We start from the raw sequence: 60,959 nt of genomic DNA, 5'->3' as shown, positions 1-60,959 counted from the left end.
GATCTCAGACCAAGGCTCGTTTGAACGCTCTCTACTTGTCTCGAGTGCATGTGCGTGCAATCATAAAGCCTCAAGAATGCTCTCTTGCACACAAACAACTTGAGAGTCCTAAGCCACTCATTGGTTTAACTTTGATAAGGTGACCTTGGATTCCAAATCTAGCTGAGTGTATTGCTCCGATACCTAATTCAACCTCATAGAATGCTAATTTTTCTTTTAATTATTTTTCAAATTGTTTCAAAATGTGTTATTGTGATGGAGAATGCTTTGGTTAATTTTTAGGAGTTTTCGTAGATTTTTCGAAAATTTTGTTTAACATAAAAATGAATTTTAAATAATTATTTTTAAGAAATGATAAATAAGGACAAACCTGAGCAACCCACACATGACACCCAAATGGCCAATGGGTGTCCCCATTTAGAGATAAAAGCCAGAAATTGCAAGCCAGAAAATCTAGAGATAAAAGCCAATTCTTTATAATACAGTCTCTGAAAATGGCTAACGAATTTCAGTGCCTAGGCCGACCTATCCTGCACATCCACACCTTCAAATTGAATTCTTGATATATTGTTCTGCCTTCTCCTCGCATTAGCTATAGCATGAAAAATTTTCGTGTTCAAATCGTCCTCTTTAAGCCACCTAACTCTTGATCTCCGCATCCAACATATCTCTTCTGACCTTAAAATCTCATGAAGCGAATTCATAAGGCTCATTTTCACTTCTTTTAATTGAACATATGAACTTCCCCCATTGTTAACAACCATCTCTATCAGATCTGAACTCATCTGCACTTCCCCAATTTTTTTTTTATATGGAATTTCATCTCTTTTTTCCACTAAATAAGTTTGTGCTTATTGTTCACCAACCTTTTATGAATTTGAAATCCATACTACCCTGGGCAGATTGAATTTTTCCAAGCATTTTAGATAAGCTCTATCACGTCTGCTTCTTCTAACCATACCAGGTCCAACCGAAAAGGCTTAGGACCCGTCATCACATTATCAATTTGCAAACAAATAGCAATGTGATCAGAAGATAATTAGTAAGTGCATTAACCTTTGCCAATGGGAACTTCAACTCTCAATCATCCAAAATCAATAACCGATGAATCTTACATTGAATCAGATTATCTACACTGTTATTTGACCATGTGTAATGTACTCCATTAATAGGAAGATCTTCAAGATAGTGCCGCATAATAAAATGATTCAAAATACGCATGGAATGGTTCAAAGATGAATTACATTATATTTCCACTTACCATCTAATCATATTAAAGTCTCCACTGATACAAAAAGGAAATGAAAATCCAAAATGATAGTAGAAATTTCATTTAGAAAATCCTCTTTCAAAGCATAAGAGTTTGGTCCATATACATTGAAACAAATCCATTTAAAGCTATCATTTAACCTCTTTCCCCCACCACAGACCCTAAGAGCTTAATGCTCGTCAGGTCCCACACAGACCACAAACCACCAGAAAAACCTAGATCGATACCCACAAAATCTACTAGTCCCCCACCCCAAACATCCCTAACTAAAATAACTAAGGGAGAAGGTAGCTTTGTCGCTTGAAAAAGAAAAACATCTGGTCTATGAGACCTAACCAACATTAAAACTTCACGCTTCTTCTTAACCTCCCCCAAGCCTCAAATATTCCAACTAATGAGGTTCATTAAAACAAGATGAGGATCCATTTCTAACTTCCGGCCCCTCAATAGAATCAGTTGCCTGTCTCAAGGTCATGTATTGCTTCAGCCATTTTTCACTTGAGCAATGAACCTTGAGTATCCCAAAAGAAAATGTGCACTGGTGTTTATAAATACATATTGAGATCCATCCTAAACATTCTTAATGTTCTCTTTCAAACAACTCTATGCCTTGTTAGCATTCCCTGTTTACTTTATGAAATGAGATCTCCATAATAGCGGTGATTTCTTTGAACTCCCACTTTGATTTAGTAAGAATGGTTTAAAACAAGGACTAGGGTCAGTCTCGTGCTTGAGTCTCGAAACTTGGATTCTGCCAAGTTTGGCAGAGACTCGATTGAGTGAAAACTAATGGGAACTAGCGAGACTCGGTTGTTTCCTATAGTTTTCATTCGGACTCTGCTGTCTAAGTAACTCAGGCAAGCTAGGGTAGGTGCGAGTTAATTCAAGTGGAAGGCACAAGAATGGCAAGTGGTAGGCCCAAAAGTACATGGTTTGAACTAGTGAGAAAAGATATGGTGCCTTATAGCCTCATTGAGGGTATGGCTCTTGATGAAGCGAAATGGCGGATCAGGATTCCTGTAGCTGACCCCAAATAGTTGGGAAAAGGCTCTGATGGTGATGATTCCTAAATTGTAAATCTTTTTTTTTTTTTCTTGTTCTTTCTTTATTTTGGATTTTATTAAGCTACTTGTTTTGAATGCATCCTTTCTACCTGTTTTCCATTATGCTTCCCCTCGACCATTGATTCAAAAAGTTGTCTGCCCCATGCCTAGGCAGGCTAGGTGGCCTGGGCGATTGACCGTTGATTCAAAAAGTAGTCCACCTAGTGCCTGCTTAGGCTAGGGGGCCTGGGCGCATCGTCCAAGCCTGAGTGGACCGATTAAGTGGGTGTCCTTGGGCGCCCGCCTAGTACCTTGCCTAGGCAGATGGCCAGGGTACCTAAGTGGGTGCCCAGGGGACTGCGTCCGCTTAGGTGCAAAAATACCCATCAGGTGGGGTATTTATTTATTTTTTGGATAATAAAAAATGCATATTCATGCTTGCGAATTAGGACTTAAAACATGATTACTGGATACCGCTTGCCCCTATAACCTGGGCGGGCATTTTTTGGAACATTGCCCTCGATTCTTATAGCCCTAGTGTCGGAGTTTGGATCATGGTTCATTTTTATATTGCATCCTTACCCTTGTTGCTATTTATGTGTTATTAAAACAAAAAATTTCCCTTTTTTGTGTTTCTTTATGCTTTGTTCTTGTAGTTTCTCAATAATAGAACTTCATTCATGCATGTAAACTTAGTCATTTGGAGTCTTACTTGCAGCATGTTATGAGTAGGTGGATTGCGAGCAAGATGTTTTATGTTTTGCACGTGGCCTTGTGTTCGCACATGTGATTGCATGAGAGTTCCTTTTGGTTTGTTGCTTTTTTTTAATATATGTCGGGTTGCCTACTATCAATGTTCAAAAATGTAGATTTGGCCGCTTAGCCGGTTTGGGTGCCTGGCCGCCTAGGGGCCCATGCTCTTACCCAGAGACAGGGTGTCCTCACCATTAAGACTTAAATGAATAAGTAAATATATAAGACCTTAGTTTCACTTTCACATAAGATTTAAGTCATTAAGAAATCACATAATCATTTATTTATAAAATAAAGTAAAACAAAAATAATATAATATCAAAACATGACACATTGTACAAAAAATGAATCAATTATTCATAAAAGAATAGAATATATGCTCAATTTCATTGTCCAAATGAGAAAAATCACAAAAAAAGCAATCTTTCAATAAATCACAAAAAAGCAATCTTTTAACTACAAACATGTAAATATAGCGTAAAAGAAAAAAAAAAAAGTAAAGGAAAAAACACATGATTTGTAACATAATATGTTGTAATCAAATAAAATCAAAACCCTCTTTAAAATTTGATAATACTTTAAAAATATCAAAATCAACTATTAGAAGCTCCAAATCCACCCACGAACTATTGCCTTTGTTTTGGGAAGAAATAAAAAATATAAAAAATTTATCGATCTTTCGATAAATCACAAAAGAGTGGTTTTTGGGGGTTTTTCTCACCCTAAAGGCCACGGTTTTTGTTTTAGGGGTTAGAATACCTCCCAAAACCCTTTTCCCTCCTTTTTAAGGGGGGGGGAAATTACATTTTTTGACCCTAGCCAAGGTTTTTTTTCCGTCCGTCCGCAAAGTGTCACGGGGGGCACCTAGGCGGGCGCCCAAACGGTAGTGCCTAGGCGGTGCCTTCCGCGCCTAGGTGGGCGCTCGGAGATAGGGCGCATAATGACCCCGCCCAAACAACCTAGGCATTTTTTGAATTTTTTCGCCTAGTCAGCAGCCTAGGCGGTCGGGCGGCCGAATTTTTGAACACTGCCTACTATGTAGCTGTATAACTTAAAAGAAACTGTATTTTTTTTGGTGTTTTAACATTTTTGGAATTGACTTTAACATATGGATGGTTGTGGAAAATCTAATGTTATTACTCCCAGTTTCTTTCTGTGTGTATGTGTGCATATGTGTTTTTTTTCATGAACTTCTTCAGTTTTTTTTTTTAGAACTTCGTGGCTGTCACTCGTGCCAGCTTGTGTGTGGTGTTGACAACCTGCTTTTTGCTTGGTGATTCGACACCTCACTTTTTTGGCTTAGTAGTTTAGACAACTTGAGGAAAATACAGAACAAATAGACAAACTTGTTCAGTTGCTCCTGTTACTTTGATTACATATTCTTGGGACCTAATTGCTAATATACTGGTCACCTTCTGATATTGGTTGGAATTCACTTTCTTTTCTGCTTCAGAATACATATAGTAATCAATAAAAAAAAGTCATATACAAAATCACCGATTGTATAGCATTAATGGGTACAGTTACTCTACAAATGGAAAAACAATAACATGTCAAACATTCAGATGCAAATGCTGACATCTGCGGTGTGCATTCCACAATTCAAAGGCTGTTAAAATTTTCAACGCACTTTGAATGGAGGAATGATGCACCTCAGCCATGCGATTTCACATCTGAAGGTTTGGGGTGTAGTTAATTCTCCAACCAAAAAGTAACTACACTCATTGTATCTGATCCCATTTTAAATTATTTTTTATTCTTGGTTTGCCAAGGAGGATTTGATTCTTTGCTACTGAAAATGTGACACATATTGTTTTCTTCAAGATTATTTCACCTGAACATATTTATATGCAAATTTGATTTGATATGATAAAAATAAAATAACGAACTCTAATGCTGTCACAGGTCCGGCAGTATAATCAGGCAATGCAACCTGATTTAAATTGTGACATGGGAAATGTGCACAAGAGTGAAATTGGAGAGAACATCGGAAAGAAAGATAAGATACAATTTCTTATCAATACAGTAAGTACGAGGTCCCTTTTGTGACAACTGTCCAAGAAGATGGGCATTATGGTCATGTGATATGTTTTTTCTGCCTGGTATTTATTTTGTGTTTACTTTTCATGACCTGCTTTTTTTTCTTTATTTTTTTCCTTTTTTTTTTTGTTCCTTTGCTTGCTCAAGTATTCAAATCTTTCGTGTTGTTTTTCTTTTCTTCTTTTTTTATTATAGTAATCTGAATTGTTTTCGTGGAGCTATTTCGTTAGTGGGAAACATTAGCTACAGAAATTAGAAATTAGAAATTAGAAATTAGACTAGATGGTTATAGGTGTTTAATATGAAAGGGAAACTTCAGTTGATTAGTTGGCATTTACTAAAAAGTGAGAATGCTTTAGGGTGTCTCTGTATTCATGAACTTATTTTCTTTAAAATTGCGGCACGGTATATAAACCTTCATTTGAACTAACTCCAAATAGTTTAGAGAAGGCTAGGATGATGATCATAATTATAAACTTTGATTCCCCTATTGGCTTGTACTTGGCCTGGTCCGAACTGGGTCTTATCGAGTTGACCTGGCAGAGCTGGGCAGTCCTCTAAAGTTATGTGGAAATGATGAGTCACCCATTTTTTTAAAACTCGTTGGGAGTCCCCAGGCTTCCAAGTCGCGAGCTTTCCAAGCCATCTAGATGAGGTATAAAGCACAGCTTTAAATGACCTGGTGTCTCTGCAAACTATGATAGAGTCCTATACAAACATTGTCAGAAATCCATAAACTTTGTCAGCAAGAAAAGTGTGGTGGCTCCATAGCTATTTGAGGAAATTTTTTAAGTAGGTTGCCAAGGTCAGGATCTCTTTCCACCCTCGTGAAGTGGAAGCCATGAGAATACTGATACTATTGCAAAGGATGGAGTTGACAAGTATTCTCTAATGGTATCTCATTTTCACTGTTACAGTATTTATCTATTAAATTTTGTGAAGGAGATGTAATTGTACATCCATTTTTTAATCTAATAAAACTCTGTTAAGTTTCTAAAAATGAACAAGAAAACAGGAACATAATAAAGAAACACATTATTCAAGAGGTTGAAAGGATAGAGTATAAGTTGGTCTTTGAAGAGGCAACTATAGACAATTCGGGTGGGTAAATAGCGTTTTGAATGCCCTTTTCAGTTTGATCCTTTCCCCCTTCTTATTTATCTGGTGTGGGAAAAGTAAAGGTGATGGATTTCCCATTTCTGTTGTAATGTTTGCGTTTTTACTTGATACTTGGTTATTCATGCTTAAGAAATATTTTTCTTTTCGAAGTCCAATTGCATATAAACATTTGGTATCTGGACAGTCTTATTGAAATAACTTTGCAAAGTTCTTTATTTGGTAGTGTTTTTTTCTCTAATACTTATCAAAGAAAGTGATTTGTTCGTAATGCCCACTTGAAAACCAAGTTTTTCTCTTTTCTAACATAACGAGTATTAAAAGTTGAGAAATTGAAATTGGCAGCTTCTTCATTTGAAAGAATCTAAAGAAGCCGTTTATGGTGCTCTTGATGCTTGGGTTGCATGGGAAAACAAGTTCCCCATAGTTTCACTGATGAGAGCACTGGCTATTCTTGAGAAGGAGCAACAATGGCACCGAATTATTCAAGTACACCCTCATTCTTAATTCTTTATATCTATGCCATAAATTTTCTTTGTAAATGTTCTCGGTTCGTTTTGATTCACCATCTAGTGAGACAACGATGCAAGATATATATCTGTTCATTCAGGTTTCTAATGGTAATTCTTGATGGTCTGCTCTCCATCATAATTTGGTACACATTGCAACCGTTGCATGTCTAAATATTGAGAAGAGTGTGGTTTCTATTAGTATATGGTGTCCGTTTTGTACACTTATTGTCAAAACATCAAGATGTTGCTACAAGTGGAAGGTTCTGATAACTAAGGTAACTAATAAAAAAGTCTCCCACAAATAATGGGAAAAGGCAGCCTACATGTCAGGTGGTCAAGTACAAATATACATATATTAAAAGAAATAGCTATGTGAAATTCTAGGGAGTAAAATAAAAAATTGTCTTTCTTTCATTAGTATATCTAAATTCCACTTACAAGTGCCATATAACAATGTTGTAAATAAGAAACAATAACCCTAAATACAACGTAGGATGTTTCTTTTTGCTGCTAAATAAATACAACTCAATCCAAGGGCTGAATACAAACTTTTACTGTGAATTCTAATACAAATAACGTTCCTGAAAATTAATAGTAATAATTGCTATAAAATAAACCAAGAATAGCAAGGAAAACTTACTCGACTTTGCCAAGGTTTACCCCTTAGCAATTGATACACCCCATATCTGATTACCTGACTGATTGTGCCCTCTGATCGTCTTGGCCTTACTGAATTCTTTGAGTCGGCAAACCCTTTACAAATCTAGGGCTTGAGAGCACAAAATAAGAATAGGGTTTTCTCTAGACCCTTTCAAGGCCTTTCTAGGGCAACGCCACAACTGGCACCTCGCTTGGTCAATTAGGGTTGGGCGTGTAGGCATGCCTAATATGGTTGTTAATCATCTTGGCCAATAGAATTTTAGGTAATCTGTTAGGTGAAAAAGACAATCAATTATCCCCTATTTCTGTGAACCACATCCACTTCTAGTCAACCTAGGATAAGACCAATCAAAATGCATCCTTCTGGTTTGACTAGGACTTCCATTTCTCTCACAAAAGATTGTAAGAATTCAATGTGAAAAGGATTTGGTCAAATTTAACAATTGAAAGAATATTTTACAAACACAAAATATTCTCTATCCCCACAATATAAGGTCATATAATATTTTTCAAATATTTCCACAAGGTTCTCTAGCTAGAAATTATTCTCTAATATCTTGGGGGAGATTTCCCAAACAAGTGGGAGACCTCAACCTACATGTGAGGACTCCCAACCTAGCGTCGGGCATTAGCCATGTGGGCCTCACGTCCCACCATTGTGCTTCCCGTATGTTTGAGACCTGGGTGCTTAATTGCCCCCCTCCCCCTCCCCCCTTCCCCAAAAAAAAAACAAAAAAGAAACACAAAAAAAATGTGGGTCCCACTCAAAAAAAAAAAAAAAAAGGCCCCCCAGAGGTTTTAGAAATATGAACACTATCCTTTATAGGGTTTTTTACATCTGAAAATTATTATAAAAACTCATAAAATTTCTAAAAATCACAAAAATAATTCTTAACTTGAAAAAAAAATTTCTAGAAGTGGATTGTTAGGGCACTCGACCCGACCCAGTACTGTGATCCTCAACTATCTTCTCAAACCAACTCAACACGACCCATGACCTACAGGCTACAGTCTCATGCCAGGACTCATGATTAACTTATCAAAGCTGGCTAATAAACAGTGAAATCACAGTCCTTAAATGTGGATTCCTTTAAGAGAAAGTCACACACACATATTACTATAGTTCATGGGGAACTCTCTATGCGCATTTACACATATCCCTTTATAGGGTATGCAGTTGTCATGTATACATGCCGTGTAGAAGTTTGTTGACGATTTAGCTATCACTCTCATAGGTCCACATTTGGACACATGGGACCATGATGCTCTCTTGGCCTGCTAATTATCCTTGGACTATCTCTCCAGCTCCAACAAGAGATGATCCTTTAAAAATCTTCTTCTGTAGTGCTATATACCCAAGGGTTAGGGTTTTGGATATGATCAAGGGCTATAGACTGCCCAACTCTAGGTCAGTCAACCAAGACACACTCTCACTACAATCCACTATAATTCTTTATTTATATGCTTTCATGGGCTTTAAAGGCCACGAACCCGAACATCTCCCACTTGCCCTTTGAAGGTACTACAATCACTTCTTCTCACTCTCTGAAGCCCATCCCATGTACATTGTTTGGCAAAAACATTGGCTACCAATCCTTTTATCAAAGTATATGCTAACATAGCCTTTGTAGGGATATAAGCAACCTCAATCTTTGTTTTTCGGATCTCGTTGCCAATGTGGTAATAATCTGCCTAAAGTTGCCTGGATTTCTTGTGAAAATATAAGCTGATTCAAGAACTACAATGAGATCGCTTCTTTTGCTGCGAGACAACAAGCCATATTGTGATGTCGTAGTCGAGATTGCAACGATGTTCGGTTTCTTTGTGCACCAGGAAACAGTTGCATTGGCAAGTGTGAAGATATAATTGGATGTGGCCTTCATCTCATTTGGATCACCTTGATAGTCCACATTTGAATATCCTTGTATCTATATGTTTAAGCCTCTTACATAAGTGAATGGAAGATTACTAGTTTTATTCAAATATTGCATAACGTTTTTTATTGCCTTCTAGTGCTCCATGCCTGAATTATATTGGAACTTGCTATTCGTGCTCACGGGTAGCCTAAGCGGTGAGGTTTGGACGGGCATGCCTAAGGCAGGCTCCTAGGTGGATCTGCGCGCCACCTAGTGCCACCCCTTGAAAAAAATAAAATAAATAAAAATAAAGGATGTGAATATTGAGACGTCATTTCTTAGACGAGTGTTTATTGATATTCTTTTGGATACTAACTTTTATACTAATTTTGATACAGTACTTTTACAAAAAAACTCTGCTCATTTTGTGATTTTTGATGAAGAAATGAGGGAGATTTTTGTCATTTTTTCTACTAATTTTGTAATACCAATTGTCATTTTTGTGTCTTTTTTTTCTCGTAGACACATTAGGCCTCTCTCTCTCTCTCACTTCCACACACAAATAGAACATTGGACATCTCTCTCTCTCACGACTGTACACACTCATGCCAATATACAAAGATAACGGGCCACTCGCTATATCACATACAAAGATAACGGGCTAGTCGCTCTCTCACGTATAAAGATAACGGGCTAGTCTTTCTCTCGCATATGAAAATACATTGAACATCTCTCTCTCTCAAACTTATTGCTCTCTCTCTCCGACATATTGTATATTCTTAAATTTAGGTATCTTTCATTAATGAAATTGTTAAGACTATGACACTGCTTTAGGATCAAGTTATACCTTAGGCTACTATCAATGGACATAACATCAACATTCAAAACTTCTCAAGATAGAATACTCAGGAGTTCTTCCAAGCAGTGTGTGATATGGAGTTTTTCTGTTCGGTACATCAATTAGAAGTCTATTTATCAAGAATATGGCTGTATGGACAGCTTCAGTCCATAACAACTTTAGAACTTGAGTGGAAAACATAAGGGATAATCCAAGTTCATTTTTATGTCTATCTTCCCTTTCCTCCATTTCATTTTGTTATACAGTATAAGGATAGGAAACTTGTAGCTCTACCCATTGTCCAAGGATAGGAAACTTGTTGCTCTATCATTGTCACTATGAAAGTACAAAAGTTGCCTACAAAAGTGCTTTTCAACAAACAACTTGAAATGAAAGAACCTTGTAAATATGAAGAAGTCATAAAAAAATATCACATATGAGAGGGATTTAGAAGGAGATGCAGTTTGCGCTTGATCCCATATATCAGAATCCACTAACTCAAACAGCAAAGAAGCTCTTTTAGTATTAAAAACAATACCACTAGACAACCATGACAAATAAACTCATAAAGATCAATATCAGAGGATATGAGCCCTTGTTTACACGACTTATTTAGAGATTCCGTACTACAATGACCTAATCTATGATGCCATTCATTGGCATCTTTATTGGCTTGACAAGACACGACCAGAGTTTAGAATTTCTTTGACTCTTCATCAACTATGTTGAACCCCCCACATTGTGAACCGCTAGCAAATGTGATCCACGATAGTTGGTCGTTCAATAAAACACAATCACGAGTAAATACAAAGAAGACATGATTTTCTCTAGTTAGTTGTGACATAGAAATAAGATTACCTTTGAAATTATGGACGAGGAAAACATTTTGGAAATTGATAGGCCTATTAAATGACTGAATAGTAAACATTCCCAACATGTGTGATATGGTGAGAGGACCCATATCCATTTAAAATAGACCCACTACCGGAGTAAGGGACAAGGGAGGAGAATATACTTGGATTTCTTGTCAAATGGTTGGCTGTACCACTATCAACAATCGATGCAGCTTTAGAAGGAGATGTAATGGCGAGATTCTCCACAAAAATATTTAGAGCAACATGCTGGTTTCTCCCATATTATGGTCTTGGGTATCTACATGATTTCTATTATTACACCTTCCACAGATCTGACACACTATATCAAAAATCCCCTGATTGGAACTCTTAATGCTATTATGGTTAGGTGGATGTAGGATGCTGCACTTAGTAGTATTTCCATAAAGTCCACCTCTACCACATCCAACACATCCTCTCTGATTTCTTCTTCTGCCTCTACCTCCACAAAAACAATTTCAAGGAGCTGAATACTTTTGTTGGCAAGCAAAACATCATAAGAATTCACACCTTATTGTTTTCTCATCCTTTTATAGGGGTTCATAGCTTCATGTTGAAGAAGTAGAGGACATAATTCCGCCAAAGTTTTTTACTCTACCTCTAGTGGGGATCACATTCGTCCCTAAACCCTAAACCCTAAACCCTAATATCTTAAATCCTAAACCCTAAACCCTAACCCTGAATCTTAATACCTTAAATCCTAAAGCCTAAACCGTAATACCTTAAATCCTAAACCCTACCCTTTTTAGGGTTTTGTTAAGGAGAGGGTGAAGGTCCTCTTATCATTACGTGGTTCGAGAGGTTCGCTCCTCTTTCTATCTCATCACATCACATGTATTACTTTGAGAGGTACGCTCGTCTCTTTCTCTCATGCATTACTTTGAGAGGTATGCTCCTCTCTCTCTCTCAAGGCTTGCTTATCATTGTTATTGTTGTAGTTAGAGGCATGGATTTGTAGAGAGGGGCAGGGCTTCAATATGTTGATCCTTGAACTTGAAAACCCAGCAAACTAGAACAAAGCCATGGAACTACTTTAGGCATGTTTGCAACTTAGCTCTTCCCATGCAATTGCAGTAAAATTCAAGCTTCTCTCCCTTTTTATAACCCAATTAGAAAAGTCCGAAATATATTTTTGAATTTAATGCGTTTGTGATTTTTTTATGGACCCTTTTTTTAATTTTGATATTTTAGAAATTATCCCTTAGCTCGGCTCGGCTCGGCTCGGCTCGGCTTTTAATGGCTCAACTCAGTTCAGCTCGGCTAATACTAGTTCAGTTAAAGAGTATTTTAACTTATACGAGCCAATCCGAGTCAAATTTAGACGAAATTGACCGATATAAGCTGAGCCGAGTTAGAAAGTGAAAAGAGAAAACACAATAAAAATTAGGACAAAATTTAATAATATAAAATTATCAAAAATAAAAACTTATTTAAATATCTAAAAAGTAAATATTAAAGTGAAAAGGATTATTTTTTTCTTTTTCTTTTTTTGGGTAATTCAGTGGGGATGACGAGCCCTTACCCGTTTTTGAATGCGTTAGGTGAGAATGTAAGCTTAGACCTTAACTGGGGCACAAGTCGTGCTACCACCACGACCCCAACACCATTCTCGAAGCCAAAAAGATTCTTATTCTCACTAGAGTACGTTGTACATCTACTCCCTTTTCCCTATCCACCATTAATCAAATAGAGTGATAAATCTTTCTCTCTCTCTCACTTTCTCTCTCTCTCTCTCTCTCTCTCTCTCTCTCTCTCTCTCCACCTATATGTTACCCTTAGGGCGTGTATGTTTTGGAGGAAGGTTTGTTTTTTGATAAAAAACATCCCATATTACTATAGCACACTAGTGTTTAAGAGAGATAAAAACCGTGAAGGAAATTACAAGAAAAAAGAACAAAACGCGGATACAAGTATCCCAACATGGGCCCATAAGCACAAGAGAAGAAAACACACCCACAAAGGGGCCCCTCTCTCTCTCCAAGAAAACTCTTTCTTTATTAATCAAAATTCAATCTCCTTTTACATGATGCGTGCTTCCTTTTATACATTTAAATCACCTTCTCACGTGACTCTCAAAAGATAACCCCTAATATATCTCCCTACTAAAAACTGAAAATGATAACTAACCAAAATAAATCTATCTCTAGATTCTTTCCATATTTTTCCATCCAACTTCCTAAAAGATTATTACAACTTCCTACTTCATCATTTCCACCTACGGGATTCATTGTTTTCCCTAGTTTCAACCAAGCACAAAAAGATAACACTCCCTTTAAATTAGGAAACAAAATATATTTCCTAAAAACTAATGATAAACACCTTGTATCCCCAAACTAATACATGAGATAAACTTTCCTAAACGAACTAAAAGATAACTTTCCTCCCAAGCTAACTCCATTGTACTTACCTTTTTGTTTCAAAAGACGACTCAAAAGAAATAATCTAACTTTCCTAAATAAAAACCCACCTAGAAAATACGGACACTAAAACAAACTAAAGTCTTACTCTTATCTTTTCTACAAAAAGATACTTCCTAAAATACTAATGATAAACACCTTGTATCCCCAAACTAATACAAGAGATAAACATTCCTAAACTAACTAAAAGATAACCTTCCTCCCAAGCTAACTCCATTGTACTTACCTTTTTGTTTCAAAAGACGACTCAAAAGAAATAATCTAACTTTCCTAAATAAAAACCCACCTAGAAAATACGGACACTAAAACAAACTAAAGTCTTACTCTTATCTTTTCTAAAAAAAGATACTTCCTAAAATACTGACTTTATTAATCTATAACTAAACAATCCCTTCCCTACTAATCCTATTTTTAAAAAATGAACTCTAATAAAAAATAAAAATCTACTCTCATCTCTAAAAAATAAAAATATAAAATGAAACTTTGGGATTAGTCATTATTTTGAACATGGACCACAAAAGTATATGTAGCCCTTGAATATGGAAAATGAGGCTTTATGTACTGTTTGTTTGCCTTTTGCTAGCTGCATTATAGATATTTGTTGTTTGTTTTGTTAAACAAGGTGGTTTCTCAGTTATCTCTATGTTTAAATCAATGTAATTTTTTGTAGGTGGTAGAGCTGGGATTTACCCTAGCAGCACTTGCTCATGTTTGACACAATGCCATGTTGGATGAAAAGAACAATAAGTTACGCCAGCTGTGGAGGCTTGGCTGTTCAAGCATTTCAAGCATATTTTCAGCTTTGCTACAAGAGACTTGGTTGCTTGCTGTATAGGTACTATTTAATATTGTTATTCTATGTTGTTGATCCCCTTAGGCTGGAGGAATATCTAAATAACTGAAAGCTCAGTTCGTGAACTTTGGGAATTCTCTGTTTATTGTAGTCTCTGGTGGTATTTTCCATTATAAGTGATCTTGTAACCATTTATCACCATTTCCTCCCCTCTCTCTCTCCACCCTTTCTCTATGCAATCCTAGGCTTGCAACCCCTTCCTCCTGCACCCCCTCTTTGTATGCCCTCCCCTAACCTCATTAGTCCTCCTCACCATTTTCCTATTAATTCATCTCCTCTTCTCTCCCCCCAGGTCCCAACCTTGTTGCCACCTTTTCTTCACCTAATTAGCTTTGATGTTGAGGCCTACCCAGCCTGTTCACCATATGCCTTCATGCACGAGCCCTCATTGAAGCCCATCCTTTGCCATCTATTCCACCCTCCCTTAGGTGGTGCGTAGGAGGCGATCTAGATTGTCTCATAACAGTCTTCTAGACATCTTGTTGGAAGGAGCGGAGTTTAGTTGGTCTAGTCATTCGGCTAATCCAAGCCTCTCAAATTTAGATAGATTTCTAACCCCTCTCGTGTGGGATCATGAGTTCCCTAGCACCCACTCTCTGGTGCTTCCCAAGCCCACCTCAAATCATACACCTATCCTGCTAGATACCCTGTCCATTCCTCCAGGGCCTAAGCCTTTTTGCTTTGAGCTGTCTTGGCTCTAAGAGCCCAGCTTCCCCTCTCCTGTCTGTAACCAATGGGAGTCCTTCTCCCCCTAAGTGAATGGGTGGGCCGGTTTTATCTTGTAGAAAAAGCATCAAATGCTCAAAGTTTTCCTGAAATCATGGAGTTCTCAGCTCCTTGAAAACTTCTGATACCAAAAAGACTCCCTTTTGAGGTCTATTCAACATTGAGACACCATTGAAGAACTTAGACCTCCCTCGCCTTCATCTGGATTCTCGATCCATCCACAAATATGATTACCAGTTCCTCCTAAAGAAAGAAGAAATTTATTGGCTCAACGGGCCAAAGTCAAATGGCTCAAGCTTGGAAACCAAAATACAACTTACTTCCACGAGATAGCCAACTGTCGAAGAAGGGAGAACTCTATTACCCACTTCAAAGTGGGGGACTAGATTGTTGACAATCCCAATCTCATGAGGCAGCGCCTGTCGAATATTTTCCAAGCTTTTCTCTTCCCCTTCTGGTCCTAGGCCAGTAATGGCGGACTTCTCCTTCTCTTCTATTTCTCACGAATGTGCAGCCTCTTTGGAAAGCCTTTTTTAGGAATACAAAGTACTTCAAGCCATTAAAGCTCTGACTGCTTCCCCATAGCCCTCTTCAAAATCTATTGGGATAACCTTAAGACTGATATTATGGCTTTCTTTTCTGAATTTCACTACCGAGCTACTATCCATAAGGCGATGAATGCCACTTTCATTGCTAAGATCCCCAAGAATGAGGGAGCAAAAGAGCTTAAAGACTTCAAACCCATTAGTCTGATTAATACTTCCTACAAAATTCTCTTAAAAGTGTCCTTGGTCAGGTGATTTTATCGTCCCAAGGGACCTTTGTGAAGGAACGTCAGATTCTTGATGGTGCTCTAATAGCACACGAGTGCATCCATTCCCGCTATAGTGCAAAAATCCCAGGCTTGGTAATCAAAAAGCTTATGATGATGAGACTTTGTCCAAAATTCCATTTGGCTCTCTATGGTGGAGATGGATCCAAGGGTGTATTTCAAAATCCCAATTTTTGGACCTTATTAATGACACATCTAATGGTTACATTCATGCTTTGAGTTGGCTCCGCAAAGGGGACCCCCTTTCACCGTTCCTATTTGCCATAGTGGCTAAGGTGTTCAGTGCCTCACTATCTCGTGTGTACAGCACGGGACGCATTTAGGGTTTCCAAGTGGGTAGGTCAGGTCTCTCTATATTCCACCTCCAATATGTCGATGATACCCTCTTTTTTTGCGATGCGTTTTTTAAAAAAGTTAGTTGTTTATTGCTCTTCCTCCAATGCTTCAAGTTGGCTACGAGCTTTAAGGTGAACTTAGAAAAAACTAAGATGACAGGAATCTGCCTTGACCAAGCCATAGTCAAGTGCTTCACTGACTCATGGGGATGTGTTGTAGAGCCAATGCCCTCATCCTATCTTAGCCTTCCATCTTGCATTGGCCTTCATCGAATCCAGTTATGGAGCCTGGTTATAGACAAAGTCGAGTGGCACCTGGCTTCATGGAAAGGGAGAGTCCTTTCACCAGGCTGTAGAGTGACCCTTATCAAGGCCATAATCTCCAGCATTTCCCTTTTCTTTATGTCCGTTTTCTTTATGGTCATAGTCGTTACACTGGAAAAACTCATGAGGGCTCTAAGGCTGCTCATTGAAGGGGCAAGTGAAGACAGTCAAGCCCCAAGTACGTGAGCTTATGAATGTGGAAGTGTCTATCAATGAAAAACCTTAAGGCTATGGTAGACACCGGGGCTACACACAACTTTGTGGCAGATCAAGAGGCACGCCTGCTGAACCTCAGTGAAGGAAACTAGGTTTCCTTCCCCCACTGGAAACCAGGTTTTCCCCTACCAATGGTTAGCTCTGGATGCAATCGGACCTTCTGGCGGTATCTGAGTCCCATCTCAACATGCCTTAGTTGCCTCTCATATTGGCAAGTTCTGTCATAGTGACCCTAGCTAGGATCACTGATTTCCTCTATTGGAAGTGCATTGTGATTTATGGGCCACAAGAAGACAACGAGAAATTAGCCGTATTGAGAGAGTTACAATCTTTGATGACCATCCCATTTTCTTAGTGGTGCGTAGGAGGTGATTTTAATATCACCAGATGGTCTCATGAACGTAATTCCCGCGACAAAACTGCCCCTTCAATGGTACAGTTCTCTGATGTCTTAGCTCATAACAGTCTTCTAAACATCCTGTTGGAAGGAGCGGAGTTCCGTTGGTCTAGCCATTCGACTAATCCAAGCCTCTCAAAATTAGATAGATTTCTAAGCCCTCTCGAGTGGGATCATGAATTCCTTGGCACCCACTCTCTGGTGCTTCCCAAGCCCACTTCATACCCAATCCCTTCCTCGAGGGCCTAAGCCTTTTCGCTTTGAGTTGTCTTGGCTCTAAGAGCCCGGTTTCGCCTCTCTTGTCTGTAACCATTGGGAGTCCTTCTCCCCCCTCGTGAATGGGTGGGCCGGTTTTATCTTGTAGAAAAAACTTCAAATGCTCAAATTTTTCATGAAATCATGGAGTTCACAGCTCCCTGGAAACTTATGATACCAAAAAGACTCCCATACAGCTTACTTCCACAAGATAGCCAACTGTTGAAGAAGGGAGAACTCTATTACCCACTTCAAGGTATGGGACCAGATTGTTGACCATCCCAATCTCATTGAGGCAGCTGCTGTCAAATATTTTTCCAAGTTTTTCTCTTCCCCTTCTGGTCCTAAGTCAGAAATGGCGAACGTCTCCTTCTCTTCTATATCTCTCGAATCTGCAGCCTCTTTGAAAAGCCCTTTTTAAGAGGACAAAGTACTCCAGGCCATTAAAGATCTCAATGGAGACCAGACCCTCAGCCCTGACAGCTTCCCCATAGCCCTCTTCGAAGTCTTTTGGGATACCCTTAGGATTGATATCATGGCTTTCTTTTCTGAATTTCACTCTCGAGCCACTATCAATAAGGCGATGAATTACCAAGATCCTCAAGAAAGAGAGAGCAGAAGAGCTTAAAGACATCATATCGACTAGTCTGATTAATACTTCCTACAAAATTCTCTTGAGGGCCTGGCTTCCCGCCTTAAACGTGTCCTTAGTCAGGTGATCTTATCATCCCAACGGACCTTTGTGAAGGAATGCCAGATTCTCGATGGGGCTCTAATAGCACATGAATGCATACATTCCCGTTGTAGTGCAAAAATCTCTGGCTTGGTAATAAAAAATCTTATGATCTTGTGGACTGGGAAATTATTGATGAGACTTTGTCCAGAATTCCATTTGGCTCTCTATGGTGGAGATAGATCCAAGGGGGTATTTCAAAACCCCAATTTTCGGACCTTATTAATGGCACATCTAAGGGTTACTTTCATGCTTCGAGAGGGCTCCACCAAGGGGGCCCCCTTTCACCCTGACTATTTACCATAGTGGCTGAGGTGTTCAGTGCCTCACTATCTCGTGTGTACAGCGCGGGATGCATTTCGAGTTTCCAAGTGGCTAGGTCGAGTCTCTCGATATTCCTTTGGTATCAATGGATGCCTTAATTTCATTTTTCTCTATTCTTCTTTTTTCTTGTTGGTAAGTTCTCGTCTCGATGTTTAGTGTTTAGACTGAATGGATACTTTGTATGTTTCAATATTCTAAAGCACTAACCATGCTATTGCTGGACCAAACCATGTGAAGTTATGAACATTTGTTGCCATGGGATGTGTAGGGTTATATGCATGCTCATGAGTGTGGCTTGCTGCTGGATGTCAATATGTGTTGGAAGGCTTATCATCTTAAACAAGGGAGTCTAAAGTGAAAATAGTCAAGTCTTTTGGTAGAAGATGAAACATAAAACAAGAGATGCATGATGCTTTTCTCGGTAATGCATATTTACCTTAGGATATATTCTCTTTTTATAATTCTTTTCTTGCATGCAATGAGAAATGGAGCATCAACATGTGCACTTGTGCAAATATAGGGCTCATTGGTATTAAGAGGACATGTTATTTTCAAGATGGGAGATGGAACCTTTATTCTTCCTTGTTTTTTATCCAAATCAGATGTAATTGTCATTCAGAGTTGGGTTGGTTTAGAAACATAAGGGTGGTATCTATCAATTTTAGAGTAGTATTTGTTCTGTTTCCTTACTGGCAACATATCTGTGAACTTTCAGGGATCCTCTACCAATGGCACACGGGATCTAAGTCCAAGAATTTGTCTCACAAATTTGGAATGCCTAGGCAAAAACCAGTAGAGAGCATAACATAATATATGTTTGACCAAGGCTCAACACATGGACATGAGGCCAAGACCTAGGGCTAGGGTATGTGCTTGAGCATGCCACCCCTTGGCTTAGTTTTCTTTCTTAAACCCTAAAGTTTGGAGAAGAAGAAGAGAGAGATATTTAGAGAGTGGCGTGTCAGTCCTTCAAGCACACACACACACAGAGAGAGAGATCAAGTGTAGAGAATGAGCCCCACCCATAACCAGTTTATATAGAATAAAGGTCAGGGTTCATGAGGTTAGGGTTTTGTCATCTTTGTGAGACATAATCTTGACCTTTGATCTTGGAGATATGTCGAGTGAAGAGATCTCACACATTCATCCCTTAGATCAGCCATTATGATTAAAAGGATGAGGTAGAACCATTATCCCTCAGTTTCCATAACTCCATTCCCAACAAATATTATATAGAGAAAGTAATAAATCGATCACATTAATTTCTTTATATCTTCTTATTTTGAAATGAATCACAATTAATTTCTTACACCTCTCTATTTTGAAATCAATCAGAATCTCTGCACAAAAGATTTCCTAAAATATCAAGTCAACATATGGCATAATTGCCATCTTTCAATTTAGGAAAGTTTGGAGGAGGTGGGGCACACCACCCATAGGGTGGCCATGTGGGGCCTACGTCCCATAATATGGTAGGCCCAATGTACCCCAATCAGTCCAAAATACTTTAAACATAATTTTAAATAATAAAACAATTTTATAAAATCTCAAAATATTTTTTTTTTTTCTGATTAAAATAAATCTAGAAATTGATTTTTCTTAGTTAAAATTAATTTCTCAATAAAATAAAATACCTAGAGAGGTCTAAATTTTTTTTTTAATTATCCAAAAAATAATTAACATATTTAAACATATCTAAGAAAATTTGATGTGAAGGATCTATAGAGTTAGGAGTATGACAAATATATTAAGGACTTATCATCTCTAAAGACTGTATCTCACTACACCTTATCAAACTGACCCAATAGTTGCCATGACCCACAACCTCTGACAAGGGTTCATGATTGGACTATCAAATTCAACCAATAAAGTGAAGAAGATACGATTCTAGACCATAGATTACAGGTCCGTCCTTGAGGACAACTCCATGTCCTATTTCAATAATATGCTCCATAGGTCCTTCCAACACAGTCTAGTGTTGCAGGGAATCATCACTTCTACACATGTACATGTCCAAAAGGGCCACTTTCATGATAACTATCTAGTGTACATGTCGTACAATGGTAAAGATGAGGATTTAGACCCTTATCCAAACAGGCCCCTTCCCGGACGGCTATCAGGCCCCTTCCCGGACGGCTATCAGGAACTCAAATTCCATGAGCTATTTCTCTATAGGCCCAATTGCCTGCACTCTTGCTTTATCTCGTTCTCTCTCAACTCAACCACTCTCTCTCAGGGGGCAAGGCATGCCCATGCCCTTTTCACAAGCCCTGGTTTCCAACACCTAATCTCTGCAGCTGCTCACATGGTCACCATTTACAATCTCTGCAACGACCTCCACTCTTCAAACCTCCTCTTCTTCAACAACCCCACAAAAAATATATACCTTTTTAACACAATATTCGAGCTCATGCCCATGTTAATCAGCCTACCCAAGCTTAGAGGTTTTGGAAATCTTAAGAGGTTAAGCAATGGGGACTTTTTGGAATCGAGGTACAGGATTGAGAAAAAAGGCATGAGTGTAGAGAAGAGAGAGATGAGCAGGAGCTCTATTGGGGTCTGAGATTTAGTGGTGGAGAAGGGGCCCCAAGAACAAATAGGGGGGAGCAGCCTATGTTCAAAATTGGGTTTTCTAGAGAGAGAAAGGAAGGATTCCTGGCATGCTTGCCGCTGCTTTTTCATCTCGGCAGAGAGAGGTAGGATCTTTGTTGGGGGAGAGACGCATGTAAAAATTTTGATGTGGAAATTGAATGCCGCAAAATTCGGATTAATATTCGGATTTTTGGGCGTTATTTGAATCTCAAAAGATATGATTTGACTCTATCAAACAAGGCATGTAAATTTTTAAAATTAAGAGTTTCTTTAGATTCTATATTGTCTTATAATATCACAATATTGGGTTGTTATCAAACAGTCCCTTAGTGATTTACAATTGATAGAATTGAGTATGTTATGTGAATGCTAAGATTGTTCTTTAAGCTTGTGGTATGAACTTTAATGCTATGCTTAGTTGTTTATGTGAATTGAAATCTCATTGGATTATTATGAACAAATGTATGATGTGTATGAAACATTGTTATACATGATGAGGATGTAGAATGAAGATGAAATTACCATGTAATTTTGATATAACGAGGAATTTTGACTGCAAGTCATGTAATATGTCCTAGCAATGTACATTGTGAGTATTTGGACATTGTATGGAGTTTAATTATATTTTTGAGTAAAAGATTTGTAAGGGACCTATTAGGGTTGAAGTTTTATTATTCAAATGTGTATAAACCAAGCTTGAGGGCCGGAATTTATGTATTGTGGTTTTCTATTGAGATATTCATAAATTTAAACCCTTGAGTTTTAATACAATCAAAAAGTTTTCTAAAAGATTGCGTATCTAGCACCTTGGTCTTATACCACCAACAGGAAGGTGGCTTTCTGATAAAGCTCTCTTTTGTATGGTTTTCATAGATTTCTTTGGTTTTTGTTTTATGACATTTGTTTGGGTTGTAGTTTGGATTTTGAAGGTTTTTTTTTGGGTTCTATAGGTTCATGGCCATTACAGCTTTCAGCCTCTCACTTAATATCTCCTTGTAAATTATGTACACATAGCAAGGTTAGATGCATCCTAATCTCTCATCCCCATCTTTTCTTTCTAGATAAAGTATTAGAGAGAAATTTATGGGATTTTGAGAGTAAGACTGCTCCATACAACTCGGTTTGTTGCATTCCAACTAAACTCAATAAACTTATTCACGAAACACAAGAAGTGAATATATGAAATTTTTGGACTATAAATGAGGTTCAACAAAGCCTCAACAAGGATGCACACCCTGAAGAGATGCCATGCAAAACAAAGGTCAACTCGTATTGACAACACCTATATGTCATTTCTCTTGTCTTTCCTGGCCCCTCTTTTGGACTGTCTGGATTTGATGGTTTCATGAATTTTACATCTATCAATTCTTCTTTCTAGTTTATGGCATTGGTTCTATCAGATTTTGGCCTGCCTTAGTTCTAGGGTACATTAAAGAACGAAAAAAACATAAGAATTATATAAACTGGTGGGATCAATTTATGTATATGTAATTTGGATATGCTTTACAATGGTTTGTGAGTTTTTATTGTCAAATGCCCTATTTTTTTATATATGTTTTTGGAATTTATTTGGAATCTCCAACCCTAAACCATATTTTCTAATCCAATTTGTTATATTCTTTTCAGCTTATTTGGATTCCTTACATGTTTTTAGTTTTGTTTCGGGTTTAAAGTTTTTATTTTACTTATTAGCATTTTAAACAAATCTTCTTTTTAAGGGGCTTTTGGGTCATGTACGGGCCTAGTCCACTCAGCCTCGCACTTGGCTGAGTTACTCAGGCTGATTCCAAGGCCCAAGGAAATTTGAATAGCGCGGCTTAGTATTAACCATGAATGTTTGTCACACACACGCACATGGCTATTGTGTAAATGCTCACACATGAACCCTTTCATTTCTTTAACATTGGGAAATTTTGGTAGTTTACTCATGAATATTATTTTTAATAGATTTTTCACATTACACAGCATAGAAGCTTATGGACAAATGAGGCATGTGATGTTTTTTTCTTTTTTTCTTTTCTACATACTTGCTGAACATCTATGGGGATAAAAATATTTTAAGATCCTTAACTAACTTTATTTTTTTTTTTCCTGTTTTTCTTTTTTATGATGAGTGTGTGAAAAAAGCATAAACCAATTTAGAAAGGTATTCCCTTTAATGAAATACTTGTTGTAAACCTGAGACCCGCCATGAATGATGAGGTTAGGTGCATTGCCCGAAAATGCTGATAACAAAGATGGCAGGGTTCAAGGAGGTAGGACATGAAACCTTGTGAGATTGGGGCTTTTTTCTAGAACTTGAGAAGAGCTTGAGGAAATTTGGGATCTGATTTGGTAACAGATGGAGAACCTATGCTTGGATGGTTTCTGACCTTTGCATATGTATATCATCTATAGTCCACTTTGCCTGGTACTTGTTCGAGTTACTTTCTCAAGCAAGAGCCGAGTCTAAGGCCCAAGCAAAGTTTTATAACATCGCTTAGTATTAACCATGAATGTCTGTCACACATGAACCCATTCATTTCTTTAACATTGGGAAACTGTGGTAGTCCTCATGAATATTATTTTTAATAGATTTTTCACATAATACAACATCGAAGCTTACGGACAAATGAGGCATGTGATGAGCTTTTTTGTTTTTTTAACGAACTTGTTAAACATCTATGGGGACGAAAATATTTTAAGATCCTTAACTAACTCTATTTTGTTTTTTCCTCTTTTTTTTTTTCGGGTCCAAGTGTTTGAAAAAAGTATAAACCCATTTAGAAAGATATTTGTTGTAAACCTTAGACCCTCCTTGAACGATTAGGTTTGGTGCATTGGCCGAACACTGGTGATTATAACACTGGTGATTATAGAGATGGTAGAGGTCAAGGAGGTAGGACATGAAACCTTGTGAGATCGAAGCGTTTTTTTTAGCATTAGAGAAGAACTCGAGGGACTTTGGGATCTAATTTGCTAACAAATGGAGTGCCTACTCTTGGATGGTTTTTAACCTTTGCATCTTTATGTTTTCTCACCACAATCTTCTTTATATCTGTGCTATTATAGGTTTTCCTCATTGTTTTTGTTTGTTATCTCTTCCATTTTTTTTATTATAATTGATTTTGCACTATGAAGCTCATCATATTTTGTTATGCTTTTATGATTCAGCTGATTTTATCTGTTCTTGTCATGTGTTTTGTATATTGGGTTTAAAATTTCTTCAGAATGTCCTAGGAGAAATTCTCAACAATTTAAGCTCTAAACTCTTAGACTATAGGACTGAATCTACAGTTTACAAGAAAAAGATTTAGTATGATCCATAAAACTTTCTTCTTAGAGAATGTTTTATTTTCTCTCGATGACCCAATTTTTTCCGTCTAACCATTTTCTATCTCTTCTAGGTTGGATGCCTTAATTGCGTTTTTCTTTTACTCCACATCTCTCCCCTCTATTTGAGGCTGCCTCCATTTTGCCTTAATTGCCTTAATTGCATTCTGGGTTGGATGCCTTAATTGCGTTCTAGGTTGGATGCCTTAAAACTTTCTGTCTTTTATTGCCCTAAGGTCGTTGGCATAGGACCTTGATAGATTGGTATTGATGGATGCCTTAATTCTATTTTTCTCTATTCTTCTTTTTTCTTGTTATTTTTACCATTGATAGAAGTGATATTGATGGATAAAATGAAAGTAGATGTTGTTGGTAATAGTAATGGTTTGACCTGGACACATGGTTTGGAGTGACTTTTTTCTTTTATACCTATCTGCCATTTTTCCTATTAGATAAGGGCAAGCTTTCTATGCTTCCCCTACAACATAAAACTTATATACTTCCCCTTATCCAACCGTCCATTCTAAATGGACAGTTGAGATGGCTCTAATCACAATGTCATGTCTCGATACTGTTTTATTTTTAATTATTTTTTTACAAAATATTTTGACACCAAATTTTGGGTGTCCACTCCTCTCTTAAACCCGCAGTTGTAAAACATATAAAAAAACTAGTCCCAATAATATAAAATAACCAAAATACCCCTAAAAATTTCAAGGGGTATTTTGGTCATTATATTGTATCGAAAAATTCTTTTTAATATTTTTTTAGGTGCAGCCCATTGGGAAGGTGAAATGCACCAAATTCATAGTCACACAATTTATATAAAGAAATTAAAAATAAAGTACTCTGAAGCATCGAATCTAGATCAAACGGTGAGTGGCTCACTTGATCTAAATTGGATGGTTGGATGGAGGGGGAGGCATATATCTTCTATGTTGTAGGGGAAGTATAGAAACCATTCCCATTAGATAAATGGGTAGTGGATGTCAATCATGAAGGGGAAGTTCTATAGGACAGTTGTGAGACCAGCTTTGCTTTATGGGGCAAAATGTTGGGCGGTTAAGAAACAACATACCCTATAAGATGGGTGTCGTTGAGATGAGAATGTTGAGATGTACGAGTGGAAAGACAAAAAAGGATAGAATTCGGAATGAGTTCATTTGAGGGAACTTAGGGGTGGCTCCAATAGGCAATAAGAGGAGGGCTCGACATATGCAATGCAGACCCAATACAACACTTATTAGGAGGTGCAATTTGATTCAAGTGGAATGGAAGGCTCTAAAAGGGCAAAGGGTAGGCCCATAGTTGTTGGGAGCGGGAGCGGGAGCGGGTACGGGTGCGAGTGTGGGAGCCTAGATCGGCACTTAGCTAAAGCTCCGTACCCTTGGAGCACTTGGGAGCATTGCTCAGGGAGCAACCTAGAAGCAATCTTGTATATATTAACTACATCTACATGTATATGGAAGTGCAGGGGAAGCACCCCAAATATATATATATATATATAAGAGGAGTGACTTCATATAACGGTTGTATAGTAATCTAATGAAACAATCTTCAAAAACCATGTTATGGCCATTTGTTTGATCCAAATTTTAAAATATACACTCTTTTTTTCTCACAAAAAAAATATATATACACTCTTTTCATTCTAATGAATAATCACAAAAAAAAAAAAATTGAAAACATAACCTAGAAAGTGTTATTTTAGCCCAATTAACGTAGGCCGTCCATTTTGGTGAGATGCTTAGATCTAGCCTTTAGGATCATTTTTTTTCCAAATTTTTAGATAACTTTCTTGTCATTTCAAGGCCTAGATCTTGAAATTTACTAAATGGACGATCTAGATTCATTATTGGAGATGAATCATTTTGACTATATATAAATTGTAAATTAACATTTTCTTTTTAGATTGATTATTGAGATGAATAGAGTGTGCAAAATTTGGGTCATACAAATACCACAAACATGGTTTTCTAGAACTGTGGTTTCATTATATTATAATGGCATAGCGACATGATATCATTTCCCCATATATATATATATATATATATATATATATATATATATATTGCCTCCTACGCAACAGATATGGGGAAAAATGAAGATTTTTTTGGAGGATTAAAGACTGCTGCGGAGCTAGCATGTCTGTGGCGGTACCCCCGTCACGAGCATAGCATGTCCATGGCGGCGGAAACGCCACGGACCACGCGTCGCAAGTTGCAGCTCCATTCAATAAACTGCCATCGACATAGCCTGTCCATGGGGGGGCAAAACACTGTTCAAATTGCCTATAAGCGTTTTTAATATATATATATATATATATATATATATATATATATATATATATAAACCACTTCCTTTAAAAATAAAAGTATGAACACGAGAGAGACATAAGCGAGGCATGTAGTCCAAATAGTACATTTTGTATTACTAATAACATGAGAAAGTGGACTTGAGAATTTCTCATGGTCTACTTTGAAATCCTCCTTTTTTTAATCATCTCATGCATGATAGGCATCCTTTCAATTTCCACTAGTTCAAGAAAATAATTTATGTAGATGTATCCTTTTCACTCTACAGCTATTACTATATTTCTTTTTATAGCTTTTGAATTTGTCTTCCATCTTAAGCCTCACATAGGAATATTTGTTGAGGCGTGTTTCAACATTCAACCAAATGCATATGGGAATTGGGTCCCTCACTTCACTAATAAGAATTAACATGTCACTTCATGTGAATTGTTGTTTTATGTAAACTTATTCTCACTTTAAGATGAATCTTCTCTTGAGTCACCTTCCAAATCATTGTTAGCACTTAGCAGCGTTTGTACTTGCATCAAATAAAACTCACATGATATGACAATTCTGCTAGCTTCCCAAAACGAGGGAACACAGTAATTAGGTCCGAATTGTTCCAGCATTCATGCAAATTGAATTGGACAAGATATTGTGACATTGTGTCTCATTTTTTGTCTAAGATGCCCTTTTGTAGGGATTGTAGTTCTTCAAATTTAGTTATCTCGTGCATTATTTGTGAAATTCATTTATGTTTGGAGTTCAATTTTACCGAACTTGTACCTGAATTAAGGTCTGCTCTTCAAACTAGCAAACTTTTTGGGAGAGGTGCAACTATGCAGTGGAAGACCCTAAACAGCCTCACTATTCTTCAAGCTACTATAGACTCAATGTTTCTAATGAGCAATCTCAATACGGATTGTGACATACATGACCAGATTGATTTCAAGTTAATTAAACCCTGGTAATGCAAATTCCAGAATAATGTCTTATAACATGTTAATCATATTTCGATCTCGAACTCTAATTTACGTGGGGTACAGAATGTCTTCTGATTTAGGAAATGGGACGAAGGGGTTGTGGTCAAGAATAAAGAGGAGGGTAGGTAATGATGGTGGAGTTAACGTCATGGTTGCTTGAGAACTTTCAAGCCTGGTCATGGAGTGAGGTACTGCTTGCTTGGATCACCATGATTTGACATTCATTCGAGGAGGTCTTATGATGGCCCTAAATTATAATAAATCTATAATATACTGTTAATATATTACTAATTCTATATTGTTAATATAAATAATGTGATATTATTGTTAATATACCATAATTTATTGATACACCATTTCTTAACATTTGATGGTTCATTTTCATTGCGGTGGACCTTTGGTCTACCTCTCTCTATTTGATGTTTTTACATGACGCTTTTGTTTTGTAGCACCTTGTGGCAGCTTTACACCCCACTCTATTGTTTATAAGACACCTTGCACTGAGGTGTACCATTTTTACAAAAAAAAAAAAAAGAAGAAGCTCTCTCTCTCCTATTTTAATCTCCTCTCAATCTCTCTCCTATTTTAATCTTCTCAACCTTCTCTTTCTCTCTGCATGCATTTTGAAACCATCCCACTGAAAACCCAAAACCTTGTTCCTCCATGGTGGGAATCTTGGGCTATCGTTGGTGTCAACTGAAAACCCAAAACCTTTTAAATATCGTAAGTTTTATGGGTAAGTGGCTTCATTGTTCCTATAAAATCATTGTTTGAAGAAAATTAATATTTTTATAATAATCCCAGAGATATTTCTACATTTAAGTGTAATATTTCCAAAACTGCAAGTTCTATGTATTTCTGTATTTAATTGTAATACTTGCAGCATAAATTCTAGATACTGTAAATGTTATATGCAAGTATATGCAAATGTTATGTACAAGGGTTATGTGCACGTATTATGTAAAAGTGTTATGTGCACGTGTTATGTACGAGGGTTATGTGCACGTGTTATGTACAAGTGTTATATGCATGTGTTATGAGCAAGTGTTATGTGTAAATACAAATGTTATGTGCAAGTGTTATGTGCAAGTAATTACTATGAATTGCTTCATATGAATTCATATTAATGAATTTAAGAATATTTTGAAAATACGATATTGTTGTTTCCTGATATCTACTACATTGATATATGGCCCGCAATTGACATAATAAAGTCTTTTGAATTTATATGCATGATACTATGACATAGTGATGTCCCTTGTGACTATATGTATGATATAGGAATGTTGATGTTTCTTGGGATTACATATGAGACATGCTTGTGATAAGATATGTGTGCATGGCAACATGCCTCTGATAAGGTATGTGTGCATGGTAACATGTTTCTGATAAGATATGTGTGCATATGTGTGTATGGAAACATGCTTCTAATGAGATATGTGTGCACAACAACATGCTTCTGATGAGATATGTGTGTATGGAAACAAGCTTCTGATGAGATATGTGTGCATGGCAACATGCTAAGATATGATATGAGCGCATGGAGATATGCCTTTGTTATGATCTGATGGGATATTCAAATTTCAAAATTTGTCAGTGTTCACACAACAAGTAAACTCTCAAGGCACAAGTTCCAAGTTAAGTGAGAGGGTTTGCTCACATGATTGACCGTGCTATTCTATTACCACATAACGATCCACTAAGCTCTATCCCACAAAGGTTTCACAGTCATTGAGTTGGACACAGCACAATCCATTTATAGAGGTAATTTGGTCATTTTTATCATTTTGATAATTTTTAAATAGTTTAAGTGCACGAAGGCACACACACCCACAAAATTTCAGGTCAATCTAGTTTGTAGAAAAAAATTTAAAATTCAAACACTATCAGACAATCATGCTCATCTGATGGACCTTGGATGGTGATGAGCCATGAATGATATACTGTAACTGACTTTCAAACACTATAAGATAATCATGATCATTTAATGGACTTTGGATGGTGATGAGCCATGAATGATATTTTGTAATTGACCTTGCTTGTCTATCTCCTCAATGGGATGAAGATCCCCTGCAATGGACCTACCACTATCTTAGAGACCTCCTTGTTGTTCCTGCCTAACTAGGATGCATGGTGCTGCAATATGGGTTTATTCATGTTGGATATAAAAAGCAAATATGGAACCACAGTAAATTATTTGTGTAGCCATGTCTGCATTTATATCCTTGAACATGAGAACAATATTTGCTACTCCTTTTGAAGCACTTGACTGCCGAACTTCAATTTCCATGAATAACTTGCAAATGTTGGGAAACTTATTCCCCATATGAGTGAGGACCTTAAACTTTCACTTAACTCATCTCAAGCGTGGTTAAACTTTTCTTTAACTCGTCCCAAGCTTGGTTAAAGGAGGCGGGTTACGTTAAGTACGCAGCCATCATTAAACTTTGCCACATTTATCATGAATTTTGAACCTGTGTTATATGCGTAAGACAAGAATGGAAATAATTAGGAATAAATACATACGAGGGAACTTAGGTGTCGCATTAATAGGCGAGAAGATGAGGTAAAGAAGACTTTAGGTGCATTGTGTTTGTGCAATGTAAACCTAATATAGCACTTGTTAGGAGGTGCAATTTGGTTCAAGTGGAAAGCTCTAAAAGGGCAAGGGGAAGGCCTAAAAGGATATGGATAGTAAGTAATAAGAAAAGATATGGTGCCTTCTAGCCTTATTGGGGGTATGACCGTTGATGGAGAAGCATAGAGGAATAGGATTCATGTGGTGGATGATGATCTTCCATGCATCATTTATCTTCTTAAAAGCCTCACAAGCTCCCTTACACCCTTCTAGAAACTACTCCTCCAATGCTAAAAAAAACAGAGGTAGGTACCTAGGTGACTAGGGGTCATGGTCGTCTAGGCTGGAGTCCAAGAACCTACGGAGCCCTAGTTTGAGTTATGGGCTTCAAGCCCTCTGGGAAGTTCATAGCGGCAGTTCATGGACATTGAAACCCCTAAAATGTTCCCCAAACACCTTTGAATGTCATTTTTTAGAGCTTTTGCATCTTATGTTGTTATTTAATTGCTACTTGAAATTTATACATGAATTAGATTGAAACTTGAATTTGAAATGCCATAACTTTATGAGGTTTACTGGCTCCAAATCCATAAAAAGTTGCATTTCATTGTTCATTATCAACATTGGACAATAGGTAACTCTAAGGCAAAGTTAACACATTAAAAAGAAAATGGCAAACAAAACTCAAAATAATGAACCATTAAAACATGAGGCGTGATGTTCGCATTGGATCAACTCAGTATTATATATTCATCATCACACCTTAATAGAAGATGATGACGATTCCATTGCCATCATCATTAGAGTCATCCCCCTTCTCAACATACTCATCTTTGTCCCTTGCGTCCTCCGAGTTTGCTTCTTGCTCTTCATGCTACTCTCTCACTCTCATCAACCTGTCCCCTTCCTTTGGGATTTAGATCTAGTGGTTTGCACATAGCTCAATGGTGTCCTAGAACCTTATGAACTTGGCTCGATGTCAATCTCTCTCAAGGGCGTACCTAATTATCCCCATCATCAACCATCCACTCGCTACTATCATTCACATTATCAACAACAAGAGCCTCCCTATCATTGTGATCCTGATACTGCTCCTTTAGCTTTGGTAATATTGAATGAAGACAATGTTATTCAATCTCGTTTTCTCAATTTTGTTCCTCTTCTTTGTATAGACATATTAAATAAATGTTTAATCAACAATTCGAACTTTAAAAAACATAATATAAGTTTGGGACAAACTAGGAGAATTATGGACTAATGGACTATGAATGAACTTTGATACTTTTTTCTTTTATTTTAAGTATCTAAAACATGAGGTTTAGGTTCATATGCAACCTAAAACCCATTTGAACCATTTTTGAGTGAGAGAAACCTCAAAAAAATTGGTATATTGTGATTTTCATAGGATCGAAGGTTTTCTCAAAGTTTTGAGAAATCGATCTAAACATCGCCTTTTTAGTTTAGATATAGTTTTGGAGATTTTATAGGTTTATTAAGAGCCTTTTTAGAAGATTTTGAGATTGGAGGACATCTCAAAGGTGAAAGTTTGAAATCGAGCAATCAAGGTTAGTTAATTTTGTTTTTTTTGTATTTATTTTAAATTGCATTGTTTATTTTAAAATGTCTTTTTTGAGATCCAATAGAAGTGAAGATTCGGGTTGGAAATATGGCTATAACCTGAATCCTTTAATTATGTTTATGCAAGTTGTAACCATGTATGGACTATGGATATGGATTTATGAACATTGATTTTTTAGTTTTTTAATTTTAAGTATCTAAAATATGAGGTTTAAGTTTGATATCACACCTAAACCCCATTTGAACCATTTTAGAGAGAGAAACCTCAAGGCAATTGGTATTTTGGTGATTTCCATTGAATCGAAGGGTTTCTCAAAGTTCTGAGAATTCGATCCAAACATCACCTTTTGAGTTTAGATTTAGTTTTAGAGATTTTTTAGGACTATTAGAGGGTTGTTTTAGAAGATTTTGAGATAGGAAAACATCAAAGGTGGGTAGTTTGAAGATCGAGCTACCAAGGTTAGTGAAAATTTTTTGTTTTTTAGATTGCGTGGATTATTTTAAGATATCTTCTTTGAGATCGAATATAAGTGAATATTCGGGTTGGAAATATGGCTATAACCTGAATCCTTAGTTTGTATATGTAAATTGTAACTATGTATGGACTATGGATATGGATTTATGGAGTATGGAGGAGTGTATGTGGAGCTGTGGACTATGGACGTTTTATATGTTCTATGTGTCACTTATTTCTTCTTTTCTTGATGATGAATTAATGTCATCTGTCTTGGATTACATTTTCCTATTTTTACTGTGTATGGACTATGGAGTGCATGGAGTTTGGATTGTGGTATGGACTATGGAGTATGGTCTAATACTCCAATGTCTAATGGTTTAAAGTTTGAACTTTGATTTTTGAATACGAAATGTATGGAATTATGGACTAATGGACTACAGATGGACATTGATATTTTTTTTTAAATTTTAACTGTCTAAAACATGAGGTTTAGTTTGATATCACACCTAAACCCATTTGATCCATTTTAGAGAGAGAGAAATCTCAATAAAATTGGTATTTTGTGATTTCCATTGAATCCAAGGATTTCTCAAAGTTTCGAGAAATTGCTCCAAACATCATCCTTTGAGTTTATATTTAGTTTTGGAGATTGTTTAGGACTTATTAGAGGGTTTTGTAGAAGATTTTGAGATTATACAACATCTCAAAAGTGGTAGTTTGAAGATCAAGCAATCAAGGTTACTGAAAATTTTTGTTGTTTAGACTGTGTGGATTATTTTAAGATGTCTTATTCGAGATACGATAGAAGTGGTGGTTTGGGTTGGAAAGGTGGCTATAACCAGAATCCTTTAGTTATGTGCGTGTAAGTTGTAACTAAGTATGGACTATGGATATGGACTTCTTGAGTATGGAGGAGTGCATGTGGAGTTGTGGACTACGAACATTTGATATGTCCTATGTGTTATGTATTTCCTTTTCTTGATGATGAATCGATGTCTTCTGTCTTGGATTATATTTTCCTATTTTTACTGTGTATGGACTATGGACTACATTTCGTTTTGATTATGATATGGACTATGGAGTGTGGTCTAATACTCTAATGTCTAATGATTTGAAGTTTGAAGTTTGAACTTTGAACTTTGATTTTTGAATGCGAAAGGCATGGAATTATAGACTAATGGACTATGGATGAACTTTGATTTATTTTTTTTCGTTTTAAGTATTTAGAACATGAGGTTTAGGTTCATTTCAAACCTAAACCCCATTTGTAAAAGCTAAAAAAAATTGATATTTTGTTATTTCCATATGAAGGTGGAAATCTGAAGATCGAGCAATTAAGGTTAGCGAAAACTTTTATTTTTTATATTACATGGATTATTTGAAGATGTCTTCTTTGGGATCTAATAGAAGTGGTGATTCCAATTGGAAAGTTGGATATAACCCGAGCCCTTTAGTTATGTGTATGTAAGTTGTACCTATGTATGGATACTAGATATGGACTTATGGAACATTTGATATGTCCTATGCGTTATTTATTTCCTTTTCTTGATGATGAATCTATGTCTTTCGCCTTGGGTTATATTTTCCTATTTTTACTATGTATGGATTATGGTGTGCATGGAGTTTGGATTATGGTACAGACTATGGTGTATGGTCTAATACTCTAATGTCTAATGGTTTGAAGTTTGAACGTTGATCTTTGATTTTTGAATTTGAAATGTATGAAATTATGGACTAATGGACTATGGATGGACTATATATTACGTATTCTTAAAGTGATATATGTCTCAATATGTTTTCTAATTTTTTCACAGAATCTAGCCCTAAAACAGTTGGACTGTTGAGTCCTATGCTTGGTATTCAATTTACCTAACTGTAGGGGCCTCACAAGCCGTGAGTTCAATTCCTCTTCTATAAGTTTGAGAAAAGGACCATACTTAGCTTCATCATTGCCTAATATTTTTTTATTTCATCCTTGGAAATCCAATTGCTTTATAAATATGATCTGTTACAAGTTCCTTCTCACTATCAATCAACTGCAATACCTTCACTAATAGCCTAAAATTACCTAATGCATAGAACCCTAGTCCTAATTCGTGAATCCAAAACAATATTAACTACTGCTTTCCCATTTTCCCTCTTGGCCCACTTGCTTTTGGTCAACCCTAAGTCCTTGCATACAATTATCAAAAGGAGTTGACTCGTGTTGTGCATCACATCTCATCCAGGCGTGCCTTTTTTTTTACGAGGCATTATTGTACAGCCTTTATAGTGCAATAATTCTCCATCTTTTCACTTTCTTTGTTTGGTAGCTTGGTATTGATCATTCTTTAAATTATTTGTATTCATCAATCATCAAATTTTAGTTTATTTAGTTTGTTTAGAGTACCATAGATCCAGCTGTAAGGAGTTGTCTTGCTCTCAAATTTCCGTAATTTTGTTTTCTAATACCTTTATCTGGAAAGAAATCATGCATCCGACTTTGTTATGTGCACATGAGAGTAAGAGTGTACACATTAGTGCATGGTATATTCCTCCACTTATATTAGGTGTGTTCAGATTATTGTTTGAACACGATTTTTATTATAAGATACATTCTGTTGTACATGGCATCTCATCAAGGTGGACGTACTTGTTTTTAAGGCTTTGTTGAACCTCTTTTAGAGTGAAAAAATTCCATCATTTTAATGTAGATGCTATGTTTCCAGTCGTATATAGCTGTCATGCTCTCAAAATCCCATAATTTTTCTTTCTTTAATTGTTTATCTTGGAGATAACATGGATGGTGAGAAATTGAGGTACACTTAACCTTACTATGTGCACATAAATGCATTAATATATGCATGCGTGTCCTTTGTTGTTGTAATTGTTATTCTTGTAGATATAGTATGGATCTCCTCAAATTCAAAGAAATTGTTGGTATTCAACAAATTCTTATGCAGTACCTCAAGAATAAAAAACCTGGAAAGACCTTTTTTCTCGTTATTCACACTATACTGATCAAAATACAGTTGGGTCCTATGTGGTCTTCTTTAAGTGAAACGGTTTTTATTATTTGAATAACTTGTGATAACATAATTTCTTAAGTTTTCTCATTTCTTTGGTGTCTTCCTTTTTGGATCCATATACAAGGATAATTACCTCTTGTTGGTGGTGATTATAACTTTTCAGGGAGGAGTTTGATGGTAAGCTGAAGGGGATCTTGGGCTACATTGAGGATGACGTGGTGTCCACCAACTTTCTTTTGGAGTCTAGGTTTTCATAGAACAATTTATGTTAAACCCTTATGCTACTTGCAGGAACGCTTTGATTTGTTTGGGTTTGGTCCAAATTATAGGGTTTTTAGACACAACCATGTCTAAATCACTTAATTTGTGGCCATTACAATGCAGTTGTGGTCATAGTTTGGGAGCTAGGGTTTGGAAGAGGAGAAATGGAAGGAGAAGTAATATTTAAGGATATAAGGAGATATTACTGTGATATCTGTGGAATTTGCAGGTCTAAGAAGTCTCTGATAAGATCTCATATGCTTTCTGAACACAAGGTATGCATTATATAATTGCTTTCATTTAATGATTTATTCTCCATTTCTTCAATATTCCGTGTTTTTTTGGTGGAATTAACTGAATCAAGGATCAAGGGCTTTATTTTTTTCAAAGTGATCTGCTGTTTTTTTATCTAAAGCTAGCATCTTGAAAATCTGATTAATTAAATGTCCACATAATTCATTGATGATAAAAAAAAAAAACCCCAAAAAATGGGATTTGGATGCTCAAATGAAAATGCTCCATTGATTTTTTAAGCTATATCATGTAGTTCTATTTTTATTGCAGTAAACCATGGAAGTTTTTGTATTTTGATAGTAAAGTAGTTAATACAAATACAAAGTAGTTAATCTTTTTTCTTAAAGAACATGCTTCAGCTCTCACTTGGACTCTCACGGGCTCTACACCCCCAGGCCGCCTTCCCATCCCGCAGCTTAATACCTGTTTTAGTTTCCTTCTCACTTGGTTTACTTTATTTTATGTCTCTATTGTACTATCTCGTTCTCTTACTATCTCCCTCTACCTGGAGTCTGAGTGCCCATCTTGTGGGTCTTCTTTTGTTTAATAGGATTTTTCTTACTTTCATTTATAAAAGTTAACCTTTCCTCAGAAAAAAAAAAGTAGTAGTTATTACAAATACACTGTATCTCTATGGTGTTCTCCTGAAACTAACTGGAATATTGTGGTTGAATTTTTCATCTCTCTTACTTAGGATGAAGTTAATGAGGTTGAAAAAGATGAAGAGGAAATCCTGGAAAATAAAAGAATGAAGCTGGCATGTGATGAATGTGGTGCCTGCTTTCGAAAGCCAGCTCATCTTAAACAGCATAAGCAGGGCCATTGATTAGAGGTATCTTTGTAACCAACTTGCTCCTCAATTAGGATTCATTACTGCGATGGTGCTTCTCTAATCGGAAATTCGCACTGTGTTTTTCTTTTTGTAACTTCTGAGCATGATAACTCAAGCCTGTTTATTCTGGTTTTTTTTACAAACAAATTGTTATTTTCCTGTGTTTTTTTCTTACTTTTATGTGTGTAAATAGTTCTCTGTGTCAGCCATAATGGCCTTCATATTGCTATGAAATGGTCACACTGCGTTTTTCTTTTTGCAACTTCTGAGCACTAAATTCCCCTTTACTTTCATATCTTCTCTGTTATGACTCGAGCCTCTTTATTCTGGTTTTTCTTACAAACAAATTGTTGTTTTCCTTTTTAAAGTTCAAGTAAGAGGTATTTTTTCTTTTGAATTTAGTTTTGTTATGATTTTGCCCATTGAATCAATGTGGTTAAATATTATAAACCACAGAAATGGTGCAGATGCATAATAAATTTTTATTTCTTGAATCCAATAATTGATTGAATTGTCATCTAACATCATCATGAAAACTCAATTGAATTTACTTGCTGTTTATTTATGGAAATAAGATTAAGGTCTTGTAAGAAATTTGAACTTCCTGTTATGTGTGATAAGCGGGTTGAGATGGGTGTTTAGCCTGTATGGGACAATTTAACAAAATGAGCTGAATGGTGTTTTCAAAATGTACCCTTGGTATTGATAGCATTTGGAATTCTTTAATGCAGTAAATTTTATTTTTGTTGTTTATGAGGCAAGTTCTGTTTTTAATGAAAAATGGCATTGCAATTCGCTGCCTTCTCCATGGTAATTAAGGATTAAAAAGGTGTCTATGTTTTTCTTTTCTTTTTTTTTTCTTTTTTTTGTTTTTTTTTTTTTTTTTTTTGACGGTTTAGGAACCGATTGGAAAGTTCTTTTTCTTATAATGAGAACCCTTTGCATTTAAGAGGTTTTTTTTTTGAGGCGGTAAACGTTTAGAAGTTCATTTCAGAGAAAACAAAAATTCAGTTTCAAAGTTGATACTTTTTGACCCGTCTTTTGGGAACTTCCAGTTTCTTTGTTATTTTAGAGAATCAGGATTAATAGGGTTATGAGGCCTTTGTGCACTTTTTATCTCAAGGGAGTTATGGGTTCTTTTATTTAACCAATGTGCCTTGTTTGTTCTTGTGTTTAATGTAATTTGACGACTATGTTTGGTTGATTAGGTAGTTGTGTGGAGTTTGGGTTTCAGGAATTGAGTATGGCGTGTGAAGCAATGGATCCCATGTATAGAACTCCAAAATGCAAAGGGGTGGTTTTGGTCTTGATTGGACTAGTATCAGCGTGGGGGACCACCTGTGAAGCTCCATCAGCTATTGCCTTTCCACCTTATTCACGCGCAATGTATCTCAGAGATTTGTTTTTTTTATCTTTTAACTGTTACGTGTGTGTGAATCATAATTCTGGTCATTATGATGTAATCGGCAATTTTCTTGTGGCCCATGACTGTTGTGACTAGCATTTTGTAAAAAATAGAGCTGTAAGGTATTGTAATGGAGTTTTAGTGGTGTTTCCTGTTCATTCTTGTGTATTGGACATCCTTTTCTTTGAAATTAACTATGTCTTGGATGCTCCCAAGATGTTCATAATATGCTCTTCAGACTTTGTGGAATGACATTTATAGCATTTCTAACATATGCCCTACTTCAATTGTGGCAGAGACCATTTACTTGCCCTGTAGATGGTTGCCATAGCAGTTATAGGAGGAAAGATCACTTCACCCGACATTTACTTAAGCACAAGGGGAAACTTTTAACTTTTTGAGTGTCATGTGAATAACTGTAATCACAAATTCACTTACCAGGGTAATGTAACGGCCACATAGAAGAACATCATGATGAAGATTCTCCATTATGTAGTGGACAGAATCCTCTGCCACATGTATGTCAGGAACCTTAATGTAGTGGACAGGGGTTGTGGTCAAGTTTAAAGAGGAGGGTAGGTAGTGATAGTTGAGTTGACTGCTTGGTTGCTTGAGAACTTTCAAGCTTGGTTAGGGAGTGAGGTACTGCTTGCTTGGATCACCATGATTTGACATTCTTTCAGGGAGGTCTGAACTAGGTGGACAGATGATCTGTGGGAATGGAAAGATGCTTTTTTCTTTTTGGTGGTGGAAGTTGTTGGAAGAGGAAGGGACTGTGAGGCTGCAAGGGCAGTGAACCAAAAGGCTAGGTTGCGGATGGTAAGGTTAGGGAATGCTGCAGGTGTGGTGTAAACTGTAAGAAAACATTTCATGCTTTATAAATATTCAATAGCAAATGTGATAGTACAAACTAGTGGAAAACGTAGCATCACAATAGGAAGAAGTCAAAGGCAATCTTCATGTACAACATGCTAACAAGTTTATAGTTGTTAGCTAACCATTTAACCACTTGTTTGAAAATTCCAACCAATTTCCCAGAAGAGTAGGAGACACTGTTCTGGTTTCTTTGTTTTACCTACTGCAACAAGTAAAAATGATACCAAGATGGATGATTGCTTATCAAGTGAAAATGACAAAAACTTGATAATATGAAGGAACTCAACTCCCCAAAATAAAGGTTTCAGAAACCAGCATGATTCTGCCACACAAAATTAAGGGGAATGCTTCACCTTTATGTCACCTCTCGGCACTACCAAGCATTTCCACACTTACCTATATATCTCCAATATCTCCTCCAAGCTAGCCAAGCATTTTGCACATGCACCCCATGATTTTTCATGCATTTCTCGGGGTAAAACATTTGAAGTATTCATTAGAGTTTTCCACAGAATTTTCGGCACACATCTAAATGCTTTCATTTTCATAAAAGATTCCCTATTATGGCATCATATTCTATGTACCTATTCCGATCATGGGGACCAAGTTTTACTAACTTCTTTTCTCTTTTTCAAGACTACACAAGAAATTGCATTTCCAATTGAAATTTATCAACCGAAAGACGATACCTTTTTTCATGGTACTAAAAAGCAAATTTTCAACAAATTGTTCAGTGACCAGTCTGACATGATAATGAGATGAGCCAAAAACAACCATCCAGAAGGTAGACACACAATGCCCGAAGCTTTCAATTTCAGTCACAAGGACCTACTGCTCTTTCCTACAATCACTTAGTGCACATCATCCGGATCCTCCGTAGTAGTCAGAAACATTGGGCGGTCTTATAACCCCTTCTTGTATATGATACACTGACTGTATTTTTCCAGTCCACTTCTTATGCAGTAATCCAATGTTAACCTTTCTCAAAAAAAAACTCTTTTTGCCGATACGCACAAGTACCACCACAACACAAAACTTTGTCACTGCAGCGTCATTTATGCTGTCATTCCCCATACTCCCACCTCTCACTCACTGGCGTCTAAAACTCTCACCCAAGAGGCTCATAAACATGATCAATCAACAAAAAAATGTAGACCTAGCTTTACAATTCTTTGACCATGCTGCGAAATATCACCCCAATTTCTTTCATAATCCTGATACTTATCATATGATCATAGAGAAATTAGCCATGGCTAGGGATTTGAATTCCATGGAAATTATACTCAAAGAGCTAAAGGATTCCAGAATTTCAGTGAAATAGCATTCATAGATATTATTCCAAACTATGGCTTTGCAAACAAGCCCAAGTTGGCCTTGCAGTCCTTTTTCAGGATGAATGAGTTTAGAATAAACAAGTCAGGTCTTTTAATACTCTTTTGAATGCAATGATTCAGATCTTTTAATACTCTTTTGAATGCAATGATTCAGACCAAAAGGCATGATTTGGTTAATTATATGTATTGTATAGGAATTGCAGGAAATTTGGGATATTTCCAATTGTTTTTACTTGCAATATTCTAATTAAGGCCTTGTGTTAAACGAACCCTGTGTTTCAAATTATTTTTATCTTATATGTCAAGAAGGCAAGGTTGATGAGGCTTGTATGCTATGGAAGAAGCTCTTAAAGAGGAACTGCATCCCGATAATGCTATATATAGTACACGCATATATTGGCTTTGTAAAGGCGGTAAACTTAGAGCGGCAAGGAAACTTTTTGATGAGTTTGAGAAAGGGTTTTATCCAAGGACATTGACATATAATAGAATGGGGAGTTGTGAGAGGCAGGGACATTATGGGATGATATGCTCGGCAAAGCGTGTGTTACTAAAGTTTTTCACTAGAAGGGCAAGTGAAGGTTTTAGCATATTTGGAGGAAATGCTAATTAAGGGTGCGAAGCCAATAAGTCCACTAATGCCCAACAAAGTGTGCTCCCATGATGGGGTTACACTGTTTAGGACCATAGAGGCGGGTATGTGGTCTGGGATTGTATGTGTCTTTTACGAGGACATTCATTTTTATTAACATTCTCGGTAACCAAGTCTATTTCTTTCACCCTTCAAGAATTGTACTTTTCTAGTCGGAGTTGAACTTGGGTCGTAGAGTTAATCTCATATTTGTCAGGCAAGGCACCTATCATATTTTCAGCGATGTAGTCCGCTACAACTCCAATCAAATTGCCTTTCATGAAGCTTGACATTATTGCCCTCCAATGTCATTGTCATGCGTGCATGCTGCTTATGGTGCCATGTAGAGGCTTTTAGGCACTCGACACATTTTTTTAAAAAAAGTATTCCAAATGTATATAAATATAAAAACAATACTTTGAAAGCATGTGATTTGAAATAATGGGGGAAAAAATGTGAAAAGCAAAGATTGAAACCTGGGATATTTGATATAAGATAAAAGATAAATGAAACTAGGACTTAGGATATCGCATTGCTACCCAAAAATAACTAACCACTTTGCTAAGCCAAATCTGTGTATGTGTGTGTATGAGAGAGAGAGAGAGAGAGAGAGAGAGAGGACACCCTTGCATGGGAAGCTAAAAGGTGGATATAATTCGAATAAAAAAATGGATATATTTTGCACTTTCATCATCCAAATGAAAATTTAACTATTAACTAACTATAAATGCAACTGAAGTTAAATAAACATTTAGGGAAGGCCCGAATGTGTAGAGTGTTTAGTAGGCTTTGCAACAAGTAAGTGATTCTCAAGCAATATGTTAATAAGGGGCATATTTTAGTCCACATAAGCCTCCCAATATCCATGATATCTTTACGCATGAACCCTAACTTTGCTCTCTCTCTACAGGTTTCACATTTGTCACAATCTTTCAACTCCTTGTTGTTCGCCATCATCACTGCCAAAATAAACAAAGAACCGGAGAAAAGATATATAAATCCTTATCAAGAATAATGTAAACACCAACATTCTAAATAAATGACGGTCTACAAGACTTGGATGAGTGTGCAAGGTTTTGGGCTCATGTAGACACTAAGCATGTGACACACATGTCTAACACTATAGAAACTAAGATACTTTAATCGCTTAAAATCCCGCCTCCCGACCCGTCGAATGTATATATGAATGTGTTGTATCTAGAAGGGGCTAAGTTGCGTTTCTGACATGTATATTGGTGTATGACACTGACACTTGTACCCATGTCCTTATAACATAGATGATGGAGCTTTCTTATTTCTTAAAATTTCAAACATAAAATCTTTAGTCATTTTCTTTGATAAATCTTTAGTCATTTTCTCCGAGTGATTTCTATAATGGTAAAAATTACCTTTTCTGATCATTAGTCTCTAATTCTCTATCTCGATTTAGTTTCTCTCTATAAGATTTGTTATCTTGGTTTCTGGATTTTTCATTCATTTGTTGCAAGAATCTTTGTGTTGAAAGGGAGATATCGGAGGAGAAGCGATTTATTCAATGCCTCAGGTTGTCATCACACGCTAACTTATCCCATAAGCAAACTGGTTTAATCGCTTTGTTTATCTTATTTTTCTCTCATCTTTGTATTTATTTACTTTTAATTTTCTCTGCATTTCCTCTGAATTCAACTTTGCGTAACAACTTGATTTCTTAGTTTAAAGAGAGGCATGGATTGTCATAACATTCCCAACTTCCAATGCTTAACTTCCCTTTCAATTTTCTTTTCACCAATGATTTAACCCAACTTCCAATGCTTCATGTTCCTTTCCTCTCACAGTCGTTCCTGAAAATGAAAAATGGTGGATATAGCAGAAAAATCCTTTACTTCGTAAAAGAGGTCCATGAAAGTTATCGCTCATTTATTGAGATCCCCATCGAGCAATTCAGTGTTGTATCCTATTTGGCCAGCAATTAGGTGTATATCTCCACCGTTCAGTCGAAGTGCCAGTCAGACTTGCTGCATAGAAAGCACTATCCAATGCCCATATTTTGGAACTTTTGCCGCCTATAAATGATTGCATTGCCGAGATTGAAGGATATCTGATCCCTTCTGAGGTACTGGATTAGACTTCTGTTTGCTTCCATGCCCCGACTTTACTTCATACTGGCATCCTTTGACAGCTCTGTCTCTGACTTATGTGCACTGTTTTTTAGTGAGAAAAAGAGAATTACATTTGTAAATAGTTAGAGAGATAAAGGTTTGTATTCTTTTAGTGAGAGAAAGAGAGAACATAAAGAGATTGTAACAGAAATACAAATAGAAGAAGGATCAAGTGGAAAAGGAAAAGGTCCAGTGGTTGTCTTTCTCTCTAACTGATCATCAATAAAAGAGGATAAGGGGCATATCTGTGCAAAGTTTGAATGTGCATCTGTGTAACTCTGATAAGGCCACTATTTAATTTCTAGAGAATCATCGATGCACTTCAATTTTAAACTTTTCTGCTGCCTGACTTATGTCCTAACTCATGCTGCTCGATGTAGCCACCCTTCAACTTACTGTTATCTCCCTAATAAGAAAAATAAAATAGAAAATCTGTCTTTAGGTATCCTTGTAGAGGCAGAGGGAGACCAGCTGGTCCTTGAGATGATGATTTCTGGCTCAGGGCAGCTCTTGACCCATGTCATTCGCTTTTGTATTTTTGTGTTCTTTGATCCTTTTTATATATAGAAATGTTTTTATCCATCAAAAAAGGTACAAAGTATTTTGATGCATCACCTTAACATGGTTGAAAGGCTTGTATTATGCTAGCGTTAGTTCAATTGCGCATTTGAATCATGAGTTTGTTTTCCCCACAGCATGTATATGTTCTTGAAATATGTTATATATATATATATATATATATTTTCATCCATGTGATGGTTGTGTTAGGATGGATGGGTGTCTTGCTTAAATGTTTAGCGTTAGAAGCATTGGGAGCGGAAGACGATGTTGATAGCAAAGTTATTGCGCTGGATAACCGAACCTCTCCACATCATGCAGCCATTGAAAAGGCAAAGCTCAGGTAACCACCATTGCCATTTTCCTCTAGATATGTTTCCATCATTTGCTTTTTTTTTTTTTTTTAAAATATCAAAGCAGTTGAGAATTTGATTGAGAGAGGAAGGGAGAAGCGAACTAGACGAGTTGTTGCGCTGGATAACTGAACCTCTCCACTTCATGCAGCCATTGAAAAGGCTCAAGCAGTGCTCAGGTAACCACCACCGCCATTTTCTCAAGATATCTATCCATCTTTGGATACTCTTCTTTTCTTTTCTTTAATATCAAAGCAATACTATGATTGAGCTACTCACAGGCAGGAATTTAATGCGAGATAGGAAAGGAGAAGTGAACTAGAGTTTCTTGAGAAGGTAAGAACCTGTTTGTAGTTGTCTCACTTTACCATTCTCCTCGATACATTTGATGCGGTTGCAATCCCATTTAATAAAGAAGAATTTCCATTCTTGTGTTGTAGGGAGGCAATCCCTCTTCTTCCTATTCCTCAAAATCTTCTTCATCGGCCTTTGTGGACTCTAGCTTTGCGAACGCAATCAACCAAGCCCAAGGCAATCCTCACGAGATCCTTTAAGCGATGGGCTTCCTGATCAATGGCCTACATGAAGCCCTTGAGATAACGACTCAAGATGCCAGTATAAGTCGAAGAATGCCAAAGGTAAGGCTCCCGCCGCCAATTTAAGAGCATCTCTAGAGCTATCCAACTCTCTTTCAAAGTAAGGTACAAGAAAGGGGAACGCTCAGCTAAGGTCCTCCCCACTCCCTCGGCTCCTTAGCATTCTCGTCGCTCGACCATGAGTGCCATTCGCCCCTTACCTTTGCTATGAAGATCTTTATTTGGAATATAAGGGTTTGGACCACCTAAGAAAACAACAAAATATTCGTCAATTTGTTTCACAGTATTCTCCCTCTCTTCTTGGTTTGGTGGAAACCAAGATTTCCTTCCCCCACTCTCCTAAATTCAAAATATTTGGGGTTTTCCCCTAGCAGTGGTTAGCTCTGGATGGTCCCATCTCAACACGCTTTAATTGCCTCTCACATTGGTACAGTTCTCTGATTTAATTGCCCCCATCTCAACACGCTTTAATTCCCATGACAAAACTGCCCCTTCAATGGTACAGTTCTCTGATTTCTTAGCTCATTACAGTCTTCTAAACATCCTGTTGGAAGGAGTGGAGTTCAGTTGGTCTAGTCATTTGGTTAATCCAAGCCTCTCAAAATTAGATAGATTTTTAACCCCTATCGAGTGGGATCATGAGTTACCTGGCACCCACTCTCTGGTGCTTCCCAAGCCCGCCTCAAATCATAGACCTATCCGGCTGGATACCCAGTCCCTTCCTCGAGGGCCTAAGCCTTTTCTCTTTGAGCTATCTTGGCTCTAAGAGCTCGGCTTCCCCTCTTCTGTCTGTAACCATTGGGAGTCCTTTTCCCCCCTCGTGAATGGGTGGGCCCGTTTTATCTTGTAGAAAAAGCTTCAAATGCTCGAAGTTTTCTTGAAATCATGGAGTTCACTGCTCCCTGAAAACTTGTGATATCCAAAAGACTCCCTTTTGAGGTCTATTCAACACTGAGACTTCATTGAAGAACTTAAACCTCTCTCCCCTTCTAAGTTGGACTCTCGATACATCCACAAACATGATTACCAATGCCTTCTAAAGAAAAAAGAAATTTATTGGGCTCAAAGGGCCAAAGTCAAATGGCTCAAGCTTGGCAACCAAAATATAGCTTACTTTCACATGATAGCCAACTGTTGAAGAAGGGAGAACTCTATTGCCCACTTCAAGGTGTAGGACCAGATTGTTGACCTTCCCAATCTCATTGAGGTAGCGGCTGTCGAATATTTTTCTGAGCTTTTCTCTTCCCATTCTGGTTCTAGGCCAGTAATGACGGACCTCTCCTTCTCTTCAATTTCTCCCGAATCTGCAGCTTGTTTGGAAAGCCCTTTTTAAGAGGACAAAGTACTCAAGGCCATTAAAGATCTCAATGGAGACCAGACCCTCAGCTCTGACAGCTTCCCCATAGCCCTCTTCGAAGTCTTTTGGGATACCCTTAGGATTGATATCATGGCTTTTTTTTCTGATTTTCACTCTCGAGCGACTATCCATAGGGCGATGAATGCCACTTTCATTACCAAGATCCTCAAGAAAGAGAGAGCAGAAGAGCTTAAAGACATCATACCCATTAGTCTGATTAATACTTCCTACAAAATTCTCTTGAGGGCCTGGCTTCTCGCCTTAAACGTGTCCTTGGTCAGGTGATCTTATCATCCCAAGGGACCTTTGTGAAGGAATGCCAGATTCTCGATGGGGCTCTAATAGCACACGAATGCATACATTCCCGTTGTAGTGCAAAAATCTCTGGCTTGGTAATAAAAAATCTTATGATCATGTGGACTGGGAAATTATTGATGAGACTTTGTCCAGAATGCCATTTGGCTCTTGGCCCTTTTTGCCTCCAAAATCCAGCATTTTACTTGGATAGCACTCTATGAAAGGGCTTTGACACTCGATCAACTATAGCGAAGGGGTATCCCTTTGCCTAATAGATGCACCATGTGCCTCAAAGCTGAAGAAACCAATCAACATCTATTTCTAAATTGCGAGGTTGCCTTGGCCCTTTGGACCGACTTTCTTCTTCTATTCAAGTGGTTGTGGGTCATTCCCCAATAGATCCCTCACCTCTCCTCCTTATGCCTTAGAACTCCCTGGAAAAATTCAGGAAATCTTCTATAGAGAGCTTCCATCTCAACCACTCTTTGGACCATTTGAATTGAGAGGAATAATAGGATCTTTAGTGGGGAGAGAGCCTCTACCTCAGCTCTTATTGAAAAAAGAAGGTCACTTGTCATATTCTGAGCCCTAACCCTCCCAAGCTTCTCCAACTTCTCCTTTTCGGATCTTCACCAAAATTGGCAAGCAGTGTTGCACGCAAGTACCCACAGGATTCCTCAAGCTTCTTTATGGAGGACACCGGAACCCGGGGCCATCTGATGGCTTCTCTCTAGGCAACCAGGGCCCCTCAGGCATTGGACGTCTGTTTAGGAATTTGACCTGGGCATATGCGTCTCCTATTTTATGCCCTGCTTATCGACAATTTGACCTGGGCATATGCGTCTCCTCTTTTGTCTAAATATGCATGGGAATTTTCAAATTTTGAATACTTTTTACTCTCATGGTTGAGTGAACAATTTATATGATTATATTACCTAATTTTGAGTTTTTTTTTTTTTTCCATGTACCCCTAGCAAAATAACTAATCTTGAATTTTTTGCGTCGGAAACATGCATGCTTTGGAATTTCACCCCTATCATCATGCATAGAGGACATCACTTTTATTGAAGTCCATCCTGAAGTATACTATAGAGGTGAACGCAATTGTAGAGTTAAAAGTTCTTGAACTCTGAGTGATCTGAGCTGACTTGATTGCTGATTGGTATGCATGGGAAGAAGTAGAGGACATGTCTATCTTTGATGCCATAAAACAAGCTGTTCATTTGCATAGAAGATGCGGAATAAAGGGAGTTGCTAGCCCCACCTGCACCTCCTATTTCCTAGCGTTCAATAATCGAAGGCATCAATACTTTTATCAGCGAGTCATGGAAGGACCCCTTTCTACAACATGGGAGCTTGCTCTTGTGCGCATGTTTTTCTCGATTTGCCAAGGTTCTCATTTGAAATTGAAGGAATTAAACATGCATTAGCAATTGCTTTTTGTAAAGCCACATTTTGACATTCTCTTGACATTCGAAGCAAGCCAATGGCTTTGTGGAAGCCTCTTTTGTTGTTTATTACATCTTGTAATAGTGATTATGTTTGGAACTCAAGGCCCCTGCAAGGTCCCCTGAGCATTGGGCCCTCGCTCTTGGACCATCATAAGGGTGTCCTAGATCTATATGCTTCTATTCACATAGCTTATCTATTTCATCGAAATTGTAAGAGCATTAAACTGCACTCTATGCTAACGATTATTTAAGGAAAATAGAGAAACTACATAAAAATAACTAATTTATTCTCACCATGCTCCATAACCTCGTGGGGTATACAAATCCATTTGCTCGTTTTTGGATTCCCAAATCCTCAGTTTGCACTATTGAGTGTACGACGCAACATAGTTCCTCGAAGGTAGCCCACATTTATGTCTAGCTCTCCTTTCTAAACAAGAATTGTGATGCTTTTTCCATTCAGAGATCTGTTGTTGCTGCTCGTGTTCCCACTACACAATGTGCCTGCCGAACCTGTCCACCTGTGCCCATCTTTCAGGATTCCTTCGATTCCTCCCAGATACATGGAATCCGTACTAAAAAGAATTCAAAATGAGAAGTAGTCACTCCAAACATAGAAAATTGAAACAAAACAAAGAGCATTAGCAAGAGAAATAATGTTACTCGTTAGCAGCTACAGTGTCAGGATACTAAAGCCTAGCAGGTCTATTGCACAGTAGGATGGATCGATTTTGGCATTACTAAAGAACATTGCATTTGGCCTAAAGCCTATTGAAAAAAAATTTCAGGTTTTTTTTTTTTTTATGATAATGTTAACTAAATTTTTTCATGGTTCAATCACAACAAAATACAACCATTTTCTTTTCTAGTCTGCATAGTGTGGCTGAACATGGGCCATGTATAACCAATCTGATGGGCATCCCACAAATTGTATATAAAATTCACAAACCACTTTGACAAACTTCAGTTGTGATCTAGGCCAAGTAGTTTTATATAGCCAATCTTGGTCTGTACCCAAGTCATAAAAAAATTGATTTTTCACTTCAATCATACCTAACCAGGGGTCTGAAATCGTAGTAAAGAATTGAGGATATTTTTAATTGATGGAGGTTATTATAGTGTCTTTATTGTGTTATGGCAACCCTAAATTAGTGAGTTTTATTATCATGGAATGAAACAACATGTTGAAGCCCTTGATAATGATCCACTTCTTGTATTTCCGGAGGGATTTTGTGAATAATGTGTGCATAGGTATGTTTAAGATGGTATGTAACTATGTGCATTTGATTTCATTTTAGGTGTACATTAAGAAATAATCAACATCACATGCCACTGTTTGTAGGCATGAATTTTGTTTTGGTCATTTATGACCTGACTGTTAGATTTAATCATAAATTGATGAGCATTTCGTAAGATGCAAAATAGCTTTTATTTTAGTTGGAATTCTTATTTCCTCTTCCCAATTCTATCTTGACCCATGGGATCATTGGATCTGGGGTCATTTGATTTTGATTTGTCATATGCATGATGATATTGTGCACCTCATGAGTTTGGCAGTATTTAATCTGCTCATAGAACATGTGAGTAGCTGAATGGATTACATGAATCAAAGATGCAGTTTAGACATGTTTTGGTGTGTGGCTCTACCACTATATCTGATTAATCTGTTGCTGGTTCTGACACACCAGTAGACAATCTGGTGAGGCTCACCAAACATGTCATTTTTTAGTGACAAACATGGAGGCATTTGCTTGATCACATCCCGAAATCTTTTTGATTGTAGTTTTTCTTATTTTTCTATTACTTTAATTATGTATAGATACTTTGGTAAAAGAATAATATTTATAATTTTAAAATTCATGTTTTGTTCTTTTAAGATGTTTAAAATATTAAGAAATTTTTGTGGTAATAGTACTAAATTGGAGAGTAATTTTTTGTATGTACCACCAATGATTGAGAGGAAGAAGGTTGGTCGACTGCTGAATAATTTTTTGTAAGTACCACCAGTGATTGAGAGGAAGAAGGTTGGTTGACCATATTAGAGATAATTAAAAATACATAGGGAGAGTTATTCAATGAACTTGGGTCCGTCTGAGAGTGCTTTCCCTCTTCTCCCTCACTTGGACCCTCCTCGACCACCGCCTTCCTCCGCCCAAGCCCTGACCCCTACTCGACCACCGCTTTCCTTCACCCAACCCTCTTCCTCTCTAACCTCTCCCCCCCTCCTTACCATAGCGACACCAACCTCATCCATAATGGAGCTCCCTTACCCCATTCACCATTTCAATTGGGGGGCACACTCTTCCCATATTGTGAAGGCTTTGAGGTCGTCTTTGGTAGGTCGATACACCACCGCCAGGCACAACATCAAAGGTATTGAGAAATGGAATAGGGAAGTTTGGGTTGTCTCAGACCTAACCTACCTGAAGAATTTTTTTTTCTCTTTCCCATCCGAAGGCAGCTGTAATTGTGCCCTACAAAGACACCATTCTCAGTTCAATGGGGCATCTCTTGCCCTTTCTGCCTGGAATTAGAACCTGGGAGTTGCTCTGCAAACAATTTGGTTCTAGGCCACCGACATCCCCATGCAGGTGTGGCACATCGGCACCTTCAAAAAAATTGGGGACACTCGGTGTATTTAGCTTGGTCTACTAGTGGTCCTCAGGCACCCATCCTCTTTGATCAATCCAACTTCTCATGGAATCGTTGGCCCCTTCCCTCATCCCGCTCTCCACTTGGTTGAAGTTGATGGCCTCTTCTTCAACATTCCCCTGGCTTGGTCCTCCACCTCGTCCCGCCATCTTAAACACCACGATCCTCCTCTGTTTCGATCACGTTCCTCGGTACACGAGGATGGATGGACCAAGGTCTCGCATAGAGGGCAGTCGAGAAATGACCATCAGCGTCCAAGTTTCGATCAAGCGGCTCACAGAGTTGGCACTAAGCAAACTGGTACCCCAAGAGCTTCACTACCTCTCAAGCTTCCCATCATTAAGGCCATTAGGACGATAGGTGGCTTCATAAACCCCATTTCTCAAGGCAGGTCATCCCTGTGCTTAGAGCAGGCGGCTCTATCTCCCCATCTGGAAAAACCACATGGCTCTTTCTCGATTGTCCCCCCATCGATCCTCCCCTAGTGTGCATCTCAACGATCTCTTGATCGCAGTTTCTTCTTTCAGGAGATGGCACATAGCTCGTTGTCCCTTGTCCTTCGTCTAACCCTCCTTGTGAGCATGTGATCACCTCTTCTCATTCCAATCCCGTGACACTAGGTGTTCGCCCTTCAGGTCTCCCTCCGATCTTAGGAAAGTAGCAAGCAACTGTCCGGTGCACATCCCTTTCCCTCTTTCCACTTGCTGACCCTACTGTTTCCTCAGTTACCTTTCTCAGCCCCTCCTCTACACGGATGGTGGACACATGCCCTCTCTTATCGTGCCCCTTTCCCCCATTTTCGCCCATCCAATCATGTTGGTGCGAGTGTTCACATGCAAACTGGTTCTTTAAGCCTCTCATGAATAGTGTACAGCCTACCTATTTTGGGAAAGTCGGCCTTCAATGAGTTCGAATGAGCCGAAACTTGATATTCTAAGGTTTTTGAGCCTTCTGAGTTCAAATGTCGTTGTCTGACAACCACCTGAGGCCTCAGCAGTATAGCTTCAATTATGCAGTATTTTGGGCATGTAAGAGAGTAACATTGCAAATGAAATATCTTTCTGATATGCTTTATCGTTGTTGAATCCAGACAAAACTTAGTGGGCATGTATGTGACATCTAATGCTACCTTCTCATGCTTTTTGAGGTCGAGATGATACCTTTTCGAATTCTTCCAAAATTAGGCTTATTTGGTTAGGGGCTCTCATAGTCCCTAGGCGTTTTTGGTACCTGCGGGTCTAGGTTGCTACTGACTCCTCCTATATTCATATCGGGGATGCAAGTGTGTCAAAAATTCCCTACAACAAGGTCCGTATGGGAGTGCTTTCCCTCCTCTCCCTTTCTTGGGCCGTCCTCGACCACCACCTTCCTCCACCGAAGCCCTGCCCCTACTCGACCACCGCCTTCTTTCGCCCAACCCTCTTTCTCTCTAGCCACTCCCCTCCCCCCTCCCCACTTTACCATAGCTACTCTCACCTCATCCATAATAGAGCTTCCTCACCCCTTTCATCGTTCCAATTGGGGGGCCACATTCTTCCTATATTGTGAAGGCCTTGAGGTCCTCTTTGGTGGGTCGATTCACCTTCGCCCCCCACCCCCCAACCCCCCCACGACCTCAATGGTTTAGAGAAATGGAATAAGGAAGTTTGGGCTGTCTCAATCCTTACCTGCCTTGAGAATTTCTTCTCTTTCCCATATGAAGTCAGCCGTAATAATGCCCTGCAGGGACACCATTCTCGGTTCAATGGGGCATCTCTCGCCCTTTCTGCTTGGAGTGAGAACTTGGGAGCCGTTTTTCCGCAAACAATTTGGCTCCAGGCCACCAACATCCCCATGCAGGAGTGGCACATTGACACTTTCAAAAATATTAGGGACTCTTGCTGCGCGTTTAGCTCGATCCATTAGCGGTCCTCAGACACCCTACTTTTTGGATCAATCCAACTTCTTGTGGAATCGTTGGTGCCTTCCCTCGTCCCGCCCTTCATTTGGCTGAAGTTAATGGCCTCTTCTTCCACATTCCCTTGGCCTTGGTCCTTCACCTCTCCCCATCGTTGATCCTCATCTGTTTGGATCATGTTCCTTAGTACACCAGGATGGATGGACCAAGGTCTCACACAGAGGGCCGCTAAGAAATCACCATCAGCGTCCAAGTTTCGATTGTGCAGCAAACTTTGCCCCAGGAGCATCACCACCTCTCGAGCCTCCTGTCATTAAGGCCGATGGGACGACAGGTGGCTCCACAAACCCCATTTCCCAAGGCAATTCATCCCTTGCCTTAAAGCAGGCGGCTTTACCTCCCCATCTAGAACAGTCACGTGGCTCCTTCTCGATTGTCCCCCATCGATCCTCCCTTGGCGTGCATCTCAGCAATCTCTTGATCGCGATCTTTTGATCGCAGTTTCCTATTTTTAGGAGCTGCCACATGGCTCTTTATCCCTTGTCCTTCGTTGCACCCTTCTTGGTGAGCATGTGATCGCTGCTTCCCTTCCCAATCCCGTGATACCAGGTGTCCTCCGTCTGAGTCTCCCTTTGGTCTTAGGGAAATAGGACGCAACTCTCCCTCCCTCCTCCGTTTCCCGCTTTTTCACTTGTTGACCATGTTGTTTCTTCAATTACCTTTTCTCAACCCCTCTGTAACATGGAAGGTGTACACGTGCCCTCTCCTTTCGTGCCCCTTTCCCCCCCTTTTCAGCCATCCAATCGTGTTCACATGCAGAATGCTCCTTTATCTCGTTCTGCCCAAGCTCTTATACCCTTGCTCTCTTTCCCCTCTCTCTCTCCACCCTTTCTCTATGCAATCCTAGGCTTGCAACCCCTTCCTCCTGCACCCCCTCTTTGTATGCCCTCCCCTAACCTCATTAGTCCACCTCACCATTTTCCTCCTAATTCATCTCCTCCTCTTCTCTCCCCCCATGTCCCAACCTTGTTGCCACCATTGCCTCACCTAATTAAGCTTCGATATCGAGGCCTACCCAGCCTGTTCACCAGATGCCTTCATGCACAAGCCCTCATTCAAGCCCATTGTTAGCCATCTATTCCACCTCTCAGCCTTCCTCTTCACCCTTAATTCCGCCTCAACCTCCTACTCCCCCGGGCTGCCATTCTTTTCACATTTCCCCTTTTGAAGGTCCCCTCCCCCCTTTGCTACCGTACAATCTCGGTGAAGAGTATCCTTCTCCCCTACTCACAAATCTTTCCCTTCCCTTTGATAACCCCTCTTCTTCCTATTCCTCAAACTCTTCTTCACCGGCCTTTGTGGATTCTAGCTTAATGAACGAAATCGACCAAGCCCAAGGCAATCCTCACAAGAACCTTTCAATGATGGGCTTCCTGTTCAACGGCCCACATGAAGCCCTTGAAGCCTTCATCAATGCTGATCGCGAATCTAGACACCAGTCTAAGTCGAAGAATGTTAAAGGTAAGGCTCCCTCTACCAATTTAAGAGCATCCCAAGAGCTATACAACTCTCTGTTAAAGTAAAGTATGAGAAAGGAGAACCCTCAGCTAAGGTCCTCCCCACTCCCTAGGCTCCTTGGCATTCTCGCCGCTCGACCATGAGTGCCATTCGCCCCTTATCTTTGCAATGAAGATCTTTATTTGGAATATAAGGGTTTGGGCCACCCAAGAAAATGGAAAAATATTCGTCAATTTGTTTCACAGTATTCTCCCTCTCTTCTTGGCTTAGTGGAAACCAAACTTCCTTCCCACACCCTATCCCAAATTCAGAATATTTGGGGCTTTCCCCTACCAGTGGTTAGCTCTAGATGCAATAGGACCTTTTGGCGGTATCTGGGTCCTTTGGGACCCTTCTCAGCACACCTTGGTTGCCTCTCACATTGGCAAGTTCTCTGTCATAGTGACCCTAGCTAGGATCAATGATTTCCTCCATTGGAAATGGTTTGTGGTCTAAGGACCACAAGAAGACAACGAGAAATTGGCTGTTTTGAGAGAGTTACAGTCTTTGATGACCCTCCCTTTTTCTAAGTGGTGTGTAGGAGGTGATTTTAATCTCTCCAGATGGTCTCATAACAGTCTTCTAGACATCCTGTTGGAAGGAGCAGAGTTCAATTGGTTTAGTCATTCGGCTAATCCAAGCCTCTCAAATTTAGATAGATTTCTAATCCCTCTCGAGTGGGATCATGAGTTCCCTGGCACTCTGGTGCTTCCCAAGCCCACCTCAAATCATAGATCTATCCTGCTAGATACCCAATCCCTTCCTCGATGTCCTAAGCCTTTTCTCTTTGAGTTGTCTTGGCTCTAAGAGCCCAGCTTCCCCTCTCCTGTTCGTAACCATTGGGAGTCCTTCTCCCCCCTCGTGAATGGATGCGCCGGTTTTATCTTGTAGAAAAAGCTTCAAATGCTCAAAGTTTTCCTGAAATCATGGAGTTCACAACTCCCTGGAAACTTTTGATACCAAAAAGATTCCCTTTTGAGGTATATTCAACACTGAGACTCCATTGAAGAACTTAGACCTCCCTCCCCTTCAGCTGGATTCTCGATCCATCCATAAACGTGATTACCAATTCCTCCTAAAGAAGAGAAAAAATTTATTGGGCTCATCGGGCCAAAGTCAGATGGCTCAAGCTTGACAACCAAAATACAACTTATTTCCACAAGATAGCCAACTGTCAAAGAAGGGAGAACTGTATTACCCACTTTAAGGTGGGGAACCAGATTGTTGACCATCCCAATCTCATTGAGGCAGCGGTTGTCGAATATTTTCCAAGCTTTTCTCTTCCCCTTCTAGTCCTAGGCCAGTAATGGCGGACCACTCCTTCTCTTCTGTTTTTCCCAAATCTGCAGCCTCTATGGAAAGCCCTTTTTAGGAGGACAAAATACTCCAAGCCATTAAAGACCTCAATGGACTTCCCCATAGCCCTCTTCAAAGTCTTTTGGGATACCCTTAGGACTGATATTGTGGCTTTCTTTTCTTAATTTCACTCTCGAGCTACTATCCATAAGGCGATGAATGCCACTTTCATTGCTAAGATCCCCAAGAAGGAGGGAGCAAAAGAGCTTAAAGACTTAAAACCCATTAATTTGATTAATACTTCCTACAAAATTCTCTTAAAGGCTTGGCTTCCCGCCTTAAACGGGTCCTTGGTCAGGTGATCTTATCGTCCCAAGGGACCTTTGAGAAGGAACATTAGATTCTCGATGGGGCACTAATAGCACACGAGTGCATCCATTCTCGCTGTAGAGCAAAAATCCCAGACTTGGTAATCAAAAAGCTTATGATGATGAGACTTTGTCCAGAATGCCATTTGGCTCTCTATGGTTGAGATGGATTCAAAACCCCAATTTTTGGACCCTATTAATGACACATCTAAGGGTTACATTCATGCTTCAAGAGGGCTCTACCAAGGGGACCCCCTTTCACCCTTCCTACTTGCCATAGTAGCTGAGGTGTTCAGTGCCTCACTATCTCGTGTGTACAACACGGGATGTATTTAGGGTTTCCAAGTGGGTAGGTGGGGTCTCTCTATATTCCACCTCCAATATGTCGATGATACCCTCCTTTTTTGTGATGCAATTTTTTAAAAAGTTAGTTGTTTATTGCTCTTCCTCCAATGCTTCAAGTTGGCTACGGGCTTTAGGGTGAACCTAGAAAAAACTAAGATGACAGGAATCTGCCTTGACCAAGCCATAGTGAAATGCTTCGCTGACTCATGGGGATGTGCTGTAGAGCCAATGCCTTCATCCTATCTTAGGCTTCCATCTTGCATTGGCCTTCATCGAATCCAGTTATGGAGCCTGGTTATAGACAAAGTCGAGTGGCACCTGGCTTCATGAAAAGGGAGAGTCCTTTCACCAGGCTGCAAAGCAACCCTTATCAAGGCCACAATTTCCAGTATTTCCCTTTTCATTATGTCCTTTTTCTTTATGGTCGTAGTCGCTAGATTGGAAAAACTCATGAGGGCTCTAAGGCTGCTCATTGAAGGGGCAAGTGAAGAAAGTCAAGCCCCAAGCATGAGATCTTATGTATGTAGAAGTGTCTATCAATTGAAAACCTACAGAGGCTATGATTGACCCTGGGGCTACACACAACTTTGTGGCAGATCAAGAGGCTCGCTGGCTGAACCTCAGTGAAGGTACTGGATGGTCTCTCCCTAAAATTAAATACTTGCGGGTGTCGTTCAGTCTCCTTTCAAGGGAAGAAAGGCTAGAACTTGCCGCGCTCCCTCCCTCACTTACCTTTGACAATGAAGCGAGAATTGAATCAATTACCTGTTTCAGTCAGCTTGCTTTCAAACTAGCCGTACTCGAACCGTCCTCATAGACACGATGAAACTCGATTCCTTGTTCACCTCCTCGTCACCTGCTTTACTACTCCCTTGCTAGTTTCTTTTGTCTGACCCGTAACCCTTCCTCTTCGATGGCAGAATGCATTACTGGTCCACCTAATGCGATATCTTGGAACCACAATTTCAAGAGACTCTTAGTTGACCACAAGCTTCACCAGTTTTTTAATCTCTCGGTCTTGCCCGATTCGATATTTTTCTCCCACATGCAATGACAAGATTGTCTGATCGCCCTCTCCATCAGATTTATTCACAGTTGCTTCATTTTACTGAAGCTTATAGTCCCTGCCTTCTCCTCCCCTCTCAGCCTTTCCCTCTATAGCCACCATGGCTTGGTGCTCCTTTTTGCCCTCAAAATCCAGCTTATTACTTGGATAGCACTCTATGAAAGGGCTTTGACACTCGATCAACTACAGCAAAGGGGTATACATTTTCCTAACAGGTGCACCATGTGCCTCAATGCTGAATAAACCAATCAACATCTATTTCTAAATTGTGAGGTTGCCTTGGCCCTTTGAACCGACCTTCTTCTTCTATTCAAGTGGCTGCGGGTCATTCCCCAATTGATCCCTTACCTCTTCTCCTTATGCCTTGGAACTCCTTGGAAAAATTCAGGAAATCTTCTATGGAGTGCTTCCATCTCGGCCACTCTTTGGACCATTTGAATTGAGAAGAATAATAGGATCTTTAGTGAGGAGAGAGCCTCTACCTCAGCTCTTATTGAAAAAAGGAGGTTACTTGTCACATTCTGAGCCCTAAACCTCCCAAGCTTCTCCATCTTCTCCTTTTCGGATCTTCACCAAAATTGGCAAGCATTGCTGCACCTAAGTACCCACAGGATTCCTCAAGCTTCTTTATGAAGGACACCGGAACCTGGGGCCATGTGATAGCTGCTCTCTAGGCAACCAGGGCTCCTCAGGCATTGGATGCCTGTTTAGGAATTTTGAAGCCCTGATCCTCCTTTCTTATGCTCTGCCTATCAGAGTCAAGGACTCCACATTCGCTGAGGGCAAGTCTCTACTCAGAGGACTCAGAAGATTTAATCATCTTTGGAGCAGAAAGGTGTAGGTAGAGGATATTACAGCAACACTATCGCTTGGGCTTCTAGCAATGCCCTCTGCCCTTGGAGACTAGATAACATTTTTGTCGAAATTGGCCACATTTGCAGCAGTGTCCAAGTCTCTTGGAGACACACTCATAGGAATTGTAACGCTGCGGCAGATGCACTAGCAAGGGAGGGAACAAGTCTCAACTATTCCTAGGGGAATTTGGACCTCTCTTAGTGCTCACCTCATTTCCTTAGTGCTCACCTCATTTTTGGATCTATGGCAAAGATTCTTGGACCCTCAAGGCTTCCTGTATAGGGCACCCTGTTTTGGGAATTACAATCAATACAAAAGTCAACTTCCTCCAGGAAAAAAAAGAACGTTGGTTGACTAATGGAGAACATGATGATTTATTGCGTTTGGGTTTTATGCCTAGAGGATTCATTAGAAGGTTCAGAACTTTTTAATACTAGATCTTTCTATTTGGTTTCTGTTCACCTTGAATTTGGTTAGATGTTCATATTTCTGCCTCTTTTTGTCAGTTTTTTATTTCTTGTGTGTTTGTTTGGTGGTGGTGGTGGGGAGTGTAAGAGAGAGAGAGAGAGAGAGAGAGAGAGAGAGAGAGAGATTCATAGATGATATGAATTGCATCTCAAGACATTGATATTTTAGTTGACTTGGGATTTGATTTCTGCCCATAATATGATGGCAAATTGCTAATAGAACATTTGTGAGTATGAAACTTTGGGATTAGTCATTATTTTCAACAGGGACGACGGAAGTATAAATAGCCATTGAATATGGAAAATGAGACTTTATGTACTGTTTATTTGCCTTTTGCTAGCTGCATTATAGATATTTGTTTGTTTTTTTAAACAAGGTGGTTTCTCAGTTATCTTTTTTATTAAGTCAATGTAATTTTTTGTAGGTGGTAGAGCTGGGATTTACCCTAGCAACACTTGCTCATGTTTGACACAATGCCATGATGGATGAAAAGAGCAGTAAGTTATGCCAACAGTGGAGGTCTGGCTGTTCAAGCATTTCAGGCATATTTTCAGCTTAGCAGCCTTTGCTACATGAGGCTTGTTTGCTTGCTGTGCAGGTACTATTTAATATTGTTATTCTATGTTGTTGATCCCCTTAGGCTGGAGGAATATCTAAATAACTGATTAAAGCTCATATCGTGAAATTGGGGAATTGTGTATTGTAGTCTCTGATGGTATTTGCCATTATAAGTAATCTTGTAACCATATATCACCATTTCCTCGTATTCTTTCCATCCTACTATGTATGTGATTAACGGACCTATTCATTATACATTATCTCATAGCTATATTGTTTTCAGCACTTTTGTCCCAACCATATCCACATTCCTAATATTACTTTGTAATTGTGCAAGCCTCTGTCTCTCTCCCTTACACGCCGACACACACGTGCACCTGCACATTTGCACAAACAAAATGAAAAATAACTATTGCTACCCATGAAAGAAGTATTAAGCACATTTACATGTAGAATATTTGCTTTTGGGTTTTTTTGTTAAGTATATATAAAACAATAAAAAAGTATACAAAGAGACCATTTACTTTTTGTACAAGGAGGTCACAATCATTTAGGTCCTTTAGATCTCAAATTGGATGGTTGTAGGAGTGTCATTAGATAAACTCAAAGTTTGAAAAAAAAATTCTCGGACTTTGTGACTCACCCTAAGCCATGAAATTTGACATCCAATGAGTAGAAGTAATTGTGACCCCCTTATACAAAAAGTAAATGGTCTCTTTTACAATCCCGAGAACATTTGCTCCTTGCATGATCAATATTGTTTGTTGATATCAATCGACAATTTGACTTGGGCATATGTGTCTCCTATTATAAGTGTCTCCTATTTTGTCTAAATATGCATGGGAATTTTCAAAATTTGAATACTCGTTACTCTCACGGTTGAGTGAATATATGATTATATTACCTAATTTTGATTTCTTTTTTTTCCATGGACCCTAGCAAAATAACTAATCTTGAATTTTTTGCATTAGGAACATGCATGCTTTGGAATTTCACCCCCATCATCATGCATGGAGGACATATCAGTTTTATTGAAGTCCATCCTGAAGTATACTATAGAGGTGAACGCAATTGTAGAGTTAAAAGTTCCTGAACTCTGAGTGATCTGAGCTGACCTGATTGCTGATTGGCAAGCATGGGAAGAAGTGAAGGACATGTCCATCTTTGATGCCATAAAACAAGTTGTTCATTTGCATGGAAAACGCTGAATAAAGAGAGTTGCTAGCCCCACCTGCACCTCTTATTTCCTAGCGTTCAATAATCGAAGGCATCGATACATTTATCAGCGAGTCATGGAAGGACCCTTTGCTGCAACATGGAGAGCTTGCTCTTGTGCGCATGTTTTGCTGGATTTGCCAAGGTTCTCATTTGAAACTGAAAGAATTAAATAGGCATTAGCAATTGCTTTTTATAGAGCCACATTTTCACGTTCTCTTGACATTCGAAGCAAGCCAGTGGCTTTGTAGAAGCCTCTTTTTCTGTTTATTACGTCTTGTATATATTTTGCCTTGATTATATAAATAAGTTTTTGGAGAAGGATGAGGATGAAGATTTCACTGTGTGGGTGTGTTGATCGGCATGTATTTTTGCTCATTTGTTTCAGCCTGGTCTTTCCTCTGATTTTGAGATATGAGTTTGGTTGCTTTGCTTTAGTATCAAATGGGCCATGAATATTCTTGTATGTATCTTTATACACACATCTTATTTCTGATTGGTGATTTTAGAAACCTATAATCCAAAATTTTGGACAACCTTTTGCCCTTATATTTATTAAAATACATGTTTTTTACTTTCTATAAAACCAATAGAGGGCACTGAATATAATTGTGCATGCTCCAAATTATCTCGAAATGATGCAATGAGATTCTCATGTGCTTAACTAAGGTAGCATTGCAAGTGGCACACTTAGAACAATGACTTTCCCATTTGATATTCTATCCTTGTCCAAGAACAAGAAGAGAGAGAGAGACTGTAGATTTTGTAAAGAGAAAGAAGCTTGAGCGCAATTTCACGTCTAGGAAGTAACCAACAAAATTGGTGCCATTATTAAAATAACTGCATAAGTGAAAAATCCTATGCTAACAACCATAGAGAAAGAAGATTGGTCTCATGGCAAACAGAGCATTTTACAAGATGAGAGAGACTTTATGGAAAGGAAGGACTTGAAAGAAGCCATACTCTCTGCCTCTATTGCAAGAGATCATATTACCTCTTCTCTCTCTTCTAGAAAAAAAGCATACTTCAAAAGTTACAGGGAAGAAGTTTTTTTTTATAAAAAATGAAGTACGGATATATATATATATATATATATATATATAT

General features: G+C 38.4%; 1 protein-coding gene across 23 annotated transcripts; it reads left to right on the top strand.

The window, feature by feature from the left end:
* The first annotated feature begins 5,693 nt into the window (after positions 1 to 5,693).
* LOC148779338 (uncharacterized) lies at positions 5,694 to 60,176 on the top strand. 23 transcript variants are annotated; one of them, XR_016048162.1, is made up of 13 exons: positions 5,694 to 6,000; positions 6,568 to 6,711; positions 14,069 to 14,233; positions 29,172 to 29,338; positions 35,359 to 35,442; positions 35,686 to 35,731; positions 36,445 to 36,582; positions 43,735 to 43,867; positions 43,945 to 44,056; positions 44,159 to 44,213; positions 44,318 to 44,515; positions 58,507 to 58,680; positions 59,612 to 60,176. XR_016048162.1 is itself a non-coding variant. In XM_088856569.1 (12 exons), exons 3-6 carry the CDS (start codon positions 14,106 to 14,108, stop codon positions 36,574 to 36,576), a joined length of 390 nt encoding a protein of 129 aa, XP_088712695.1. In that variant the 5' UTR covers positions 5,694 to 6,000; positions 6,568 to 6,711; positions 14,069 to 14,105; the 3' UTR covers positions 36,577 to 36,582; positions 43,735 to 43,867; positions 44,029 to 44,056; positions 44,181 to 44,213; positions 44,318 to 44,515; positions 58,507 to 58,680; positions 59,612 to 60,176. The 23 variants fall into 23 exon arrangements, 14 of the variants coding, with proteins under 14 accessions (XP_088712695.1, XP_088712693.1, XP_088712694.1 ...); XM_088856569.1 differs by lacking the exon at positions 29,172 to 29,338 and having other exon boundaries at positions 44,029 to 44,056; positions 44,181 to 44,213; XM_088856567.1 differs by lacking the exon at positions 29,172 to 29,338 and having other exon boundaries at positions 44,029 to 44,056.
* Positions 60,177 to 60,959: the final 783 nt, after the last annotated feature.

Source organism: Amborella trichopoda, chromosome 13, assembly GCF_054954075.1.
Source record: "Amborella trichopoda isolate Santa Cruz 75 chromosome 13, AtrichopodaSantaCruz75HAP2 v2.0, whole genome shotgun sequence".
Classification (NCBI taxonomy): Eukaryota; Viridiplantae; Streptophyta; class Magnoliopsida; order Amborellales; family Amborellaceae; genus Amborella; species Amborella trichopoda.
This window is presented reverse-complemented; position numbering and strand designations above follow the sequence as displayed.

What these genes read in the sequence shown, in the direction of transcription:
- LOC148779338 (XM_088856572.1), top strand. Translation starts at nt 14,106, where the DNA reads ATGTTTGACACAATGCCATGTTGGATGAAAAGAACAATAAGTTACGCC. An exon ending in CTTGGTTGCTTGCTGTATAG is followed by an intron (nt 14,234 to 35,358) that starts GTACTATTTAAT and finishes ATAACTTTTCAG; the next exon opens with GGAGGAGTTTGATGGTAAGC. An exon ending in ATATGCTTTCTGAACACAAG is followed by an intron (nt 35,732 to 36,444) that starts GTATGCATTATA and finishes TCTCTTACTTAG; the next exon opens with GATGAAGTTAATGAGGTTGA.